Genomic DNA, 72,089 nt, shown 5'->3' on the forward strand with positions numbered 1-72,089 from the left:
AGGGAATGTGAGGCCTTTGTTGACACTCAACATCGTTTTTCAGATGCATGCAGGGCACTTTCTGCCAATTTGATTATAAATAGGCAACAGCCTTGGAACTGTTGCTTTCAAGGGGTTTCTACGAAACCATGAGTAACTGTGTGGGGTTACATGCTGACCACACCGCTCGCGTTACGTGCGCGAGCGTTGCAAAATAAATGTACACATACATGTTATTCAATCATTGCACCCACACTGCTCGCGCGGGTCAACGAGCGTCTGCATAGCCAGGGGCTAAAATAGAACTTGAACATCTCATTCATTTTTAGGAGCATATACCCATGTGGGGGATTGAAAGATGAACTGAGGTCCACATTCCAGTCCAGTTGGTGGTGGTAATGCACCTTAAAGTTGGTTGCCAATCGCCATATAAAGTCCAAAGAAGAAGAAGCAGCCTGAAGGAGGAGAAATAAACTCTGTTTACCCTTTTATCTGTGGATTAATTGTCGGAGTAGACCTTGTGCATTTCAGGTAAAATAACAACCCAATGTTTATATCCCAGGACAAATTAGCTAGCAACAGCAAGCTAACTAACTAAATTGCCATAAATGTTTTATCCTTTTCGATCAGTCCCCAAATTAATATAGTATATACATGCGTGTTCTGATCATGTTTGGTGTGGGTGGACAAAATCAATGTGCGCGCATGTTAGCATAATGTTTTTTTGAGCTCCAACGACACCAATTAACATGTTCAGTTTAGCCTAAATCTAAACCCGGGTGCTATCTTAAAATTGTATCGTTTGTATTGGAGATTGTTTACAAGTTTAGCATTCATCATTAATTACCCTGGTCTCTGTTTATTTCCTAGCAAGTTAAGTTATACTATGTACTGAGAGGTCTTTTTCACAATACTTACTGTATTGATTTACAGTGCCTTCAGGAAGTATTCAGACCCTTTGGCACTTAAATATTTGCAACTTTGTTACACAACACAATGCCACAGATGTCTCAAGTTTTGAGGGAGCGTGCAATTGTCATGCAGATGGCAGGAATGTCCACCAGTGCTGTTGCCAGAGAATTGAATGTTCTTTCTCTACCATAAACCGCCTACAATATTGTTTTAGAGAATTTGTCAATAGGTCCAAACGGCCTCACAATAGCAGACCATGTGGTGGTGATTGGCTGGGCCTGGCTTCACAGCGGGTGTGTCTGGGAGCCACTGACTTCACACACCATTGTTACTTGGATATAGTGTACTTTATTTAATAAATATGTTTGTCATTTCTTTATCTCTGCGTTGTCTCCCTCTTTGTTACGCAATATGAGCTGGTTCGTAACACAAGTCATGTGAAATTCATAGATTAGAGCCTAATGAATTGATTTCAATTGACTGATTCTTATATAAACTGTACTGAGTTACAATCCTTGAAATTGTTTGTTGCATTTATATTTTTGTTCAGTATACATTTTAAATGCAAATGCAAAATGATAGATAGTTAAAGCTGTGTGCAGTAGCTAGATTCAACACAGCTACATGTAGCTACATGGCCGGGGGCCTAAATAAAAATCTGCCTGCCCTGAAAGCCATCACTGCAACATGAGGGATGCTAGCTGCTTTTGGAGGAGCGGAAGTGAAGACTGGAACCCAAAGAACTTCTGGTGCATTTGAAAATGAGTCATTCCGTTGCGGCTGTCAACAGCTACATATCTATGCTAATGTAACCGGTATTGTACCGGTACCTTTCTGTGTTGTGTTCTGGTGAGGTGTAGGTAGAAGACAAGGCTCTGGACACAATTCTGCCAGTTGTCTCTCTTTTAATGACTGCATGAAATGGATACAAATACAAGGTAAAGGTTAATACTGCCTTCTGGACTCCCATCCACAAGTATATTTGCCTCTCCTCATCATGCTCTGAGCAAAAATCCCGTTGATGACATCACAGCATTTACACAATTCTGAAAATAAATACAATAAAACATTGTATTTACTGCATGACAAACACCCTTCTACAATGTGCAAGCATAGAGTGGTTTGTACCGTAACACACCTGCAGTATTTCCTGTAAGAGTAACCTTGGTTAGGTGGGTGCTGCGGTCTTACTGTTGTCTGAGTGTTCTGCGTTAGCACACGATCAAGTAGGCTTATCAAGGTTTGCATGCACTTTCCCTCAGTTTGATTAGCGGGTGTGACAAGTTTTTATTTTTTTATTTCACCTTTATTTATCCAGATAGGCCAGTTGAGAACAAGTTCTCATTTACAACTGCGACCTGGCCAAGATAAATCAAAGCAGTGCGACACAAACAACAACACAGAGCAAACAAACAAGCATACAGTGAATAATTCAATAGAAAAAGTCTATATTAAACAGTGTGTGCAAATTAGGTAGGATAAGGGAGGTAGGTAAGGCAATAAATAGGCCATAGTGGCAAAATAATTACAATATAGAAATAAACACTGGAGTGAGAGATGGCAAGTATCTCACTCTGGCTAGGAGACACTGGACAAGTTGTCACTTCATCTTCAAGTACAGCCATCTGGATATGTGTCTCACAGCAGCATGGCACTTTGGCCTGGTCAACATTCAGGCTTCCATTTCAGACTGATACTCCTCTAGACGTTCTTGTATCTCAGCTGCCGTCCACCTATCAGCTGTTTTGAACTTTTAAAACCTCAGAAAGAGAAGGATCTGGGCAGTATTTAACAAACATCATCGTTACCTCTTGGCTGGAGTCCTCAATGTTCTGACCCCATCTCCTCAAATACTCATCAGCCACATCTACTGCCTTGCTCAGAAGGATCCAGTACTCCATGGCATTTTCTCCTAGTATGGGCAAAGTGTTATAAAAATCATGAAGAGGCATAGATGAATATGTTCCCTCACTGAAATGCTGTCTCATTATATCTATTATCACTTTAGAGTTATCGTGAGGTTTCAGAGATGTTTTGCTGCGGAGTGTTATCTTTACGACATCTCTAGCTCTTCCCATAAGCTTGGACATGACCTCCTGTTTATTTTTTTATTTTTATTTCACCTTTATTTAACCAGGTAGGCTAGTTGAGAACAAGTTCTTATTTGCAACTGCGACCTGGCCAAGATAAAGCATAGCAGTGTGAACAGACAACACAGAGTTACACATGGAGTAAACAATTAACAAGTCAATAACACAGTAGAAAAAAAGGGGGAGTCTATATACAATGTGTGCAAAAGGCATGAGGAGGTAGGCGAATAATACAAATTTTGCAGATTAACACTGGAGTGATAAATTATCAGATGGTCATGTACAGGTAGAGATATTGGTGTGCAAAAGAGCAGAAAAGTAAATAAATAAAAACAGTATGGGGATGAGGTAGGTGAAAATGGGTGGGCAATTTACCAATAGACTATGTACAGCTGCAGCAATCGGTTAGCTGCTCAGATAGCTGATGTTTGAAGTTGGTGAGGGAGATAAAAGTCTCCAACTTCAGCGATTTTTGCAATTCGTTCCAGTAACAGGCAGCAGACTACTGGAACGAAAGGCGGCCAAATGAGGTGTTGGCTTTAGGGATGATCAGTGAGATACACCTGCTGGAGCGCGTGCTACGGATGGGTGTTGCCATCGTGACCAGTGAACTGAGATAAGGCGGAGCTTTACCTAGCATGGACTTGTAGATGACCTGGAGCCAGTGGGCCTGGCGACAAATATGTAGCGAGGGCCACCCGACTAGAGCATACAAGTCGCAGTGGTGGGTGGTATAAGGTGCTTTAGTGACAAAACGGATGGCACTGTGATAGACTGCATCCAGTTTTCTGAGTAGAGTGTTGGAAGCCATTTTGTAGATGACATCGCCGAAGTCGAGGATCGGTAGGATAGTCAGTTTTACTAGGGTAAGCTTGGCGGCGTGAGTGAAGGAGGCTTTGTTGCGGAATAGAAAGCCGACTCTTGATTTGATTTTCGATTGGAGATGTTTGATATGAGTCTGGAAGGAGTTTGCAGTCTAGCCAGACACCTAGGTACTTATAGATGTCCATTGTGACTGTTCTATGACCGGCACGCCCATTTTCCTCAGGTAAGCTTCGATGAGCTCCCCCAATTAATGTACTGAGTACTTGTCAGACCCCTCCCCTCTGAAACATGGAGGTTCTCTCATGTCAGACTGCATGACCAACTTCACACCAGATAAATTAAGGGAAGGTGTGTCAGTTAATGTCTAGCCTGCACTGGAGCTCTGAGCATGTGCTCCTCTATCCTCCTTCCCCTCACCTTCCTTCCTAATTTGAGCTGATATAGACTGTCCTATCTGATGAGCGAGTTGTGTGATAAGATTTCCCAAGTCAGGATTGGCCACCTCTGAACAATCTGAGGGGGTGTCACTAGGCATAATTGCAGGAGCTGAAGGTGTGTTGTTAGGCGCCTGAGTAGAGCAAAAATGTTGTGAATCTACAACATCTATAGTTCTAGCTGGGGTCTGAGGCAACTTCCTGAAAAACATCCCTCTCCCAAGACCCAGTTCAAGCTCATCACTGGAAACACGGTCTCCTTTTCCAACAATATAAGTCATATTCACTATATGATACACAAATAAATGGATGAGTAATTAAATTAAATATACAGTTGAAGTCAGAAGTTTACATACACTTAGGTTGAAGTCATTAAAACTTGTTTTTCAACCACTCCACAAATGTATTGTTAATAAACTATAGTTTTGGCAAGTCGATTAGGACATCTACTTTGTGCATGACACAAGTAATTTTTTCAACAATTGTTTACAGACAGACTATTTCACTTATAGTTCACTGTGTCACAATTCCAGTGGGTCAGAGGTTTAAATACACTAAATTGACTGTGCCTTTAAACAGCTTGGAAAATTCCAGAAAAGTATGTCATGGCTTTAGAAGCTTCTGATAGGCTAATGGACATTATTTGAGTCATTTGGAGGTGTACCTGTGGATGTATTTCAAGGCCGACCCTCAAACTCTGTGTCTCTTTGCTTGACATCATGAGAAAATCAAAAGAAATCAGCCAAGACCTCAGAAAGAAATTCTAGACCTCCACAATTCTAGTTCATCCTTGAGAGCAATTTCCAAATGCCTGAAGGTACCACGTTCATCTGTACAAACAATAGTACGCAAGTATAAACACCATGGGACCAGGCAGCTGTCATACCACTCAGGAAGGAGACGGATTCTGTCTCCTAGAGATGAACGTACTTTGGTGCGAAAAGTGCAAATCAATCCCAGAACAACAGCAAGGGACCTTGTGAAGATGCTGGAGGAAACAGGTACAAAAGTATCTATATCCACAGTAAAACAAGTCCTATATCGACATAACCTGAATGGCTGCTCAGCAAGGAAGAAGCCACTGCTCCAAAACCAAAGCCAGACTATGGTTTGCAACTTGAAATGATGACAAAGATCATACTTTTTGGAGAAATGTCCTCTGGTCTGATGAAACAAAAATAGAACTGTTTGTCCATAATAACCATCGTTATGTTTGGAGGAAAAATGGGGAGGCTTGCAAGCCGAAGAACACCATCCCAACCATGAAGCATGGGGGTGGCAGCATCATGTTGTGGGGGTGCTTTGCTGCAGGAGGAACTGGTGCACTTCACAAAATAGATGGCATCATGAGGAGGACAATTACGTGGATATATTGAAGCAACATTTCAAGACCTCAGTCAGGAAGTTAAAGCTTGGTTGCAAATGGGTCTTCCAAATGGACAATGACCCCAAGCATACTTCCAAAGTTGTGGCAAAATGGCTTAAGGACAACAAAGTCAAGGTACAAAACCCTGACCTCAATCCTATAGAAAATGTGTGGGCAGAACTGAAAATGTGTGTGCGAGCAAGGAGGCCTACACACCTGACTCGGTTATACCAGCTCTGTCAGGAGGAATGGGCCAAAATTCACCCAATTTATTGTGGGAAGCTTGTGGAAGGCTACCTGAAACGTTTGACCCATGTTAAACAAATTAAAGGCAATGCTACCAAATACTAATTAAGTGTATGTAAACTTCTGACCCACTGGGAATGTGATGAAAGAAATAAAAGCTGAAATAAATCCTTCTCACTACTATAATTCTGACATTTCGCATTCTTAAAATGAAGTGGTGATCCTAACTGTCCTAAAACAGGGAATATTTACTAGGATTAAATGTCAGTAATTGTGAAAAAATTTGTTTAAATGTATTTGGCTAAGGTGTATGTAAACTTCCGACTTCAACTGTAGCTAATGAACTGATTTCCAGTCCCAAAGAGAGAACTATGACAATACAAAAACTCAATTACAACGAAATATCAAATGTTATATCACTTGAGAATAATGAAGCAAGTCTTGGTCTAATGTCTATCCTTCTAATCTCAGATACAGAGACCTGAGAAAATTGCTTAACCTTGTGTGGATGAAGGTCCCAAAGAAAGCATCAAGTCCTGGAGAGACTGAAGGGTATATCGCCATGTGTTATATATGCATGGTGAACCTTGCTTCTACAGATCTAGCTAATGGGTGTGCAGGTTTCTCTTCCACCCCTGACATTCTGCTTATTATTTGTATTAAACACTACTCATTTAACTATTCAATTATCTCTCGTTTTTGAGAAAAATTAATGTCTAAACCCACTAACCATTTACATAGGCATTATTTGTATGATATAAAATAAAGTCTTGATTATTTTATGTAAAGTGTATTTTTTGGTCATTGAACATTCCCTGTTTGTCTGTTTTATTTGGTTGTTACTCACTTTCATTCTGTCTGATGAAACTGCACAGCTTTGAGCATGTAATGATCTTCGTCTGTTGTTAGAAGAGAGTCAGACCGAAATGCAGCGTGTAGGTTACTAATGACCTTTAATAAAGATAAACGGTACATGAAATAATTGAAAATACAAAAACAACAAACAAGTGAAACAAATTACAGCCTATCTGGTGACTAACACAAAGACAGGTACAATCATCCATTATCATTCCAAAAACCAGGCTACCTTGGTTCCCAATCCGAGACAACTAGAATCAGCTGACTCCAATTAGGAATCTCAGGCAGCCAAGCCTAACTAGACACACCCCTAATAATACACACTCCCAATTAATACAAACCCAATACGAAATAACAACATATAAACCCATGTCACACCCTGGCCTACCCAAACATATTCAGCAGTTGATGTCCTTGATCATTGGTGCGGGTCTAACAATCCCTGTATGACTGACCTAGGATGCAACCCCTGTCCATAACAGCACTTCATACCCACAAAGTACCATCCATTATCATTCCAAAACCAGGATCTTGGTTGGTCTAGGATAAGAGTACTTTAGGTCTCAGGGTGGGTGACCTCACCACACAATGGCTACTAGGGCATTCTCACTTTGTCTTTCCTTGATTAGCTCCTCACCTGTATTGTATTGGAGGAGAAAATACAAGATCTCTCCCTTCTGACCTTCTTCTCCAATGGGTTTTTAGAAGGATACCAGGAGAGGAATCTAGGAAGGATGAATTGAGAAAGTGACTAGGACTCCCGTCAACTAGTTCACGTGTACTACACACTCACCCCTCTGATACACTCACTGACCTCCTTCTCATTAACCTCAACACACTCACCCCTCTGCTACACTCACTGACCTCCTTCTCATTAACCTCAACACACTCACCCCTCTGATACACTCACTGACCTCCTTCTCATTAACCTCAACACACTCACCCCTCTGCTACACTCACTGACCTCCTTCTCATTAACCTCAACACACTCACCCCTCTGCTACACTCACTGACCTCCTTCTCATTAACCTCAACACACTCACCCCTCTGTTACACTCACTGACCTCCTTCTCATTAACCTCAACACACTCACCCCTCTGCTACACTCACTGACCTCCTTCTCATTAACATCAACACACTCACCCCTCTGATACACTCACTGACCTCCTTCTCATTAACCTCAACACACTCACCCCTCTGTTACACTCACTGACCTCCTTCTCATTAACATCAACACACTCACCCCTCTGATACACTCACTGACCTCCTTCTCATTAACCTCAACACACTCACCCCTCTGCTACACTCACTGACCTCCTTCTCATTAACCTCAACACACTCACCCCTCTGATACACTCACTGACCTCCTTCTCATTAACCTCAACACACTCACCCCTCTGTTACACTCACTGACCTCCTTCTCATTAACCTCAACACACTCACCCCTCTGCTACACTCACTGACCTCCTTCTCATTAACATCAACACACTCACCCCTCTGATACACTCACTGACCTCCTTCTCATTAACCTCAACACACTCACCCCTCTGTTACACTCACTGACCTCCTTCTCATTAACATCAACACACTCACCCCTCTGATACACTCACTGACCTCCTTCTCATTAACATCAACACACTCACCCCTCTGATACACTCACTGACCTCCTTCTCATTAACATCAACACACTCACCCCTCTGTTACACTCACTGACCTCCTTCTCATTAACATCAACACACTCACCCCTCTGATACACTCACTGACCTCCTTCTCATTAACATCAACACACTCACCCCTCTGATACACTCACTGACCTCCTTCTCATTAACCTCAACACACTCACCCCTTTGCTACACTCACTGACCTGCTTCTCATTAACCTCAACACACTCACCCCTTTGCTACACTCACTGACCTCCATCTCATTAACATCAACACACTTACCCCTCTGTTACACTCACTGACCTCCTTCTCATTAACCTCAACACACTCACCCCTTTGCTACACTCACTGACCTCCTTCTCATTAACATCAACACACTCACCCCTCTGTTACACTCACTGACCTCCTTCTCATTAACATCAACACACTCACCCCTCTGTTACACTCACTGACCTCCTTCTCATTAACATCAACACACTCACCCCTCTGCTACACTCACTGACCTCCATCTCATTAACCTCAACACACTCACCCCTCTGTTACACTCACTGACCTCCTTCTCATTAACATCAACACACTTACCCCTCTGCTCTGCTGGCTGCTGAGATTGATGAGGAGAAGAAGGTCAGGACCTTCTTCTCCTCATCAATCTCAGCAGCCAGCAGAGCAGACTTTATGAACTGAGTCAATCTAATTGAATTCTGCTACATTGACTCAGATCAGAGTTGGTGGCATAGGAGGAGGTGAAAGGGGTGTGACTGTAGCAGAGGTGAACTGCAGATAAATTCTGGTAGCCACTGTGATGTAATGTCATCCACCCTGAGACTTGAAGTAGTGTCTCCTCCAGTCTATCATGAACCAATCTATATTTTAATGCTGTAAGCATCTTGGCTGCTGGATGATGTCCTCTAATTTTACACTGATTTGCTTCATTTTGCTACACTTATTGTCCTCCTTCTCTAGTGGTTGGTATGCTGGCTACAAGTGTATCTGATTAGGATTTCTGGCTCAGTCAGCCATACAAGGATGGAATTCATACATTACATAGCTACTTTGCAGCCCATGTAAAAGTTAACCTTCATTGTGGTCACTCCCCAGGGATTTTTTTTCTTGCCTCCACTATTGGTTACAGTGGATGTGAGATTATTTATGGCATGCATGCACAATGCAGACATGATGGGATTATTATTGGCCTTGTGGGCATGTCCAATGTACTTGTACATGTGGCTTGTCATTTCTGTACGGAAACAGGATTTGCAAATCCTCACACATTGTTTACATTTTGCTGATATGTTTTCTCCATTTAAAATGATACTGTAGAAATAGGAAAAGCACTCACACATCTGAGAATGTGTGTGAGTTAATAATTTGCTAATAACTTGAAAGAAAATACAAGTCTGGTTTGATACTGGCAAGATCAGTGTGTGGGTTTTTCTTTTTTTCTTAGACAATTAACAAGGCTAACCATGTTGAAGGACAATTAACAAGGCCAACCATGTTGAAGGACAATTAACAAGGCCAACCATGTTGAAGGATACCAGATTTTACTTCTATAGCTTCTGTGCACTACTCTGATTCAGAGGGGTTGAGTTAAATGCGGAAGACACATTTCAGTTGAATACATTCAGTTAGTTAACCATTTCCCTTTCCCTTTACATGCCGTCAGAAAATGTATTTGTGCAAGCCCAACCCTTGTAATGAAGGTAGGCCTTAAAACCTCTACAGGATCAGTGGGTCCCCCGCGGGACGGTTGACCTAATGTAGGCTGATGTGATTAGCATGAGGTTGTAGGTAACAAGAAGATTTCCCAGGACATAGACATATCTGATATTGTCAGAAAGCTTAAATTATTGTTAATCTAACTGTGCTGTCCAATTTACAGTATTACAGTGAAATAATACCATGCTATTGTTTGAGGAGAGTGTACAGTTATGAACTTGAAAATATAGTAATAAACCAATTAGACACATTTGGGCAGTCTTGATACAAAATGTTGAACAGAAATGCAATGGTTCATTGGATCAATCTAAAACTTTGCACATACATTGCTCCCATCTAGTGGCCAAAATATAAATTGCGCCTGGGCTAGAATATTACATTATGGCCTTTCTCCACCATTTCAAAGATGATGATACAAAGAAAGAAAAAAGAAAAAAACATGTTTTTTTCTTTGAATGATCTTTTATCAGATCTAATGTGTTATATTCTCCTACATTAATTTAACATTTTCACAAACTTCAAAGTGTTTCCTTTCACATGGTATCAAGAATCTGCATATCCTTGCTTCAGGTTCTAAGCTGCAGGTAGTTAGATTTGGGTATGTCATTTTAGGCAAAACATTTTTTTTATATGGGGCGGATCCTTAGGATGACATGCTCAGGAGAGAGACATTATTAGCACATATCACTATCAAGAGGGTGTGCATAAAGGAATATTTTAGGGTTCATTTGATTTAATTTCAAAATACATGTTGCTTGAAATAAAGTTGATATTTGTTTGCTTCACGTAATGTATCATCCTGGTGTAATTAATATACAGTTTCAACATTATCACCACAAGGTGTCAGCGCTAGCATTTGTTTTACTACAAACCGCTAGCTTGGTCTCGTAACGTGAGGTCAATAAGACATGCCTAGCACAAGCTAGCGGTTCATTAAAACAACAGTATATTTCTTAATTGAAACTAGCTAAGTGGGCAATATACCCGCGTTTTGGAGAAAGCAGACGAAGAGCTAAGAGACAGATTAGTGAAGGGGAGAGAGTTCGATAGCGGGGTAATTAGTGCTGCTAGCCAACTTTGATGTAAACAATGCGGCCGTTAAACATTGGACTCGAATGCTAGCTACGTTGGCTGTCGTGTGAGAAATATATCTAACTGGCTATCAATGTAAACTAATATTTCTCTAACTCACATTACGCTAGCTCGAATGTGGTTATTTGATGTGCTAGCCAAATGTAACACCACCAGAGCAAACGGGAAATAAACGTTGTCTGATTATTTTGTTTAGTGGATCTGGTAGCAACAAGTTAATGTGTGTGTATTATTTTGAACCTGGTTGTGTGTGCCTATAGAACGTGTTATTGCTTTAACAGTTGAACAGGTTTATAAACACCAGCTAAGGTTACCTAGCAACAATAAAATGGTGCGATGAACGATATGTAGCTAGCTAGCGCCAAAATGAAATGTAACGTAATGTAGATAGTCAGCCAATTAGCCCAGAAACAATATGGAGGCTTACGTTGTCTTTTTTATCGTCATAATTTGAGCCAATTATCAGTCAGGAAAGGAGCCCGTATTAACTTTGTTATTCTTAGCCTTATATGCCCTGTAGCCTGGCATCGCTTTAAAATTTTTGGTATAGCTCATATGAGTTTATGGCATCTGAACCGCAGTTTATTTTTGTTATTCAATGGATAGTTGGGTGTATGCCAGCAATTGGAGGTTCAGTATTGTTTACTAGATTATTTCCAGTGAATGTTGATTTAAGCCCCTTGGAGTTCCATATATAGAGATACTGATATGGAATCTCTCCCTGCCACCACACCAGTGACTTCATACCACTATATATGTTCATGTCATTCATGACCTAAAAAAAATAATGTTACGTCTCAATACATTTTAGTGGTAGAGATTTCTGCAATGTAAAATATCCTATCATGCAGTCCCAAGGGAAGCATGCTGGGTATAGTTTTACACCAAAAGCGACATTGCTGACATTGGATTGTATTAATAATTCGACAAAAAACTTTAGCAAAGTTGAAGGACATAGGCACTTGTTGGATATTATGTATCAGAACCAATAACTCAAACTTTTATTGACCCTTTATTTATACAGAGAATCCCATTTGAGACCAGGATCTCTTTTTCAATCGTGCTCTGTGTTATAACAAACAACAATCCAAACAGCAAACAGATATTACATAAAAATAACAAAACGTTTAAATTATATAGGCCAACAGAGAAACATGATTCGATTTTCAATCACAAACAAATACTGTCAGCATACAGACTAATACAGGTTTATTATAAAGTTATGACAGAAGTACGCCCATGATATCACTAAATTATCTGAAAATCAAGTAATATGCAGTGGTTTGGTTTTCCCCTAATGTTTTCCACATTAGCTTCACATATCCACTAGGGGGCATACTCTCACTTCTTGAAAATGTACACTGCTCTTGTGTGAACCCAAACTATTTTGTGACCTGACGTGTCAGCGTAGGCTATTATTTGTATAAATTGGATAAATACTACAAAGTTCAATCGCAAACAAAACAAGTTGTGTATTTATCTGTAAAACGTGGCACAAGGCCTCCAGATAGACAGATATAATCATAGTGTGAAATGCGTACTTCTGCAATGATGATCTGCAGTCCCTCCTTCACAAACGTCACAACTACGGTTTACTATAAAGTATCAGTGAAGGGACTGCGCGCACATTGAGTGCGAGACTCTGGTTGTGCAAAACGGGCAGGAGCGCGAGGGAGACCGGTATTGACTTAACACCAGCAACAGTTGATGAAAAATAAAAAGCAATGGGGAAAGTGAATTTTGTCATGATGAACTAATGAAGAGAGAAAACGGAAGACGTCAAGGTTGTGACAGAACATATGAAGAACAGAAAGACAACAGGTTGATTGAAAAGGGGTCTCAGATAAGATACAATTTCAAGAATGATCTGGACTATTCTTGGAATGCACAGCCGGTTAGCACCCAGATGACACTAGCCCTATCTTGACAAGATGGGATTCCTCGGGGGAAAGAACTCGTTGACCACTTGAATGCAAAGAGATAGAGGGAAACATTTCTCCTGGAATCTAGTCCAAATTATTTGGTGTATTTTTCTGTTTCCACTTTACCATACGTTTAAAAACATATTTCATCATATTATTAGCTAAGCAAGGGCAGATAGAAATATGCATTTGGGCAAAGCACTTCTGTTTTTCCTCCTGTTGAACTGTGTGACAATGACTTTGTCACTATCCACTTGCACCACTGTGGACATAGACCACATAAAGAAAAAGAGAGTAGAGGCAATCCGAGGACAGATTCTTAGTAAACTTCGAATGACCAGCCCGCCGCAAACAGTGGGTCCGAATCAGGTACCGTTTCAGGTGCTGGCGCTCTATAACAGTACGAAGGAGCTGATCGAGGAGTTGGGGAGAGACAGACAGCAAAGTTGTGGACAGGATAACACGGAGACTGAATATTACGCCAAAGAGATTTACAAGTTCAATATGATTAATGGACCACCAGAAAACAGTAAGTAATGTTCATGTATCTATTTACGCGTTTTACTCATGAAGGCCGTTTTTCTATCATGATCATACCAAACAGCTGATCGTGTTGCCACCGTGGCTTCTATTATGTTAGGTATCCTACTGATCAAAAGCCTGATTATTAAATGTAAATAGTCCATTGCTCCATGGTGAAAGGCTAAGCAGTCCAGGTCTGAAGATGCGTCATTTCTTAAACCTGAATGCCACAACTGGTGAGCAGCGCATGCATGTAAATATCAATTGATAGTGGTTTGCCATGAAAATGAGTAAAAATAATCGAGGAGCATACCTCTCCAATAAAGACACAAGACAACAACTTTATGATTTCCCGAAGAAGCCAATTTAGGCCATTTTTTTTTTACTCCGCTTTAAAATATAATTCTTCTGACGCCCCTCCAGAGTACAGAGATGTCTGTGCTGTGTGTAATGCAATTTATCTGTGTTTTATTTATATAACTTGTCATTGTCTCCCTTCAACTGGCCATATGTTAATTCCAGCGGAATTAAATTATAAAAGCATCCGTAGACCTCCAGCATATGCGAAATACTGCAAACACGTAGTGGAAATGTTAACAAATTCTACTAAAGAACGCAAGAACACCTTCGCTTGGCGTGCGTTCCATCCGCCTGAAATGAATTGGCGAACACAATTTAAATGCACACTCGCGTCTCTGAGCAGTGGAAAGACCGCGGGCATTGGAGAGGGCAAAGCAAACAGTCTAATTGGCGTAAGCGCCATTCCTCCCTCATACCTCACTCAAAAGCCATGGGAACTCCCAATAGCGCACACGACCGTCTGAGATGCCATTGGAACCATTTTTTTTCTAGGACTCCATCGATTTGAGCATCCCTCCAACCGCTGTTCCAATTACCCTTTCTTTCCCAAGTCCAAATATGCATTTATCCAAAACCTTTTTTATCAATTGTTTGATTATGTATTGTGTACACTACAGCAAAAATAAGATATTGGTTCTATTGAAAAGTTAAAACACAGCTAATTCAGCTGCAAATTGGCTTGTGCACTAGAGCATAATTGCTAATCCTAGTTGGCATTACCTGTATAAACCACCCACAACTGATTTTTCCAGTCTAATCAGAGTGAGACGTTTATTGGAAGCTTGCCTCTCTATTGCAGTGAGTTTTCTCAGGGAGGGAATTGTTTACTAAGTGGAAGACTTGGAAGCAGGCCTATTCACTGTTCAGGGGCTGAATCATTGCATCATGTTACTACTTTAAGATCAACATGGCAGGTGTTTCATGCTATTCAAAGACCGAGCTGTGCTTCCTCTGGCAACAGCTCAGGCCCCGTGTCAAATCTGTTTCCTGGGTCCCATTTGTGCATCTGACTCTCAAAATAATAACTACTACAACCACATTGATTTAGCGGTGTAGGGACAGGCGCTCTTGTCAGTGTTCCAAACAAGACATTTTTTTTTATCTAAACAAGCAAACACCATCAGATCAAATTCATAGCAAGCAATTCACTGTGTTAGTCAGATTTGATTAAATATAACAGAATGGATGACCTGGAATGACATCCACTCTCACGGGATGGGTTGTAAAAAAAAAAACGGACTGCAAGCCACACCTCCAATCAGCCATGAATATGACTGGCGTATGTCACAGTGTTTCTATGTGTTTCTATGTCTATATACACCATACCACTGCCTATTTCATTTGTTCATTTAGCAAGCAAGACAGCTCATAATCCCGTGACTTTATCACAGTCAACACACTTTTATTTAGTCTTTAATTAGCTTTAAAAAGGCAACATTTTTTCTAAGCCTCAGGGCAAAATGTGTAGAATAGCATGGAATGAGCTATACAATGGCACATTGTCCTCTCTGCCCCATAGCAAAATGTGTATAATTGTAGGAAATTTTATTTTTAAAAGCAACATTTTCTCTCGGCCTCATTACAAAATGTGTAGAGAATAGCATGAGATTAGCTATAAAGCTGCACATTTTTCTCTGTGCCCCATGGCAAAATGTGTACAAAGTTGGCTGCTTTTTGGTGCCCACCCAAATTTCTGCAGTCCCACCCACCAACTAATTTATGGCTATGCCACTGCCTTAGTCCGAGTCCGCAAAACAAACAGAGGTCTGATGTGTGAGCTATGGGCTGCACCAGTCATGGTCAGGAGCCCTGGTCACATCACCCTGTCAGTCACGATCAAAGTAAATAAACAGGGCCTATAGGCTACAGTTGTCACTCATTGTCTATGGGACTAGACTAATTCTTTGTCATACACTTACGTAAAAGTACAATGCACTTTCTTTGTCCCTGTTTTTTGTTTGTTTAATTGTTTTACTTGTTAATGTCCAGATACACCCTCCAGAGTAGACTGTAAGGGAGGGAGAGTGTTTATCCTCTCATTAACAAGGCCTGCAGTTTGGACAAATAACCACTTTTCTCTTCCCTCCACTTTCCATTATGTCATTTTCATAAGAAGTATCAGTGAGTGTAATGTCTGTCACCAAAAATCTAATGTTATTGGTCTCGTACACATATTTTTCAGACGCTATCGTGGGGTGTAGCGAAATGCTTATGTTCCTAGCTCCAGCAGTGCAGTTAAGCCTAACAAAACAATACACAAATATATGCAAAGTCACTTCACCCCCACCCACATGTACAAATGACCTCAACTAACCTGTACCCCCGCACACAGACTCTGTACCAGTACCCCCTGTATATAGCCTCGTTATTGTGTTACTTTTTATTATTACTTTTTGTTTTGGTCTTGGTAAATGTTTTCTTAACTCCTTCTTGAACTGCAAAGTTGGTTAAGGGCTTGTAAGTAAGCATTTCATGGTAAAGTCTACACTTGTTGTATTCGGCGCATGTGACAAAAAGTTTGATTTGATTTGAAATCCCCCAAATAAAAAGGATTTAAGAAATATTAGAACGCGCAACCACGGTAATACAGTAAGGCATATTTTAGATCCATTTCCATAATCTAATGGGTTATACATACACTCTCTTTGGAAAGTGGGAATGTCTTGGATTATTGTCAGTGGTGCTTTTTCACTCTTTTTATTATTCAGTTACAGGGCTGTGTAAGATGAAGCAGAGACTTTTCCTCCCAGACTCATATGCTTTAATAGCTAGAATAATTTGCCAAAATACTCATTGTACCACTAGTTAGGTATCTCTGAATATAAACAGTGTTTATAAACAGTAAAGCTGTGGATATGACAAGTGCAGATGGGAGCCATTTGGCAAACACTGGTAGAGGAGCCAAACTAATGACACAAGGGCCAAGCATCTCCATAACCCACAACAGGTTTGGTTTAGGGATTGAATTCCAGTTGTACTCACTCCTCCACATATATTAGTACTCATTCACTGTCTTTATGTTTGCTGTAACATAGTAAGACTGTCCAAAGGCAACCATTGAACCATCTAAGAAAACCACCTGTTGGCTCTCATAGCTGAAAATTAGGCAGAGACAGGTTTCTTTAAAAGAAAAGCTTGTAGTGAGTGGTCAGTCTGGCATATGGCAATCATTGATTCATCATCGGGAGGATAGAATGATGTGGACCGGAGCTGAGGACAGCAGTGCTTCTGATATATGGAATAGTAGAAAAGTGATGTCATCCCAGGCAAACAGACAGAGTTCCCTGGTCCATTCCGAAAGACGCCCCCCCCCCCAGCCATTTTTCCCTCTTCACCCTTGATCAAGTGGAAAAAAGCTGTCTTACTTCAGCAGAGAACTCCATCACATTATCTCATCTAACGCAGTCAGCCACAGGCTCCATGTGTAGTGACTTACTCAGGAGGGCCTGGTCCACACTAAAGCATTGTGTTGAACCCTTGTGTAGTCTTAACATTCTGTATACTCCCCTTGTACTGAGGGTAAAAATGACTCACCTTCACTAAACCCTAAAATAAAGCAGCTTAATTGAATTTTAAACACCAAATCTATTTTTTCATGAAGAAACAACCACACACATCAAAATTTGTTTTCCCTCTTCACAACACAGAAAGATGGGGCGGCAGGTAGCCTAGTGGTTAGAGCATTGGACTAGTAACCGAAAGGTTGCAAGATCAAATCTCTGAGCTGACAAGGTGAAAATCTGTCTTTCTGCCCCTGAACAAGGCACTTAACCCGTCATTGAAAATAAGAATTTGTTCTTAACTGACTTGCCTAGTTAAATAAAGGTTAAAAAAACTTCATTTAATCAGTGGACAACACTCATTTTTATTACATCACACCTGTCATAATTGTTTTCTTTACTAGAGGTTTATTATTATTGCTAAAGGTACTGCAATGGTGTAAAAAAAATAATTAGCAAGAGACAGCACCTGTATAGCCTACGAAAGTAGCAGAAATGTGCATAAAGTAGTTTTGAATGCATTTTATTGAAGGGAAACAATCTTGAACTTTTCTGGCAACATAGTGATATTATTATATACTGTACAATGAGGAATTCAACTACAACATACTAGTCTTCTCCCATTCTTTTTAAACCATTGCCCCACCCACAAGGTGTATAAGCGACAACAATAAGAATAAAATAATAGATACAAAAACGTGAAGAACTTAAATCAGTCAACTCTAATTAAGCACATGTAGGACAGTAATGCAAGTGTGTGTGCATGGATTTTGCAGATTTATTTCTCACATGTGCAGCACAAAGTATTTGTTTTACAGTCCTTCTTTGGGGGGAAGAATTGGCATCTCCTCCTCTTGCCTGCCCCAGCTGCAGCCTCAGGTGGATCAGGACAAGATTCAGCCCCCTGAACAGTTTTCACAAGCGCTGCAGAGGCTCCCTTTGAATGTGTGGGGTTACAAGTGCCTTTCCCAGCTGTTCCAGGAAAAACACCCTCTTGTTCCGCTTATCAGGCATCCAGGTAGGGTCGATCCTGTTCCATATCACGAAGGCATTGTATAAGGACACATCAATGATGTTATGGAACATGACCAGGGACCAGTGGGCAGTCATCCTCCTGCAGCTGTAAGTCCCAATCACCTTATCCAGGTTGTCCACGTCTCCTTTTTTGTGGTTGTAGTCCAGGATGATGGCTGGCTTCCTGTCCTCACGATCGCTGATCTCAGCCGTTTTGTGCAGTGTGCTCAGGAGGACCACATTCTTGTTCCTCTTTGGGAGGTAAGAAACTAGAGTGGTAGTGGGGTGAAGGCAAACGTTTGATGAGAAGGCCTCACTCCCCCTTGTTGCGAGGAGTGCAGGAGGGAGCTCATGCTTGTTCTTTCTAACTATGCCAACCATGGTGATCTTCCTCTTCAGGAGCTGCTGGCTAAGTTCAATCAGTAGCACACAATCTCAATTACTCATATTGTGTGTGTGTTGTGTAAATGATTTTAACTGCCGGGTCACAAATGACCCTAAGAAAATCTTTGTACCCTGGTGGTGTACAGCTTTCAAGGAAATATGAACAAAGGCCATGTTTCACTTTTTCAAATGTTGGGGTCACATCAAATCTTTGACATAACAGTATGTTTCTATGAGCATGATCAGTACTTCAGTTGCAAGAATTTAGAATTTACTGCTCAAGTTATTACATTTAGTCATCTGGAGTTAGCTATATTCTTTTATTGACAGATTAGAAAGCATGATTGGTTACTGATTATTTTAAGATGGAAACGTTAGTTGAAAAACATTAATATTAATGGCCTTCTGGATAAGCCTTAAGATTAGTTTGATAGGTCATTTAAATACATTATAATACCCGTTTTTGCAGCGCCATTGCCATTTTTCACTGGTAAACAAGGTCCAGACTCCTCAGCAGCTGACCAGCACCTGCTTTCTATGCTTCCCATTTCCTTTGTTTACCTTCACATAGCTTTGGAGAGACTGACATCATGGCACTGGGAATAGGCTGATTGCTGGGAGCTTCTATGTCACCTGCCAGGGTAGGGAGGAGCTAGTGTGGTGGGGCATCCCAGACACAGGAAGCAGAGGGTTTGAGGGTGGAGGATGGAGGAGGGCGCAGGGGGAGGAGTGTCTGTCTGGGGTGGAAGCTTTATGAGAAGCTTTAGAGCAGAGATATTTGAAGTCTGTCCCTAGGCCTTCCTATGTGGAGGGTTTCACTACTGTTGCAACCCTTACCTAATACTCTTCTATTGACCATGTTATTGACCTAGAACCCTCAAACTCAACTCTGGACCTCTAAGCCAGTTCCACTGCATTTCTTCATTGTTCCCCCCAATCAGGGACTGATTTAAACCTGGGACACCAGGTGTGTGCAATTCATTATCAGGTAGAACAGAAAACCAGCAGGCTCCGGACTTTGTAGGGTAAGAGTTGAGTACCCCTGACCAAGAACATAAATATATCTGGTCAACTGCTGAACATTTTGACTACATCACACTTCTGTCAAAGTGTTCGTGGATGGTTTCCAACTGGTCCTCAAAAGTCAGCTTTCTCAGCTCCACAGTCCAGACTCTATGAAAGTCATTGACGACATACTGCCAAAGAAAAGAGAGAGGTTACAAAAAGCAGGACCTCAGTTTCAGTCCCCTGGGAAAAGTGGGAGAGGTGTTTGTACCACTTCATGTTAAGTGCCATGAAAACCATGTATTTACATAGTAGTTACATAAGCAGGTGGTTAGTGTAATTACAGTGTAGATGTACAATTCTAAGTAGTACTTTGTGTGTAGTATGTAACTGTGATACCTGTTTGTGGTTTGTCATTACACAACAACAACAAAAAAGTTACTATTTTCACAATGAATCTCAAAAGAACAGTGAACCACCTTGAGAAATGGGGAGGGCTACAATGTAATAAAAGTTTGTCGCATTGACGAATAATCTATTTTGAGGGCCCAGAGAAGCTCTTTGGGACATGTTTTGGTTATTCCAGATAAGGTTCAGGTCCAGATTCCGCTGATATCAGCATCCTCACGCTGCTGGCCTTAGAACCAGATCTGATAATAGAGAGGAGAGAGACTGTCAATGATCCTGCTGTGTATTTCACTCTAATTATACTAGCTATCCCCTGCACTCACAGCCATGGAACAAATTACCTTCAGACCCTTGGCAAAAATAAGCCTTAATGCGAAATCCACCTAAAACCATTGCAATGGGAAAAATGAGGTCATCCAAAAGGAAACTAAAGACTTGATTAGAATTTCAAATCTCCTCTCAAAGTGGGGCTTTCCATCTTCTGTGGGGGAGGCAGAGGGACACAGGAGACGAGAGAGAAAGGGTGTGTGGGACAGGCCAAGGGAGTACGGAGCCCTTATAGATTGTGAGGAAGCACAGGACAGATATTTGGCTAGGGGTGAAGAGTCAAGACTGAAAAGGTCACTTGAAAAAAGTGTGTGTGTGGGGGGGGGGCAGTCAATGGAAATATCGGATAATGGCAAAGCCGCAGTGAAATAGGATTACGGGTCATAGAAAGTTTAGGTAGACGTGTAAGCTCACAATCCATTATACACAAACATCCTTCTCCATTGTTATAAACAGATCTAGATGTCAACCAAAGGTGCAGTGTCCTTGTTAACCACCACAGCGAATCACAGGGTCTCTATTAAAGCTCAGTCTTGGGGTAATAAATTAGCGATGGCTTGGCTGTAAATTAGTGTTTCCACTTAGCTCGTAAAACGCTTGCCGTGTTCTTGTTTTGCCCAACACTGCATGCGCTCGGCCTGTTAAAATAATAAACAATTCAATGGTCTTAGGGTTGGAAAAAAAAGAAACGCTTCCTTGACTGGCAGTGCAACAGGAAGTATTTCAGAAGAGGGCCATCGAGAAGTGTTCTGTGGCTGTTACTGTAACTACTGTACTGTACTACTGAAGCGGAGTTCACTGTCTGCCTTACACAACCACACCACAGGTTGACAGGACTTGTTCCCCTTCCAATTCATTACTCAATTGATGGCTAAGAAAACCTTAAGGCGCTACTCTGTTATACACTCAGCCCCCCTGACAAACAGTCACCGAAGGACTGTCTTTACCCCTTACAAACAACACATTGATTGAACTCGCGTTCTGTATCTACATGCATGTGATTGCACATGTGCGCTGAGCTGGTTGGTTGTTCCAGGGAATGCTTGGCTTCTGTCCTAGCTTTCTGAGCACCTGTTGAGCTCTGGATCGGGAGGGGGGAGGAGCACCCTGCCATCCTAGACCAGCCTATTCAGTTCCACCAACACATGGGACATTTGGTTTTCATTTCATGACTTCAACTTGTTGCTAACTCGCACTGCATGAAGTGTAACCAGATGGCCCAAGGCTTAGTTTTATTCACTGGCAATAGTTAAAGAATGGTTAACTGTATTTTTTCTGTTGTGAACAACATTTGTTTATAGTATCAAACACTACAAAATTCAGACGATAGATAAAAAATTGACAAATCATTTTATTTCAAAACAGATTTTAGGCTGTGTACAGAGTGACGACTTTAGTCACAGTCCTGCTGTGTGTAAGCAGGGAGGATTGCATAATTATAGTGTTTTAAGGTGGCTCACCTTGTCTGTGACTAAAGTGTGTTATGCTCTGCAGATGACCTTCCCTACTGCCCCAAGGGCATCACCTCCAAGGTGTTCCGCTTCAATGTCTCGGCCATGGAGAAGAACTCCACCAACCTCTTCAGAGCCGAGTTCCGAGCCCTTCGTGTCCCCAACTCTAGCGCCAAGAGGAACGAGCAGAGGATTGAGCTCTACCAGGTGTGTGAATGTACTATTTCATTCCCACTGTGCTCAAGCATGCAAGGGGGGTCGTGATCCAATTCTCCCATATGGCTCAATGCACATGGGACAGTGTTGGTCTACATGTAGTGTTGGTCTACATGTAGTGTTGGTCTACACCTATTTATACAGGTCCCCTAATTCCCCTCTCCTCTTTTTAAGTGATGATCATTATTCCATGTGCCTCAAGTCAAATGGATTCTACATAAGTCCATTTGTAAAACTTTAAGAGTGTGCTACAGCAGACTCAGAGAATCTCAAGATTACCGTTTTGATAGCGCTCCTTTCACAGCTGTCAATCTCCAAGCTTTTGCCAGCCACCCTTTCTTCGAGTTCCGTTCGATGTTTTCAACAGGGGATTCTGGGATCAGCAGGGATCTGCACCTGGATTTGTGTGTTTAAATGATGTGTGTTTGTCCAGGGATTGTGGGGTGTATGTGGGGTGGCAGGGATGGGTCTTCGCTCAGTTCTCTCATTAATCTCCAGTGAGAGACTTGGAGCCATGATCAGCTGCCAACATTTCCTGCCAGGGAGACAAGCGTCTCCGGCCCGCATACTGCCTGAGGCGAGCTCTGCTCTAGCCAGGGTCGAGCTCAGCTCAGATTGACTGGGGGAGTAAACGGAGCGGCGCCCCCACACATAGCTGGGAGCTGATTGGCAGAGGCTGGCACTGGCCGCACTCTCTCGCTGGGTCTCCTGTTCCCACAGGAAGCCAGATTAGATGCTGACAATGTTCAGGAACCTGGTTATCCAGCCTGCTGTGGGACTAGGCGCTGAGCCCCCAACTTCACTGGCCTCTCCCTGTTCACAGAAACCTTAGATGCTGTTTAAAGTGTGGCTCTCTACATCCTATGCCTCAGTCCCGCAATTTGAGACGTAGAGTAAAGTACACTTTCATGCTGGTATACAGCACATACTCAGAGACGCTCAGATCTGAATCAATGGCGACTCTAGCACCATATGCAGTGCCTCATCCTGACTAGACCAGTGTAAGGAAACCCAGAATGTTGAGAGCCCAATTGTTTGAAGTACAGATGGGAGGGACAGCCAGGTTCTCATTGGCAGTAGGGCTACACACATGCATTAACTTGCAAAATGGGGATATCAACACAGGGAGTCACTTTTTCCATGAGGAGAAGACGTTTGGCCCAGGGCATCCTGGAGCGTCTGGCTCAGGCAGAGCTGGCTGGGTTGCAGTCTGGTGTGTGTATGTGTGTGGGAGAGAGAGAGAGTGAGCATATGCAGCTGGGTCACTCTCTTACCTCTGGCTGGCAGATCCTGCGGCCAGACGACCACATAGCCAAGCAGCGCTACATCGGGGGCAAGAACGCCCTGACCAAAGGAATGCCAGAGTGGGTCTCCTTCGATGTCACAGACACAGTCAGGGAATGGCTTATGTACCGAGGTGAGTGGACTAAAGCCCCAATGTTCCCTGTCTCATACCGTATGTTGCATATCAAATCATGACCAAAGGGTATTTGGAAACTCAAGTTCATTTGGACAAAGAAAAATGGCCTCAAAGTTAAATACCACTTCCTCTTCTTCCCCTCAGAGACCAACCTGGGCTTGGAGATCAGTGTGCACTGCCCCTGCCACACCTTCAACCCCAATGGTGACATCATCGAAAATGTCAACGAGGTGCTAGATGTGAAGTTCAAAGGTCAGATGACACGAGGTGCCTCATTTTGTATGACAATCGTTTTTGGCTTTTCCACTGCTCTTCACAGCCCCTCTTTCTTTCCGTGCGAGCTCTGATTAAGAAAAAGACCCTCTGAAGTCTTATCCAGTGAACATGGGCCTCAACGGTTGATAGTTATTTGGCATTTTTTTATGAGAGAAAGAGAGAGAGAGAAAATATCATGGGAATACAATTGGTCTGGTATCTCACTTAGAATTGGGGGCCCCTGGTCCTGGGAACACTGCCCTGACTGGCTAGGCCACAAGGAATGTGCTTCCACGGCGCTCAGATGCTTGGCCCCGAATTAAGAAGGGCGTCCGTATCCACCGGCAGCGTCTCTCCTGAGTTCTCTACTGCTTTTGCTATCAGGGGAAGATTGGATGAGCAGACACTAACCCAGGGGGAGGACAGAGGGACCAGCTCTGACTGGTGGAGGAGGAGGAGGAGTGGGGGATGTCTCAAGTCCAGCCTCTCACCAGTGAAGACAATGCTTTTAAAACTTTACAGAAAGTACTACGACTAAAACAGCAGTGATGAATTTAAATTTGGTATAACTTACTCAGACACACTTATGCACAATTTTCTAATGGACTAGGACTGCACTTCAGCTTGAATTAACCAAATTGTCCAATTTTAATATGGAATGGTCTTGGTCTATGTACCATTTCATCCACTGATGACATTTCCCACTGAGACATCTGACATCCCTGGATCATCCTCCTGTAGGTGTGGAGGGTGACTACGATGAGAGTCGCTGGGACCTGAGTAGCAGACTGAAGAAGCAGAAGGAGCAGCTCTTCCCTCACCTCATCCTCATGATGCTGCCCCCTCACAGGCTAGACGCCCAGTCCTCATCCCGCAGACGCAAGAGAGCCCTGGACACCAACTACTGCTTCTCGTAAGTAACCACCTCACTCTAGTAATTCAATCACGATTTTAGAGTGCATGTCATATATTTAGATGAAAACTTGCTGCAGGATGAGTAGACACATTTGTGTCCAAAAGATAAATAGACCCTAATTACTCCTGTAAGCAATATAGTAGGTCAAGGTGGATCTCAAATGGCAATGTGTCTTCTCTCATTTCTAATTTACTTGGCAGAGGAGCATTACGCATATGAATAAGCTGGTTAATTTGCTGTCAGTCTCTGGAAAGGCAGAGGCATTACAAGTTGAGATCTGTCCCTGTGTTAAAGTGTACGACAGTGAAATAAGGACACACCTTCCAGTGGTATTTCTGGGCTTCTCAGACTGCATGCATGTAGTGAAATATACCCAACTTGGAAATAGAGTGTTTCTCCTTCAGGCAATGTGTATAATTTCTTCATAATTATCACTCTCTCTCCCCTGCCTGCTGCAGTAACTATGAAGAGAACTGCTGTGTGCGACCCCTCTACATTGACTTCCGCCAGCATCTGGGCTGGAGGTGGATCCACGAGCCGAAGGGATACTATGCCAACTTCTGCTCCGGGCCCTGCCCTTACCTACGGAGCGCAGACACCACACACAGCTCGGTGAGACACGACACCACTAATGTACACCACTAATGAGACACGACTTGTACACCACTAATGACTCATTACCCTGTGTTACAAATATTATTAATCACACAAACACCTCTATTCCCCTTTAGATGCTGAGTCTGTACAACACCCTGAACCCTGAGGCGTCTGCCTCTCCCTGCTGTGTGCCTCAGGACCTGGAGCCCCTCACCATCCTCTACTACGTGGGCCGCACCCCCAAGGTGGAGCAGCTCTCCAACATGATCGTCAAGTCCTGCAAGTGCAGCTAAGGGCCCCAGCCCAGCACACTGGGATCTGACAGGGCCTGCACGGCACTGAGGGAGTGGAGGGTGGCGTGCCGTCTGTCCCACCACCAAGAGTACCTCTGTCCACCCTCAACACTCTCCACCCTCCTCATTCCTCAGCCGAGCACACGCAGAGGGCCTGCAGAGAGACGCAGTCCACCACTCTACCCACAATCCCCAGGCTGTGTGTCCAAATGACTTTCAAATACCACTCCAGACCCAGCAATCTCAACGTCAACATAACTTTTTATTGGCCTTTTACAATGGCATTTTTCTTTTCAACGTCAAGTGTATTCCTCATTCTTTTGTCAATATTTCAGCCTTCTGAACTGCCCGTACCTTTGTGCCATATGACCACGGGCATTCAAAGCCAACCTCTGAACAGTGGAAAAGAACAGACGAAAGCTGTTCGAGCCTTGACCACTGCCTACTCAAGGACACACCGTAGTTGCAGTCAAAAAGAGAGACCCACTGAGAACCTGGATTTACAGTGCAAATGACTACATCAAAGGGGCTAAAGCAAAAGCTCTGTCAGGCTTTTGAAGCATCCTTTTGATTGGAGACATAACACATGGCCTTGACGCACAGAACAGACTGTCTATGCTGGAAACTAGCGTGGTGCGCACCACAGCTCCCTTACATTGTTCTTCTAGGACAGATGCTGATGGACTCAAGTTACCGGTATCTTAGGAGAAATACAACATGCTGGAAAACAACTTTTATTCAACGACGTATCTTCACGGTTATGTTTACCTCTAATATGCAACAGAATCATGTTTTTAGGGATTTCTTTCCCGCAAATGGAGCAGACTTTTCTGTTGTACAAGACGATAAATGTCACTAAGTGAACGTGTAAATGTTTTTATTGCTATTACTCTTAAACACTTTTTTAAAATAAAAAAATAGTCTTGGAAGAACAGATGTTATTAAATGTTTGTATCTGAAAGTAATCATAATTTGTGGATATCAGTGTATATTCAGCATTTAGGCACAGCTCAACAATACAGATATTCATATTGAGGTCCTAGTCCTGAAGCGTATTGATAAAAAGTGTTCACTTTCATAGGTGCTAGAAACTTTTGTACTTTTTATTTTTTTATTTTTAAAGATACACTGCAACCATTTAGAGTACAAATAGACACTGGCATGAACAACACATTGCTACCCATATTAATGAACCTGCTTTGAAATGGTCACTATTGGTCACCACAATGTTTGGTCCTTACAGTACAACAGTTGGAGAGACACAGGCAAAAGGCTATTAATAAGTATTACCTTGCAATACATGCACAACCCACCGTTTCTACTCTAGATAAGAGCATGCTGTCATAGGTTTCGTACTTGTCAATCAACACCAATCACATTTCTGAATATAAATTAAATATTGAGAACATTCTCCATCTGTGTAATGGACAGTACTTCTGCCAAAAATCAAACCCTGAGTACGTTCACTACAAAAATATGCTCTGAGCATAGGGGCCATGAGACAGACATTCAATAGTTTTTTACCTCTCAGGTTGTAAAGGTGCCAACGCACTTTAAATGTTCAACATCGTCATTGCGTTACAGCAACACACTATAAAGTTAAAGCCAATTACAGTGCAGAGTTCTAACATTATAAACATTATACCTACAGTACCGTTCCAAAAATTTGGGGTCACTTAGAAATGTCCTTATTTTTGTCCATTAAAATAACATAAATTATGTTAACACAGCTGAAAACTGTAGTGCTGATTAAATAAGCAATAAAACTGGCCTTCTTTAGACTAGTTGAATATCTGGTGCATCAGCATTTATGGGTTCGATTACAGGCTCAAAACGGCCAGAAACAAAGAACTTTCTTCTGAAACTCGTCAGTCTATTCTTGTTCTGAGAAATGAAGGCTATACCATGTGAGAAATTGACAAGAAACTGAAGATCTTGTACAACGCTGTGTACTACTCCCTTCACAGATCAGTGCAAACTGGCTCTAACCAGAATAGGACAAGTACATTAGTGTGTCTAGTTACAGAAACAGACGCCTCACAAGTCCTCAACTGGCAGCTTCATTAAATAGTACCTGCAAAACACCAGTCTCAACGTCAACAGTGACGAGGCGACTCCGGGATGCTGGTCTTCGAGGCAGAGTTCCTCTGTCCAGTGTCTGTGTTCTTTTGCCCATCTTAATCTTTTTTTTTTTATTGGCCAGTCTGAGATATGTTTTTTTCTTTGCAACTCTGCCTAGAAAGCCAGCATCCCGGAGTCACCTCTTCATTGTTGACTTTGACTGGTGTTTTGCGGGTACTATTTAATGAAGCTGCCAGTTTACGCCATTGGAACACAGGAGTGATGGATGCTGATAAGGTGCCTCTGTACACCTATGTAGATATTCCATTACAAATCAGCCTATCCAGCTACAATAGTCATTTACAACATTAACAATATCTACACTGTATTTCTGATCAATTTGATGTTATTCTAATGGACAACAAAAAGAGTGCTTTTCTTTCAAAAACAAGGACATTTCTAAGTGACCCCAAACTTTTGAACGGTAGTGTATATCACTACTGTAAGCCCTATCGCACAAAGAATGGCAAAATAGGTGCACATCACTACAGTTCATAGTGGAAAATGCCTTGTATATACTGTTCCTGGAGAGCTACCCTCCTGTCGGTTTTAGATCCAACCCCAGTTGGAACTAACCTGGTACAACTTTTCAACCAGTTAAATATTAGAATCAGGTGTGCCAGGACGGAATCTCTCAATGAACATGGTTGGAGCCATGCTGTAGAGTATAGACAAACCATGGAGTGAAAACGTGAGAACTGTAAAGGCAACAATAAAACTCATTCAAACAAATGTCCTGCTAGCCAATGTAACAAGTCTTCGTGAAAAGAGGAATCCCTTCAGTATACATGATTGGAAACTGTTTGTGATACTCTCAGATAAATTAATTAATGAGTGAATGGGGGGTGGTTGGTTCCCAAACAACTTCAAAACTGCCTTACCTGACAGGAGTTCCTTTCCTTGCTCATTTCTAAATAATACAAGAGATCATTGAGACAATCTCTAAAATACTGATCAATTGCAGACGATATCTATTGCCATCCTAAACTTGCCTACATTGCAAACCTGTTTTTGAGGGGAGTGGTGGAGCACTTCTCCTTGGCTGTACAGTAACTGCTATAAAGTATAAAGAGTATACTCTGAGATCCAGTATTAGTGCCCATGGGGGCTCTGGTGGGAACCAGCTGTTGCTGTGTGTTTGTCTTTCTATAGCATAGACAAAAAGACAGACAGACAGCAGACTGACAGCAAGGGAAGAATGAGGGAGGACAACTGCTGCGATAGGGGTTATGGAGTAGAGGCCGGGTGGTGGGGAGATACAGAAGGGCACTGGAAAGTATTGGGCTGTGCAACGGATCCCGACCTGCGTCAGACAGGGATTCCTGACAGGAGAGGCTATCTTTAATGTTTGCGGCTCCTTCACATAGTGTAGTAACAAGCCCTGATGTGATGTCAGACATACCGTCATGCTGTCACAGTGGTGGTATCGGTCTGTTGTTTCCTACCCAGCATGCACCTGTGGTCATATGCAGATACACCTCTGTCGGCAAAGTGGAGTGGCGTCACTCCCATCCTTTCTCTGTCACCTGAGCTTGGTCCTCTGGCCCTGAAACAGTTGTACACAGAAAGACCTGCAGAGGAAAGAAGATAACTGACATGAACACAATAACTCCATTGGGGTTAACATCTAATGTTGCCATTTAAAGGCCCGCTCTTCATTGTGCAGTAGTTAGAAACTATACTACCGTGGGAGCCGGTCAGGGCAAAAGCTGTGGAAGAATGTACTCCATAGTGATGACTGGTGTATCTTACACTTCAAAAAGGAGCATTTGGAGCCAATTTCAAAGACAAATAGTGTGAGGAGTTGAGCCAAACTTGAAAAGTTCTATATGGGATTTTATGGTTGCAACAGTATGCTAGATGTTTAAATTGTTATAGGGAGAAGAATGAGTCTGAGAACTATTAGAAATATAATAGTCTGAGGTATTGGATATAGAAATATTTGCTAAACATTATAAAGTTTCAAAGGAATGTGCAAAACCAATGGAGAGAGAGGAATCAGCTGGCACACTGTCCTGGTAGGGCTGTGTTACTTTTCATGGCCAACGCAAGTGGACCGGCCCAGGCAGCCACTGAACATCAGCCCCTGTCCTGCTGTCCCATCACCCCTTGCCCTCTTGCATATCACCTGGCCTAGAGCCAGGCATCCAGTATAAAAGGAATTCCAAGTACAGTTGGAGCTGCTATGTTTGTGCTCCCAAACAGTATTCCCTTTCATTCCCTCTCAGCAGACTGTTTATTTTGGTGCTCTTTTACACTGTGGGGCCTGACGGAGCTGGAAAGCGAAAACATCTCCCCAACTTCCAATCCGATGACATGACCGCTGGAAGTGACTTATTCTAGCTCAGCAAAAGAAAGAGAGAAAGGCCAATATTCCCCTTCCATTTCCCCCTGATAGTAGCCTAATGCAGAACAAAACCTAATGAAACACAAAGCCGCAAAACAGATACTAGATTACTGTGAGAAACCAGGACCTGATAATTTTCTGAATTGAACATGACAACTGGGTAAAAAATATGCCAAGTGAGGAAACTAGTTGAAAAACAAGAATTTGAGTGATGTGTCTTTACTTGGTTGCAGGGTTGGGAATTAACACCGCCACACGCCAAATGCGGGTAGATTTTCTCATTGACGAGTAAGAATGTATATTAAAAACAAACAAAAAAAAACATTTGAAATTAGAATAGGCATTGGTCTGAAACTGAAAATGAAATAAAATTCACATGAGTATCACGATGACTATTCCACCTATGCTCTACTAAGATTTTCCAGCATGCAGCTTTGACCTACAGTAGCTGTGTCGGTATTGTACCTCAAACTACACTAATGTTCAAAAGTTTGGGGTCACTTAATGAAATTAGTTGCAAAATGAATAGGAAATATAGTCAAGACAAGGTTATAAAAGCAAATAGGAAACAGCTCACCCAGAGGTGGCGCTCCTAGTGGCCGGAGACTTTAATGCAGGGAAACTTAAATCAGTTCAACCTAATTTCTATGTTAAATGTGCAAAGGAAAAAAATCTAGATCACCTGTACTCCACACACAGAGACACATACAAAGCTCTCCCTCGCCCTCCATTTGGTAAATCTGACCACAATTCTATCCTCCTGATTCCTGCTTACAAGCAAAAATTAAAGCAGGAAGCACCAGTGACCCCCCCCCCCCCCCACCCCCCTTGGGTTGTGCCGTGGCGGAGATCTTTGTGGGCTATACTCAGCCTTGTCTCAGGATGGTAAGTTGGTGGTTGAAGATATCCCTCTAGTGGTGTGGGGGCTGTGCTTTGGCAAAGTGAGTGGGGTTATATCCTTCCTGTCTGGCCCTGTACGGGGGTGTCCTTGGATGGGGCCACAGTGTCTCCTGACCCCTCCTGTCTCAGCCTCCAGTATTTATGCTGCAGTAGTTTATGTGTCGGGGGGCTAGGATCAGTTTGTTATATCTGGAGTACTTCTCCTGTCCTATTCGGTGTCCTGTGTGAATTTAAGTGTGCTCTCTCTAATTCTCTCTTTCTCTCTTTCTTTCTTTCTTTCTTTCTTTCTTTCTTTCTTTCTTTCTTTCTTTCTTTCTTTCTTTCTCTCTCTCGGAGGACCTGAGCCCTAGGACCATGCCTCAGGACTACCTGACATGATGACTCCTTGCTGTCCCCAGTCCACCTGGCCGTGCTGCTGCTCCAGTTTCAACTGTTCTGCCTTATTATTATTGGACCATGCTGGTCATTTATGAACATTTGAACATCTTGGCCATGTTCTGTTATAATCTCCACCCGGCACAGCCAGAAGAGGACTGGCCACCCCACATAGCCTGGTTCCTCTCTAGGTTTCTTCCTAGGTTTTGGCCTTTCTAGGGAGTTTTTCCTAGCCACTGTGCTTCTACACCTGCATTGCTTGCTGTTTGGGGTTTTAGGCTGGGCTTCTGTACAGCACTTTGAGATATCAGCTGATGTACGAAGGGCTATATAAATACATTTGATTTTATTTGATAAAGGGTAGAGCTGCCGCTTTCAAGGTGTGGGACTCTAACCCGGAAGCTTATAAGAAATCCTGCTATGCCCTACGAACCATCAAACAGGCAAAGCTTCAATACAGGGCTATGATTGAATCGTACTACACCGGCTCCGACGCTCGTCTTATGTGAACAGGGCTTTCAAACTATTACAAACTACAAAGGGAAGCACATCCGCGAGCATCCAAGTGACACAAGCGTACCAGATGAGCTAAATCACTTCTATGCTCGCTTCGAGGCAAGCAACACTGAGGCATGCATAAGAGCATCAGCTGTTCCGGACGACTGTGTGATCACGCTCTACGTAGCCGATGTGAGTAAGACCTTTAAACAGGTCAACATTCACAAGACTGCGGTGCCAGACGGATTTCCAGGACGTGTGCTGATCAAATGGCAGGTATCTTCACTGACATTTTCAATGTCCCTGATTGAGTCTGTAATACCAACATGTTTCAAGCAGACCACCATATTCCCTGTACCCAAGAACACTACGGCAACCTGCCTAAATGACCACAGACCCGTAGCACTCACGTCCGTAGCCATGAAGGGCTTTGAAAGGCTGGTAATGGCTCACATCAACACCATTATCGCAGAAACCCATACCACACAAACAGATCGGCAGATGATGCAATCTCTATTGCACTCCACACTACCCTTTCCCACCTGGACAAAAGGAACACCTACGTGAGAATGCTATTCATTGACTACAGCTCAGCGTGCAATACCATAGTACCCTAAAAGCTCATCGCTAAGCTAAGGATCCTGAGACTAAACACCTCCCTCTGCAACTGGATCCTAGACTTCCTGACGGGTCGCACCCAGGTGGTGAGGGTAGGTAGCAACACATCTTCCACGCTGATCCTCAACACTGGAACCCCTCAGGGGTGCATGCTCAGTCCCCTCCTGTACTCCTTGCTCACCCACAACTGCTTGGCCAGGCATGACTCCAACACCATCATTAAGTTTGCAGACTACACAACAGCGGTAGGCCTGATCACCGACAATGATGAGACCGCATATAGGGAGGAGGTCAGAGACCTGGCCGGGTGGTACCAGAATAACAACCTATCTCTCAAAGTAACCAAGACTAAGGAGATGATTGTGGACTACAGGAAAAGGAGGACCGAGGACGCCCCCATTCTCATCGACGGGGCTAGAGTAGAGCAGGTTGAGAGCTTCAAGTTCCTTGGTGTCCACATCACCAACACTTGTTCTCAACTAGCTTACCTGATTAAATAAAGGTGAAAAAACGAAGACAGTTGTGAAGAGGGCACGACAAAGCCTATTCCCCCTCAGGAAACTAAAATGATTTGGCATGAGTCCTCAGATCCTCAAAAGTTTCTACAGCTGCAACATTGAGAGCATCCTGACGGGTTGCATCACTGCATGGTAAGGCAACTGCTCGGCCTCCGACCGCAAGGCACTACAGAGGGAAGTGCGTACGGCCCAGTACATCACTGGGGCTAAGCTTCCTGCCATCCAGGACCTCTACACCAGGCGGGGTCAGAAGGAGGCCCTAAAAATTGTCAAAGACCCCAGACACCCCAGTCATAGACTGTTCTCTTTACTACCGCATGGCAAGCCGTACCAGAGCGCCAAGTCTAGGTCCAAAAGGCTTCTCAACAGTTTTTACCCTCAAGCCATAAGACTCCTGAACAGATAATCAAATGGCTACCTGGACTATTTGCATTGTGTGCCCCCCCCCCAACACCTCTTTTATGCTGCTGCTACTACTCTCTATTTATCATATATGTAAAGTCACTTTACCTATACATTCATGTACAGTGCCTTGCGAAAGTATTCGGCCCCCTTGAACTTTGCGACCTTTTGCCACATTTCAGGCTTCAAACATAAAGATATAAAACTGTATTTTTTGTGAAGAATCAACAACAAGTGGGACACAATCATGAAGTGGAACGACATTTATTGGATATTTCAAACTTTTTTAACAAATCAAAAACTGAATTATTCAGCCCCTTTACTTTCAGTGCAGCAAACTCTCTCCAGAAGTTCAGTGAGGATCTCTGAATGATCCAATGTTGACCTAAATGACTAATGATGATAAATACAATCCACCTGTGTGTAATCAAGTCTCCGTATAAATGCACCTGCACTGTGATAGTCTCAGAGGTTCGTTAAAAGCGCAGAGAGCATCATGAAGAACAAGGAACACACCAGGCAGGTCCCAGATACTGTTGTGAAGAAGTTTAAAGCCGGATTTGGATACAAGAAGATTTCCCAAGCTTTAAACATCCCAAGGAGCACTGTGCAAGCGATAATATTGAAATGGAAGGAGTATCAGGCCACTGCAAATCTACCAAGACTTGGCCGTCCCTCTAAACTTTCAGCTCATACAAGGAGAAGACTGATCAGAGATGCAGCCAAGAGGCCCATGATCACTCTGGATGAACTGCAGAGATCTACAGCTGAGGTGGGAGACTCTGTCCATAGGACAACAATCAGTCGTATATTGCACAAATCTGGCCTTTATGGAAGAGTGGCAAGAAGAAAGCCATTTCTTAAAGATATCCATAAAAAGTGTCGTTTAAAGTTTGCCACAAGCCACCTGGGAGACACACCAAACATGTGGAAGAAGGTGCTCTGGTCAGATGAAACCAAAATTGAACTTTTTGGCAACAATGCAAAACGTTATGTTTGGCGTAAAAGCAACACAGCTCATCACCCTGAACACACCATCCCCACCTGCTTTTCATCAGCTGGGACAGGGAAGATGGTTAAAATTGATGGGAAGATGGATGGAGCCAAATACAGGACCATTCTGGAAGAAAACCTGATGGAGTCTGCAAAAGACCTGAGACTGGGATGGAGATTTGTCTTCCAACAAGACAATGATCCAAAACATAAAGCAAAATCTACAATGGAATGGTTCAAAAATAAACATATCCAGGTGTTAGAATGGCCAAGTCAAAGTCCAGACCAGAATCCAATCGAGAATCTGTGGAAAGAACTGAAAACTGCTGTTCACAAATGCTCTCCATCCAACCTCACTGAGCTCGAGCTGTTTTGCAAGGACGAATGGGAAAAAAATTCAGTCTCTCGATGTGCAAAACTGAGACATACCCCAAGCGACTTACAGCTGTAATCGCAGCAAAAGGTGGCGCTACAAAGTATTAACTTAAAGGGGCTGAATAATTTTGCATGCCCAATTTTTCAGTTTTTGATTTGTTAAAAAAGTTTGAAATATCCAATAAATGTTGTTCCACTTCATGATTGTGTCCCACTTGTTGTTGATTCTTCACAAACAAATACAGTTTTATATCTTTATGTTTGAAGCCTGAAATGTGGCAAAAGGTCGCAAAGTTCAAGGGGGCCGAATACTTTCGCAAGGCACTGTACCTACTACCTCAATCAGCCCGACTAAGTAGTGCCTGTATATAGCCTCGCTGTCACGTCTAATCAAGGTGGGTGCAATCAGGCGCAGAGAGCAAATAGCGATAATAAGTTTATTCTCCGGTGAACAAAATAAACACGGTCAACCCAAATACAAACAGGGTGAAATTATCCAAAACAGGATAACAGACTAACCGGAGAATAAATCCGCACAAAACAAGGGTGGGACAACCTACATTATATACAGACACTAATTAACTAAACAACACACAGGTGAAAACAATCAGACAAAACCAACAGATATACGAAAAGGGATCGGTAGTGGCTAGTAGGACGGTGACGACGACCGCCGAGCACCGCCTGAACGGGCAGGAGAGCCAACCTCGGCGGAAGTCGTGACACTCGCTAATGATATTTTTCACTGTATTTTTTACTGTTTTTATTTCTTCACTTATCTATTGTTCACCTAATACCTTTTTTAACTTAAAAATGTAACTGTTGGCTAGAGCCTGTAAGTAAGCATTTCACTGTAAAGTGTTGTATTCGGCGCATGTGACAAATACATTTGATTTGAAATAATGATTTTTAATTGAAATAATAATTGTGTCCTTCAAACTTTGCTTTCATCAAAGAATCCTCAATTTGCAGCAATTACAGCCTTGCAGACATTTAGCATTCTCGTTATCAATTTGTTGAGGTAATCTGAAGAGATTTGACCCCATGCTTCCTGAAGCAACTCCCACAAATTGTATTGGCTTGATGGGCACTTCTTACGGTCAAGCTACTCCCACAACAGCTCAATAGGGTTAAGATCCGGTGACTGTGCTGGCCACTCCTTTTTAGACAGAATACCAGCTGACTGATTCTTCCCTAAATAGTTATTGCATAGTTTGGAGCTGTGCTTTGGGTCATTGTCCTGTTGTAGGAGGAAATTGGCTTCAACTAAGCGCCGTCCACAGGGTATGGCATGGCGTTGCCAAATGGAGTGATAGCCTTCCTTCTTCAAGATTCTTTTAACCCTGTACAAATATCCAACTTTATCATCTCCAAAGCACCCCCAGACCATCACATTGCCTCCACCATGCTTGACAGATGGCGTCAAGCACTCCTCCAGCATCTTTTAATTTTTCTGCATCTCACAAATGTTCTTCTTGTGATCCGAACACATCAAGAGATTAGATTTGTCTGTTCGTAACACTTTTTTCCAATCTTCCTTTGTCCAGTGTCTGTGTTCTTTTGCCCATCTTAATCTTTTATTTTTATTGGCCAGTCTGAGATGTGGCTTTTTCTTTGCAACTCTGCCTAGAAAGCCAGCATCTCAGAGTCGCCTCGTCACTGTTGACGTTGAGACTGGTGTTTTGCGGGTATTATTTAATGAAGCTGCCAGTTGAGGACATGTGAGGCGGCTGTTTCTCAAACTAGACACTCATTGTTATGCAGGTGAATGAGGACCCAAAAGCGACTTGGCGAAAACAGAGTCTTAAATCCAGTTTAAGGAAATAGCAATACTCCTAGACAAATCGGAGCGGTAAATAAAGCATAAGAAACAATTTCACTCGTAATCACGAGAACTGACTGGAGACTCGATAATGAACTGCAGGTTGCCCCGGGAAGGCACTTGACCGTAGCAGACTCAGACACCTGCTCACCACGCAGCATCTGAGGGAAACACGACACGACAGGGCGATACAAAGACACAGCACGGTGAACAGTATACAAGGATCCGACAGGACAGAAACGGAAAACAAGGGGAGAAATAGGGACTCTAATCAGGGGAAAAGATAGGGAACAGGTGTGGGAAGACTAAATGATTGATTAGGGGAATAGGAACAGCTGGGAGCAGGAACGGAACGATAGAGAGAAGAGAGAGAGAGAGGGAGAGAGAAAAAGGGGAACGAACCTAAAAAGACCAGCAGGGGGGAAAACGAACAGAAGAAAAAACAAAATGACAAGACAATATAAGACAAAACATGACACTCATGTACTTGTCCTCTTGCTCAGTTGTGCACTGGGGCCTCCCACTTCTCTTTCTATTCTGGTTAGAGCCAGTTTGCACTGTTCTGTGAAGGGAGTAGTACACAGAGTTGTACGAGATCTTCCGTTTCTTGGCAATTTATTTCATGGAATAGCCTTAATTTCTCAGAACAAGAATAGACTGACGAGTTTCAGAAGAAAGTTGTTTGTTTCTGGCCATTTTGAGCCTGTAATCAAACCCACAAATGCTGATGCTCCAGATACTCAACTAGTTTAAAGAAGGCCAGTTGTATTGCTTTTTTAATCAGGAAAACAGTTTTCAGCTGTGCTAACAATTGTAAAAGGGTTTTCTAATGATCAATTAGCCTTTTAAATGATAAACTTGGATTAGCGAACACAACGTGCAATTGGAACACAGGATTGATGGTTGCTGATAATGGGCCTCTGTATGCCTATGTAGATATTCCATAAAAAATCTGCCGTTTCCAGCTACAATAGTCATTTACAACTTTAACAATGTCTACACTGTATTTCTGATCAATTTGATGTTATTTTAATGGACAAAAAAAATAATCTTTCAAAAACAAGGACATTTCTAAGTGACCGCAAATGGTAGTGGGTTTAGGCAGGTTGCTAAGATTCAAACCTTCTCAAACAGCTTGATTCAAACTCTTAGAGGAGGTGCTTCCACAATAATGTGATTTGTAACGTATACAAGTATTGGATTCTTCACACACCACAGTAAGACATTTTCCCATTACACTGCCTTTTCATGCATTCTTTTATTTAATGAAAGCAAGCGTTGCTTTTATACTTACAAGACCATCAGGCTTGATTGAGCTGTTGTGTGTTGTAGTAATGTGGTGCATGCCTGTATTTCCTTAAACCTACGTGTCATTGAATACGTGTCATTGAAAACAAGTAATCATAACATCCTTTTCTGGTCAGTAGGTGACCAACATAACAACAGGGGTTGGTGTGTTGGACACAGTAGCTCAGATAGACAGAACCTGTCTGAATTCCTATTTTCTGTGACTGTTAGCTTACCTGTGCAATACTGACATAAGCTCAAAGCCACTTGTGTTTCAATCATGGTCCCTGTTTTATCAATTGCTGTGCTGAACAATGGACAGTTCATTACCACTGTCAAAATAATGTGTAGCTTTAAGTTATGTTTGCAATACAGATGGTGACAAAACAATAATACACATTTACATAGGCATGTATCTAAAAATACATAAAGCCAAGTAATATATGTATATATGCTGAACAAAAATATAAACACAACATGTAATGTGTTGGTCCCTTGTTTCATGAGCTGAAAATAAAATCCCATACATTTTCCATATGCACAACAAACTTATTTCTCTCAAATTTGGTGTACATATTTGTTTACTTCCCTGTTAGTGAGCCTTTCTCCTTTCCCAAAATAATCCATCCACCTGACATGTGTGGCATATCAACAAGCTGATTAAACAGCATGATCATTACCCAGGTGCATCTTGTGCTGGGGACAATAAAAGGCCACTCTAAAATGTGCAGTTTTGTCACACAACAAAACACCACAGATGTCTCAAGTTTTGAGGGAGTGTGCAATTGGCATGCTTACTGCAGGAATGTTCACCAGAGCTGTTGCCATGGAATTGAATGTTAATTTCTCCACCATAAACTGCGTCCAACATAATTTTGCAGTACGTCCAACCAGCCTAACAATCGCAGACCACATGTAACCACCCCAGCCCAGGACCTCCACTTCCGGCTTCTCCACCTGCGGGAATGCCTGAGACCAGCCACCCAGACAGCTGATAAAACTGAGGAGTACTTTGGTTTGTAATAAAGCCCTTTTGTGGGGAAAAAACTCAGTATGATTGGCTGGGCCAGGCTCCCCAGTGGGTGGGCCTGGCTACAAATGTGGGTGGGACTATGCCCTTCCAGGCTGAACCCCTTCCCAGTCATATGAAATCCATAGATTAGGGCCTAATACATTTATTTCAATTGACTGGTTCCCTTATATTAACTGTAACTCAGTAAAATCATTAAAATGGATGCCTTTTGGGTTTAGATTTTTGTTCAGATAGATACGGTATATATACAGTGCCAGTCAAAAGTTTGGACACACCTACTCATTCAAGGGTTTTTCTTTACTTTTTACTATTTTCTACATTGTAGAATAATAGTGAAGACATCAAAATAAGAAATAACACACATGGAATCAGGTAGTAACCAAAAATGTGTTAAATAAATCCAAACGACTGTGCCTTCGTGAGACGCAGAGATGGTGAACGGATGATCTCCGTATGTGTGGTTCCCACCGTGAAGCATGGAGAAGGAGGTGTGATGGTGCTTTGCTGGTGACACTGTCTGTGATGTATTTAGAATTCAAGGCACACTTAACCAGCATGGCTACCACAACATTCTGCAGCGATACTCCATCCCATCTGGTTTGTGCTTTGTGGGACTATAATTTGTTTTTCAACAGGACAATGACCCAACACACCTCCAGGCTGTGTAAGGGCTATTTGACCAAGAAGAAGAGTGATGGAGTGCTGCATCAGATGACCTGGCCTCCACAATCACCCAACCTCAACCCAATTGAGATAGTTTGGGATGAGTTGAACCACAGAGTGAAAGAAAAGCAGCAAACAAGTGCTCAGCATATGTGGGAACTCCTTCAAGACTGTTGGAAAAGCATTCTAGGTGAAGCTGGTTGAGAGAATGCCAAGAGTCTGTAAAGCTGTCATCAAGGCAGAGGGTGGCAACTTTGAAGAATCTCAAATATAAAATACATTTTGATTTGTTTAACACCTTTTTGGTTACTACATGATTCCATATGTGTTATTTTATAGTTTTGATGTCTTCACTATTATTCTATAATGTAGATAATAGTAAAAATAAATAAAAACCCTGGAATGAGTAGGCGTGTCCAAACTTTTGACTGGTACTGTACCTGCCATGGTGTCTGGTGGACCAACAAGTAAATGACCGACCCTGCTTGGTTCACTTAGAATTGTCTTTAAGTGCAAAGTGCCAGCAAAGCAAAACTAACAAAAAAACCTGGCTAGCTAAGCAAAAAAAGAAGAAGCTATTGCTCTTGACATGATCGGTTTCTCAGTAAAATGACAAGTGCAGCATTCATTTCCTTCTCAAACAGAATGCAATAAATCTCCCTTCAGCTGCCTTCTGTGGTGCACCACCCACTTCAGGAGAGATAGATCTTACACATTTGGGGCCAATTAGTATAAATAATTTCATAAGCTTTGATAGGTCCTCATTTGTGGAGGATGCACAAGAGAGCGGTGGTTGAGAGAGAGAGAAGAGAAAGTGAGGAAGAGAGAGAAAGAGAGTGAGTGTGCGATTAATATTGGCTGACAGCTGACCAGAGAGAATGCTGTCTGTTTGGACCCAGTCTAACTCCCTGTCAGAGTGGATCAGAGGAGGCCAGTCATCTCACTACAAACGGACACTGGGCAGGCAGTGTTCCTAAGCTCCACTAAAGCTATGTCCACTCGAAAAAACAAAGGGCTGAAATCCAGCAATACCTCGGGACTGCTCCATTCTCAGTGCATGGCTAAACCTGGTCCAGGGCTGGCTTGTTAAGCGGTTTGGTACTGACGTTTTTTTGTCCTTTCTCTCCCTAGCTAACTGCTTTCACGTTGTACGTGAGGAGCCAAGCTTCTCCCCCACCCCGGTGCCGTAAATGAGGAAAAAAGGCATTCAAGAAATTCAGGAGCTGCTCCCAACGGATCCAGTTATCGATGAGTTTCTAAGATGTTTGTTAACCTACGCCAACCTTCATACTGTGGAGAAAAAGAGAGAAAGAAATGTTCTGGTTTACAGAGGCACACATTTTTGGGTTGGTGCATAGATGCTGTCTTTTTCCAGCTCCGTTTGGACAGATGCAGGCTGATCTGGGTTTCTCTGGGTCGGCTCAAGTGTGACGCTCACATGATGAATGGTGTGATACGCTAATGCTAACGTATAGAAGGACTATGGAAAAAGGCCCTGATCATACAAACAGATGTGCATCCGGAAAAACTGTTTAATATCACCATTACTGCAATAAAGTCAGAGTTCCACCAGCCCCTTTCTCAGGGTCCAGGATGGAAAGAGTTGAGCAACTGCAGGATGAGAAGGCGGTACACACACACAACTTACTGGAATTATGGCAATCAAATGCAAGGTCTGTTGACTGCAATTGAAAATGAATAATGTTTTCAAAAGAATAATATGCCATTTAGCAGACGGTTTATCCAAAGCGACTTAGTCATGTGTGCATACATTTTACGTATCTAAGCAATAAGGCCCGAGGAGGTGTGGTATACGGCCAATATACCACGGGTAAGGACTGTTCTTAGGCACGCTGCTAAATGGAGTGCCTGGATACAGGCCTTAGCCTTGGTATATTGGCCATGTAACACAAACCTTTGAGGTTCCTTATTGCTATATAAATTGGCTACCAATTTAATTAGACCAGTAAATAGTAATTTCTTGTCATACCCGTGATATACAGTCTGATATGGCTGTCAGCCAAATCAGCATTCAGGGCTCGAACCATCTGGTTTAGAATATGAATATATAGCAGCAATAAAATAACAGGAGAGAATGTTGAGCAACGAATACCACAATGAATACCGCAATGAGCCCACAATGAGACCACAATGAATACCGCAATGAGACCACAATGAGTACAACAATGAATACCACAATGCACCTACCGTAACTAAGGTGTTTTCCTATGGAAGGCATGCTCAGTCTTGTGTGTGATTTCTGGGGCACAACTGGCCAAGGATTTAGGTGGCTGGGCAGCGATTAGGATGGGAAGCATGGCCAACAGCTGGGAATGCCCAAACGATGTCTATTTCCCACCATTACAAAAGAAAGATGGCCATCACACTAAAGCTCCTTTCTACGCCAGCAGTCATGTGACCTCTACAGTTAGCGATACATGGAGCCTATCTGATCAAACAGCAGATTATCAGACTAGTAGAAACCTAATTCAATATTTACAGATGGTCAGAGACGCCGCCGGTAAATCTTTTGAAACAGACCCGTCAGGCCTGGAATTGTGTACACTGGGAAGAGCCTTGCAATAGCTATAATCTAGTGTGAAGCAGTCAGGCCAAACAGGATAAAAACATCCCAATTGTGTTTCTCAGTCCTCGATGAAGGAAGTTTCCAACAGAAACATAGTTTAACTAGTAGAACGAAGAGGAAGGGAAACGCTACCAATGTACACAATAGTACATTTTGGTAGACAGAAGGTGCTCTTTGGTAAAAGGGGTGAATTGGTCATCAAAAAGAAAGGAGTACCAAGGATTTGTAAAACTTTGTTTCTTTTGAACATGCCATACAAATAAAGGCATTTTAATGAATTACATGAAGAGTGCCTTGGTCCTCCTTTCTTTTTGAAAACACATAGCTTGTAGGGTTAGCCAATACAGTTGTGGTGTCAGCTGTGCCATTTGTGTAATTACCTGTGTTTTTAAAAATAGAACAGTTATGAAGACAGGAGATGATTGTGGACTACATGAAAAAGAGGACCAAGCACCACCCCATTCTCATCAATGGGGCTGTGGTGGGAGTAGGTTGAGAGCTTCAACTTCCTTGGTGTCACCAACAAACTAACATGGTCCAAGTACACCAAGACAGTTGTGAAGAGGGCACAACAAAACCTATTCCCCCTCAGGAGACTGAAAAGATTTGGCATGGGTCCTCAGATCTTCAAAAGGTTCTACTGCTGCACCATCAAGAGCATCCAAACGGGTTGTATCATTGCCTGGTAAGGCAACTGCTCGGCCTCCGACCGCTAAGGCACTACAGAGGGTAATGCGTATGGCCCAGTACATCACTGGGGCCAAGCTTCCTGCCATCCATGACCTCTATACCAGGTGGTGTCAGAGGAAGGCCCTAAAAATGGTCAAAGACCCCAGCCACCCTAATCATAGACTGTTCTCTCTGCTACCACACGGCAAGCAGTACCGGAGCGCTAAGTCTAGTTCCAAAAGGCTTCTAAACAGCTTCTACCCCCAAGTCATATGACTTCTGAACATCTAATGAAATGGCTACCCAGACTATTTGCTCTGCTCCCCCTTTCTTTTACGTTGCTGCTACTCTCTGTTATTATCTATGCATAGTCAATTTAATAACTTTACCAAATGTACATATTACCTCGACTAACCGGTGCCCTCGCACATTGACTATGTACATTTACTTATTTTTTTTATTTTTTTACTGTTAAGTATTTTTCTTGAAACTGAATTGTTGGTTAAGGGCTTGTAAAAACAAATTTCACTAAGGTGAAACCTGTTGTATTTGGCGCATGTGACAATTACATTTGATTTGATTTGAGGTCCCATTGTGGCTGATACTGTATGTTTCATGAAACCAGGGACCAATGGAACTTCTATCCAGCAAGTACTACTAATCTGTACATGGCACTGCATCTCACAACACTGGCTCTCACAGAAGCAGACTACACAGGGAGAATGTGTGTACAGCTTCTCAGACTAAATCAATATGGGTGGAAGAATGGTGTAAAGCAGGGACTAACAAGCCTGTAACTCTATACATTAAATCTGTTAAGCATTTTTGGGGGAACAATAAATAACCTTAGCTGGTATTAACCTCTCACCCCATAACATTGGCTTGCCAAAGCAGCATTAACAAGGTAATGAGGGCACACACTGCTTCCTTGTAGGGGCTGCACAGTTGTTCCTTCATACCATTACGCAACCACAAATAAGACTGGCCCATTTAAAGTGTGGCATAACTATACAGGAAGAAACCCTTTAATATTTGGAGAAAGCTTGACCTTCTTCACATATATTTTCTTTGTCAACAGTCTCACTTCGCCGTCATAAAGTGTACATCGGCCAGCGCCACAGTGCGGAAGGGCTCAAATGCTGAACATGTATCTCATCATGGAGTATGCACCCACAGTTGGAAGTCCAGTAAATAACTGTAATGCCTTGTAAGATGCTTGTTCCTTGAGAGTGGCTTGAGAGGATTTCTCCAGATAGACATTGAATTACAGGAACATGGTTGCCTGTGGTTGTGTTTCTTTGTATATGGAGAAAGTGAGTGTTTCTTTTTGTTATCTGGACGTTTTACTGGGGGGGGGGGGATTAGTGTTCATTTACAAACAGAGTTTTGGCAGCATGATGTGTTTATAGTGTCAAGTCTTTCCTACAGCTGACTCTAATAGGCAGTGAAAGAGCAACCAGTCCGACATTAATGGTGCTGCTGTGATTGGCACCTATTAAGAATGCCATACGACAGCCTGGGCTTCCGTAGCTACAGCGGCAAAACTCGCCAACCCTTAAACAAAATAACAAACACACATTTATTTGTGTCACAAATCGTGCCTTTCAAATTTGGAACTGAAGTCTTACCCAGTCTGAGACCATACTGTACAGTCTAAGTTGGTTAACCATGACAAGCCAATAGACACTTGAAGGTCCTCCCCTACTATATGTCACAGCTAGAAATTTGGTTAGTATATGGGTGAAGTTTGGAATTTGATTGACATTGTCCAAAGCCATAGAGACAAGCGTTGATGCTTTGGTGTCCTCTTAGGACATCTCACAGAGGCAGTCATTGTTGCGAAACTAGTGTGTGGTCCCATTAGCGTTCTTTTGGTCTTCTCTCTCTCATCAGTTAACATTTAATGAGACAGAAACAAGTGCTGACAAGTCTGTCCAATCAGTGGCTGAACTGAGTTGGCATTTCCTCATGATGTTCTGCTCTGACTGGCTGGCAGCTTGGTGGTGGGTCCAGTGAATGGGCTGTTCTCTTCTCACATCTCAGCCCTCGGACAGAGAGAGAAGACGGTTTGGCTGCTCCAACATATAAATCCCCTCCCCTCTTTATTTGACTCCCAAACACAACTGCTAATCTTTATCCTTGTTAGTCACCATTGTCAAACAAATCTAAAACTGCATGAAATTCAGATCCTAGATTCAATAACAAAGACTAACTCTGAGTTCATCAATTGATGTATCGTCTTGGGGGAAAGCAGGCAGGGGCAACGTTTTGAGATAAGTATCTTAATGTAATGTGTTTAATGTAGTTGGCTTTTGGAAGGGTGTTTTGAAGATGAAATAACCTTGAACATTTCTAATACTTACAGTATTACAGAGATTCATTATGAGTTGGACAAGCTAAGGCTAAAGTGGAACAGGTTTCAGATGATTTTCAACCAAGGTATTGAGTTGCCCCTGAAATGAGTTTAAAATGAAAGGAAACAAATTATTATACATTGTCTGCGAACAATCATCTCATCTCTTTCAGACAGAGGTTAGCTTTCTATCTGTCATTTTTTCTTCCCAATCTTCTTTCTTTCGTTGTTTCCACCAGTGCATTTTTGGTCTTGAAGCATTCGTTTTTCCCACACTCTCCCCTGTCACACAGGCCGACCACAAAAATGCAGGACAGTGGAGAGTGTGAGGGGGCTCTGGAATTCTGCATGCAGAGGGTAAACACAGAAACTTCCAGGAAAATACACACAGAGGAGCAAACAGTGCACCTAACCTGCCCTAACCTATCAGCCCTTTGCCCTTAACTCTTCACTGCCCTCCCTCCCCTCTGACCGTGCCGTTTGTCCAGGAGAGCTCTCCTCACACATCAGCAGCATAACAAAGCCACATCCCCCTGGCCTCAGCCACCACATCCCTCTGGCCTCTCCTGCTCCCTGGCTGGCCTCAGCCGCCACATCTCTCTGGCCTCTCCTGCTCCCTGGCTGGCCTCAGCCGCCACATCCCTCTGGCCTCTCCTGCTCCCTGGCTGGCCTCAGCCGCCACATCCTCTGGCCTCTCCTGCTCCCTGGCTGGCCTCAGCCGCCACATCCCTCTGGCCTCTCCTGCTCCCTGGCTGGCCTCAGCCGCCACATCCCTCTGGCCTCTCCTGCTCCCTGGCTGGCCTCAGCCGCCACATCTCTCTGGCCTCTCCTGCTCCCTGGCTGGCCTCAGCCGCCACATCCCTCTGGCCTCTCCTGCTCCCTGGCTGGCCTCAGCCGCCACATCCCTCTGGCCTCTCCTGCTCCCTGGCTGGCCTCAGCCGCCACATCAAAGCTGCCTCTGAGATGGCCACTCAGGCTTTGTGTCATTACCTAAATCCTTGTAACCATGATAAAAAGAAATGAACACAGAACCTCTGATACAGACAGAAAGACAAGTGGCATGCACACGTGCCAGGCTCACACAGTAGGAGCAGACACATAGAGCAATAGCTTTACCATACAATTCTATAAATATGCATACTTAGCAAAAAAAGACAACAACATCTAATGTCCAGGTCCTTATAAATCTCACTGATGCTAATACCAGAGTAGCACACAGCAGGACCGAGGGAGAGGGGGGGGCTCTGCAGAGTGACAGAGTTAGGACCACTGCGCCTCACAGGGGCTGGAGCCCTGTCCTCACACTGGGAGAGAGGAGCCCTCCACCAAGGCCATGTGCTTTAAACAAGCAGCCCTATCGCCGAGGTCTGCCATCGTTGTGTAATTTGGCCAGATGTTGGGTAATAAAGTCATACTGCAGCGTGGGAAACAGATGGCAGTTTCAGGCTCCGCTCCGTTTTCCCGATCCCTAACTTTTCTTTCTTTCTCTATTTTTCCTCCTCTCTTCTTCTGTTAATCTCCAAACAAAACAGGGTTTAAATGGCGCTCATAAATAGGGCCCTGCAGTTGAACCGCAATGTGTTTACTGAGCAGGCACAAATCAGGCCTGTGATGAGGTTGTTTACTGAACGGGCAGATACAGCCTGAAGCCAAGGGACTGGGACCGTACGCTTCACGCTTCAAGTAGTCTAACTCTCATTACCCTCACCACCACCTCCTCTTAAACTCTCTACTGCTGCTGGACCCTGGTTCACCCCTCCAGCACAGCGATAGTCCTCTAGACCCACTAGCCATCACACATACTGCATATTCATGGTCCAGTCAATGTGGTAATAATGAACTCTTTAGTGATAGAGTATTGAACAGCAGCATCCCAGTGCTGTGCTGTTGTGTGGTGTAGCGTTGTGTGAAGGCAGTTCTAGCTCCAGGTCTTACTTGTTGAGGCTCTGGTTGGCTGGGATCGAGGGGCCGTCACATGATAGGGTGGCATCATGGCCTGAGCAGCCAACATGGTCTAGGGAGCAAAAAATAAATACATTTTAGCTTCAGATTCAGTGTCCAGTAAGTTATAAGGACATGACAGTTGTGAGGATTTATAGAATAGGGCATATTATGTACACTATATCTACAAAAGTTGCTGACAGGTGTATAAACTCAAGCACACAGCCATGCAGGTGTATAAACTCAAGCACACAGCCATGCAATCTCAACAGATAAACATTGAAGTAGAATGGCCCATACTAAAGAGCTCAGTGACATTCAACATGGCACCGTCATAGGATGCCACCTTCTCAACAAGTCAGTTTGTCACATTTCTGCCCTGCTAGAACTACCCCAGTCAACTGTAAGTGCTGTTATTGTGAAGTGGAAACATCTAGAAACAACAACGACTCAGCCGTGAAGTGGTATGCCACACATGCTCACAGAATGGGATCGCCGACTTCTGAAGCCCGTAGAACGTAAAAATCATCTGTCCTCGGTTACAACCCTCACTACCGAGTTCCAAACTGCCTCTGGAAGCAACGTCAGCAGATAGAACTGTTCGTCAGGAGCTTCATGAAATGGGTTTCCATTGGCCAAGTAGCCGCACACAAGCCTAAGATTACCATGCACAATGCCAAGCGTCGGCTGGAGTGGTGTAAAGCTTGTCGCCTTTGGACTCTGGAGCAGTGGAAACGCGTTCTTTGGAGTGATGAATCACTTCAGGGCTGTTGCAGTAACCATATTACTGCCACACCGGCGGTCACGAGTCATGAAGGCAGTCAAATTCCACGTGATAGTTAGGTGTCATGACTCTCCTGTGAGGATCCAAAGATCAGGTTTACAATGGATCTGACTTCCACCAGACCCCTCTCACCTGCAGAGGGGAGGAGGGATTGATGTGGGGGTTTTATGACACCTCACGCCCGGTCGTAAAATGTTTGCAGCAGAGGACTCTTTTTTGGTCTTCAGTAGGGGTGATGGGAATCTCTTTGTTACAGAGACGTTTTGCCGCCCAAAAACTCTAACGTCCAAAAGTGAACACCGGGACAATATGTTTAACATCCAAATGTGGGGAATGATGAGAGATGGAATATGGGAAATTAATGTCTATTTTTTGATGTCATTAAAAATGGTATAAAAATTACATTACAAAATATTGTAACTTGAAGAGTTCACACTGCATGTTAGGTTTTCATCCTTTACGTTGTGTAGGAAATACCAGGGATGAAGAAAATATTTTTGTTAAGACAGGAATGTGATTTTAGTTTTCTAATGACATCATAGTTTTGATGATACTTTGCACAGTAAGTAGCCATGCCCGAGGGAGCTCAGAGAGCGTGTCAGCATGACGGAAACGCCCCCTTTTTACAAGATTTTATAAAGGATGAGTTGAGAATTAACATATCAGACCAGAAGGACTCAAGCTGCAGCTTAGGTCTCCATTGGTTACAACCCTGAAAATCAACACGAGGTGAAGATGAAAAAGTAGCCTCTCTAACAAACAAGCTGTTCTAAGAACTGTATCTAAGAAAGTCAATTTAGGTAAGACCATCCTGTTACTCTCTTCAAAACATTGTTGACGACACTGCTCTCATCACCCCATTGGGGATCATCGATCTGGCTGATTAGCTGTCTTCAGAGGACCATTCTTTCCTAACGGGTGAAAGTAAACACCATCCTGTTATTCTGCTAAAGACTACACGACAAGGCATTAAAGCCACGGACAACTAAGAAGAAGGACATTGTGCCTCTTGTGGACAATCAGAGCCTTACACTTAGAGTTTGGGAGAAGGCCCAATGGTAACCTTTTCACGAAGGCCTGAGTCCAACAGAGATACACGACAAAGGAAGACATTCAAACACGTAAATACATTCATTAGTTCTTTAGCCCAAACAGGCGGCGGTTCGGGGCAAAGTATTATGATTACTGTGAGCATAGTCCAAGTGTATAAGTTTGTATCTCTTTCTTTCTCCCTTTGTTCCTCTCTACTCCTCCCTCTTTTGATAAACAAGCAGTCATGTAGTTGTTAGTCTGCTAGGGAACGGTTTCCATCGTATTAAGTTTCTAATCAATAACCTATACCGTGTGTGTATCCTGTGTTATCCTTTAGTTAGTTAGTAAATAAACAACTAAATCAATGTGTGTGGTTCGGAATGATCAGTAAAGCTGGGGTTTGAGAAAATGCAAGGAGTATGCGAAGTTCAGAATTATGAGACTGATATGAGGTAATGATTAATAAATTACTTATTGATATTTGTCTTCTATATCATCTAGAGTTTAATTTGGGAGATGGTAACTCGTTAAACAACTTCTTCCGTGGTGCCCCAAATCCAAATGTGTTGATTGTTACATGATTAATTGAATCGAGTAACAACTAAACAGAGTTAGTTGATTCGATACTTAACAGTCATCAGATTAATGAAAGTCAAGTCACAGGCTCTGTGCTGCTGCTGGTCATTAGTAGCCTACCAAACTTGCTAACTGCCTGGTACTCAGCACTCTATTGTCCCTCTAATCACTCTGATATCACCGCAAATGTGTTCAAAAATCTAATTAAAACACTTCATGACAGACTGAGTTCATGTTGAGCAACATTTCTATAGGCTATGCAATTGCGCGAGAAAATGACCTTACTACAAAGAGGATCCCATCAGCTTTCTATAGGCTAGACCTACTATATTTATTTCTCAACTTTCCTAATATTAAGCCCATTGTTTATCTTTACAGGTGTATGGCCTACCTGGCTGGCATGAAAATGAACCACGGGAAAAGCGTCCTCCATTCACTATTTAAGTGCATAGATGACATATATTTTTTCTTGCTGTTCCTGTTTCGAGATTGGACCATTATCATGCACCTTTCTAAATCAAAACAAATTTCACACATATATGATTTAGTATTGTCACAAGTGTAGAGAGGAGTAGGCAGGAGGCTGTCGCAGGTTTAGAACTACTGAATTTATTAAAGCACTATATACACTGTATATATAAAAGTGGGACGAAACCCAAAGTGCAAAATAATAAAGTACTCAGGAAATAGTAGGAGAGATTCTTCTCAGGAAAACAAGCAACATTTACAATGACCGACAAAGTCAAATGACAGAGGGAGTATATATACAGTAATAGAGTGGGGATTGGAACCAGGTGTGTAATTATGACAAGACAAGTCCGGGGTTGATGAGTGTAGGGCGTTTGCCAGCAGCAGCTAGAATACCAGCGACACCGAACGCGTGAGCTGGACAGGAGGGAGAGCCAAAGTGAAGTCTGGTGTGACAAGTATATGTAAAGACAAAATTAAATCAAGAATAGTCTGATTGGTGATAATATTAGCCTATCACCTGTGAATTATATATCACTTGTGAATGATGCCCAGCATAAGAATCTGCCTTTTATTTTGTGCTGCTTTTTTGAATCATAGTAGCACACCTCATGTAGCCTAGCCCTATATGTTTTGATAGGGTTTGTATCACAACTAAGCACATTAATCCGCTTTACAAGGGGTTGAGAGCCTAACTGGCATACATAAGCAGCGTGTGAGTTTGAAGTTTGGGGAAGATGATTTTCACCATAAAAATGCACCTGTTTTCCTGCTAATGGAGCATTTGTGCTTATAGCCTACTACCATGTGTGCATTGCTGCGCTTATAATGTGAAGAAATAGTCTAATAGTTTTGCAACATTTTAAGCAAAATGTTCTGATCTGTTGCATCAGCCACATTGCGTCAGACAGAAAAAAAATGGGGATGCTAGTGGTTGTATTCATTTGGGATTTATTGCATCCCACAACTGTCCCAGACTATGTTTGGAATATTTATTTCTCGCAAAGAATAGGTTGACTTTTGTACTATGGGGGATAGTAGATTGACATAGGCTAGTGCTTTTGCTGTTAGTTATGCTTACTCATCTTGTTGGCTGATGAAAAGTGAATGTGGACAGTTCTTCCAATATCTTCAATATGCACCTCGGAATTGGATAAGGACACACACAGACGGGTCCCCGATGTGTCTGTCTTCACTTGTAGCCTGTGAGAAAGACCCGATCATGTGATGGACAGCCATGTGAGTGAGAGTTACTTTGGAGCGTGCAGCACTCAGGCATAAGGGCACACCACAGCACTCAGGCATAAGGGCACACCGCAGCACTCAGGCATAAGAGCACACCGCAGCACTCAGGCATAAGGGCACACCGCAGCACTCAGGCATAAGGGCACACCGCAGCACTCAGGCATAAGGGCACACTGCAGCACTCAGGCATAAGAGCACACCGCAGCACTCAGGCATAAGGGCACACCGCAGCACTCAGGCATAAGGGCACACCGCAGCACTCGGGCCACTGACTGCAAAAGGCATGGATTACAGCCACTAAGGGGATGCCGCATTGGAATTCGAGGCATTATCAAGTGCTTGTCAAATTGTGAATGAGGGACTGATGTATAGTGTGTACAGCCTGCACAAAAAACAAAGCAGAACTCATGCCTTTCAAGCAACCTTTTTCAAATCATCATTAGAGTCGCATCATGCAGCCTTACAATGTGTTAAAAATCTAAACATATAGCCTAACGCTTGTATAAAAAATAAAGTTACATTACCAACTCTAAATTAAGCATATAGGAATACCTAAACACAGAATAGCCGCATGTGCGCTTAATAAAATATTTATATATTTTTTGTTCAATTGTATTCTTCATACCATAAAATAATGCCATGGAATTCTAAGCAAATCCTGTCTGCTAAAATTAACTAGTGTAGCCTCAGAGTATGCTCAGCTGTTCTTCTGAAATATACTACATTTTCTTCATGTTATGCTTCTTTAGACCTGTCTAAAATAAATAATGGATTTATTGTGAAGGTGTGGACTATAATACATGGATTTATTAGACTTTTTAACAGTCAATTACCATGAGAATGACAGTTATTTGCTTGACAATCCCCGGCTGACAAAATTTTACGACCGCCACAGCCCTAATCACGCTTCACCATCTGCCAGTCTGACGGATGAATCTGGGTTTGGCGGATGCCAGGAGAATGCTACCTGCCCGAATGCATTGTGCCAACTGTAAAACTTTGGTGGAGGAGGAATAATGGTCTGGGGCTGTTTTTCATGATTTGGGCTAGGCCCCTTAGTTCCCGTGAAGGTCAATATTAATGCTACAGCATACATTGACATTCTAGACAATTCTGTGCTCCCAACTTTGTGGCAACAGTTTGGAGTAGGCCCTTTCCTGTTTCCGCATGACAATGCCCATGTGCACAAAGCGAGGTCCATACAGAAGTGGTTTGTCAAGATCGGTGTGGAAGAACTTGACTGGCCTGCACAGAGCCCTGACCTCAACCTCACCGACCACTTTTGGGATGAATTGGAACGCCGACTGAGAGCTAAGCCTAATCGCCCATGATCAGTGCCTGACCTCATTAATGCTCCTGTGGCTGAATGGAAGCAAGTCCCCGCAGCAATTTTTCACCTTCTAGTGGAAAGCCTTCCCAGAAGAGTGGAGGCTGTTATAGCAGTAAAGGGGGACCAACTCTATGTTAATGCCCATGATTTTGAAATAAGACGTTCGACAAGCAGGTGTCAACATACTTTAGGTGGTTAGGTACACTACATGACCTATCAGGGATGGGAAAACCTATCAAAATTGGAAATGTTCTCAGTACAACAATAAAATGATCCGACTTTGATTTAAGTACAAAAAAGTGATTCCTTCCAGGTCACATAAGGTAAATTATCTCAGATCTAAATGACCACTACATCAATTAGCTGTGAAAAAAGTGACATCCTTTATCAAAACACGGTCTACATATTTTGAAGTTGGACGCAGTGCAACACATAGTTGTTTAGACAAGACTTCTCTTTAATGACTTCTAGAGACCAGGTAAACAACATGTTCCTCCTGACAATATTTAAGAGGTATCTTTGCTTGTGTTGCTGGGGAATGCTTCATGGACATTCCTTCCACATCTCATGTCTATGCTATTTCCTCTGCCACTTTATATATCTATCTAACAACCTAATGGTTTTCCAGCTTCCCAGCATAGGATTTCAAAGGGCCGGCAGCTTGACAGGGAATATTTTGATGTAATTTCTGTGTTGATAAATGAGAAGCTGAATTTCCAGGTTGGAGGGTGTGCGGCTGTGCAGCAGTTGAGCAGGGCCAGGGAGGGCACCTTTCTTTGGCTGCCAGGTGGCCCCAGGCCAAGCCTGTGGAGGAGCCGCGCAGTCTGCACCCAGTAACTGGAACACGGAGTAGATCACCGGAACAGCACATGCGCACACGCACACGCACACGCACACACACAGCTCCCCTGGACACACACACGTTTTTGTGTTCAGTTAAGCCGAATACTTAAATCAATTCTCCCGTAAGGCCACAAGGCAGCGGAGGTGAGTGCATGGATGTAGAGAGTATTTGTTTCAATAAGACCAAAACCCTTGATGCTTTTTCACATCATTACAGAGCAGGGTCAAGGCATTGACTTATTTTCTGACCAATTGAGGGACACAGGAGGGTTTACTGGGCAATTCAACTCTGAGTCCAAGACATGCATGAGCTTTAAGGCCATGGAACACATGGAAAAGCTACAGGATTGCAGGGCATCATTTAGTATAGACTCCTATTCAGGCCAAGCTGGCAAGAGTGACTGAGGATCAGAGCGGGTGAATCAGGGAGAGGAGATTAAAAGGAGGGTTCCCTGATTGGGTAGTGACTCATGGTGCACAGTAACCCCTCCCATGAGCTCAGTAAAGGGCTCATGGGAGAGGTTACTCGAGGTCAGAACAACCGATTGGGTCTCTCTATCTCTCAATGCTGCGCCCTTCATGGCATATGATCACACACAGCAATTAATGCTGCAAACCATTTCCTGCAATTTAGCATCACAATCAGGGTTAGAGGTGGGCCATGCTCTTCCCCAGTCCCTACCTGGTAATGGTGGATGGATGGATGCTGTGTGGCTGGCTGTGGGTTGGTCTGACTTGGTGAATTGGTAAACTGTGCTCAATCAGAGAGCTGGTAATTGGAGTGGATGGAAGGGGAATGGACAAGGGCTGGGGGGGATCACTTTCACAGAGAGCCTTGTGTAACACAGACAATCTGGGCCAAGAGAAATATCACCTCAATTGCATTAATTAGACCCAACCTGGACCCCAAAATGATTTGAGAGCAACTGCATTAAAACATTTTTTAAATGATGCGCGCATCCAATCATCCCACCCCGAAAGCCGACGTCTTTCCCCAGCCTCCACGCCGCCTTGTCCACAGAACGACTACAACAAATGCTGCAAGAAGAATAAACACACATTTCCTGTTTGCTTTGACAGGGTCCACTTTCAAAGCAAACATACAGAAAAACCAAGAACCTATCTGTTTTCTCAGTGTCAAAATAACTGTCAAGTAACCCAAAGCTCTCAGTTTAATCTCCCTCAGCAAATGGCAGAAATCACATCTGTCATGACGACTAGTCAAGCATGACTAATAGGTTTTGTAACTATGAAGGTTTCGAAATAGTTAAATGTCAGGGTTGAAATGCAAACCAAAATGAATGTAGAATCTGATATGAACTGTGAATGATGGTATTAGACTTCTTATTCGCTGTCGAATCAGTGGCGGGGCCTCACCAGAGCCCTTATGGACAGCCAGCCTTGATTACTCACCTTCCAATATAAGCACAGCCAGCAGTAGACTCAGCAGAACAAATAGTTCTCTTGGTGTGAAAATTCATGTTTGCTTTCAAGGAACGAGCTCCCTGTGAGGATGTTCCCACTGGACACCATTTTGTTCGGCATTTGGAGGAGAAATTCCCAGAATAGCTTTGCAAACGCTAACTTCAAGGCTTTTTTCCACGAGTGATGGGGGACCTTTTTACAGAACTTTTGGACAGTATCCTCATTGCTTAACAAAAACAAGCAGTTGATATTACCTAGACAAAAAGAGATGAGGGTTTTCCTGATTTATAATCCAATAGTAATCAAATGCCCAGCTAAGTGTTTACATCTATGCTTTATTTGAGTAAGAGTAAAACATCAAGGGAGGAAAAGGGATAAATTGCAACTTCTAATGTTTCTCTGAACCCCAATCAGGGAAAATCACAAAAAGTCTCAAATGGTTTTGGCACAAAGCTGAATACAGGTTCCAATTGTGTGCAGCTTTCAGCCCAGTCAGAGAAGGAGAGTTTCTAATGCATGCTCACCACACTGTATATAGTCTAGCAGCGTTTATAATCGGGGTCTACCTGAACATGAGGTTTTCCATGCTCAGCCTGTGGTTAACAGAAGGACAAGGTCTCATTTTATTGGGCTGAATAGTCCCAAGGCAACCAGAACTACACTGTTGTCTCTCATAGCTTAAGCCACGAATAGCAGTAATCTTTCTCTCTAAACTCCACAACCTGAGTTACCCTATCATCCAGTCCGTGATTTTGTGGTCTGCAGCTCACTGACCTGGTGGAGGGTGTGGCTCTGGCCCAACAGTTGGAGGGACTGGAACTTCTGCTGCTGCAGGATGGCAAACTGGAGCTGGTATCTGCCTGGAGTGGGATGCTGCTGGGGGCTGACACCTCTCAACCAGGTTGTAGGGTCTCTTGGTTTCCCCATCCCAAAGACCCCCCTCATCTCGCAACTGCCTGAGGCTATGGGAGCAGAGGAAATTAGATCAAAGATAGTTCCAAAGTTTATGTGTACTGTATGCTTGACAAATTAAGAGTATTTTGTCTGATGAAAAAAGTCAGGCTCAGACAGCAGCGGAACAGAAAGACCACTGCTGTGGGTTAGTCAAGTGAGTACTTAGGCCTTCTACCATCTTCTCATTGTCAGTCACTTGACCATGCAACCAAGACTGAAATGTGGTATTAGCTCATTAACTGGCCTATTTCTCTCCACATATTGAGTAGTAAGATGGCAAACGAGAGGTAAAGGGGACAGGACAGCGTGCGGCACCCCAGCCACTGCATCCAGATGTCTTCCTGTCAAAAATGACCAATCACAGAAGCAAAGCAGAGAGTAGACCCGTGGCCAACATGGTGCTCATTGAAAACATTGAATCCTCTCCCGCCTCAGGACTCTCAACGCATCACGTTCCATCCGCATCACAAAGCCACAACCAGGAAAGCCAACCTTTGAACGGCTCCACGCGTTTCTAACTGGATTACCGCTCATTAGTACTAAGCCTTTTTGGCAATGGGGGAGTCAGGGCTCGCCTCCCAAGTTCACGGCAGAGTCTGTGACAATGAAAAGCACCCCTTCAGCCAAAAAAATGATGCCCTAAAGAACAAGGAGCGAAGAGAAAAACATGCAAAGGAAGAAAGAGAGAGATTGAGGAAGAGAAAGAAATAGAAGCCCCAGGGTCTCATTTCACACAAAAAAAGTGAAGAGTTCCTGGAAATTACTCCCATTAGATGCAATAACATTTGAATACAGTAAGAGTTAAAGAAAATATTATCAGACTTGAAATATCACAATTCGACAAGACATTTTTAGAACAGAACTGAGATAATAATCTAAAATTAGAATTAAATTAATCTTGAATAACAACATGCACTGCAGGAAAATAATCCAGTGTCGCTCACAAAGGCTACATGAAGAATATTCCTTTCGGGCGTAACCAAACAAAGACACAAGGGATCTGAAAGCCATGTGAACGAGCTATCCACCCATGCATTTCTCATTTCACATAATGACATGTATATTGCAAAGCAAACTGGTGCAATCCAGAGCCATTCAAACTTGTTTCCCCCTCTGCTGCTATCAGAGGTCTGTCTGTGAACCCTTTAAGACCACATATTGTAGATGACCACAAGACAAAAACAAAATGCTGAAGGATAGTTTTATCTCCATTCATTATTATTTAAGTATTTTTCCCCAAAACTATTCCAAGTACTGTATGCTTCCGTTAGTCTTTATCAGTATCGCTCCACTTGAGCTACATGGGAGGCCAAATCACACATCCCCAGAGTCCCACATCAGGAACCTCAGTTCCTGGCTATTCAATTCCAGCACAATAAATAACAAATAGGGAAGGGAAAAAACAGCCACATCTGAGTTTCCCATCACTGGTACAGTACAGTACAGTACAGTACAGTACAGTACAGTACAGTACAGTACAGTACAGTACAGTACAGTACAGTACAGTACAGTACAGTACATGTGTGAGGCTTTAGCAGCCTGGGGCCTTCCCTGCCTGTAACATGTGGGTGTCAGTAAGATCCCTGCTGCGCTCACCGTACTGTAATTTGCTGATATGACTTACAATAACACAGCAGCGCGAGCTGAGCACATGTGCTGCATCAATCTAACTCAGCACTGAATGTGGGAAAAAGGCCGTTCTGAAATGACATCATGCTGCTGCAGCCCACCATACCTCTAAGACCTGGTCTGGTCTAGCTGGCCAACATGGACATCATCAGGCTCAGTGGTATTTCCAGAACTTATTTATTTTCTCTTCTCTGTCCTTCCCCTAGTGGAGTATGATAGCTATGAAACACAGAGTACTAGAGCCTATAGTGTTGAGAAGCACAGAGCTTGTGGATGGGTTCAGAGTGGTAGTGTGCATCAGCCCATCTCTGATGTGTGTGACTGACATTGAGGTTTAGATGGAGGGAGAGAGGGGTTTAGTCCATGCTGCCTGCTGAGAGGGGCAGGGCTATTACCAGGGTGTCTATGTCGACTCATTAACATGGCTGCCTTATCCCAGGGTGGATTTTCACTCTCCCCTACTTCATGGGATGCCTCACTCCCAGCACTACATCTGGGTCCAATTGAGGTTTTTATTAAAATGAGGAAGACATCAAACCATTTTTTGCGTTGCATTTGTTATACCCAGTTCATTTTTAAGTTTCTCTTGAGTTTTCTGGTAAGCCGAATTGGCTCTGCAAATGGACAGTCACACAATGTACTGGAATGAAATTCCCCTACACCGTTCGACCAAGTAAAACAACAATCTGACAAAATATTGAGCAAAACCAAAAATACCAGTATGTGTGTTGCGGTGACCAGGGTCTGACATGTCCTTGAGTACTGCAGAACCAGAGATGGTGGCCCTGTGGATATCAAGGAGATGGAGTTAAAGAGTGTACACTCCTTGAAAAAAAAGATGCTATCTAGAACCTAAAATGTGTCTTTGGCTGTCCCCATAGAAGAACCCGTTTTGGTTCTAGGTAGAACCCTTTCTGGTTTAAAGTAGAACCCTTTTGGGTTCCATGTAGAACCCTCTGTGGAAACAGTTCTTCATGGAACCCAAAAGGTTCTGCCTGGAACCAAAAATGGTTATTCTATGGGGACAGCCAAAGAACCCTTTTGGAACCCTTTTTTTCTAAGAGTGTAGAGGTTGGGTGCCAAGGGAGAGAGAGACACACATTAGTGTTCTCCTCACTGAGCGGAGTAGAATGCACCAACCATGACGTATTCCAAACCAAAATACACAATAATCATGGTGCTCCATCACAATTTTAAACCACAACTATTACCAATCCAGAGAAGTACCCAATAACTTACTGGAAATGAATTCTTACCTGAGCCAAGAGTCTGATCCAGGATCGGGTAAAATGACCAGAACACATCAGAGGCTGTAGACAATCTGTCCGTCTTTCCTGCATATGCTGGTCGTAAACGAGGAAAAGAGCGCTAACAAGACACCATGCACCTATTGGTCATTCAACCTGATGTTGGAGATTTTCAGGTCAATATAATGCCTGGGAGAAATCAAACATCATTTTACATCAACTATGTGGTCGGAAATATTCAAACACCGGGAAGTCAAGCGTTTCTCCTGACAGCAGAGTTGTGAGTGGTGCGGTGGGTAATACATAGTAGAGGGATAATGGTGTTTATTAATGTGAGTGTACCCAGCAGCCCCCTGCCCCAGGCTGTCAGCAGACTGGAGAAGAGTGGAGAAGCAGCGTCTCTCTCTCTCTGTTTCTCAGAGTGCTGAGGCAGCATACCTGGCAGATCCTGGCAACGTGTCGGCACAACAAAGGCCCCAGCTACTCTTTGAAACCCATCATGCTTCACCCCTGTGGTTGCTGCTTAAAGAGCCAGTGTGCTTAACGGCTTCAGTATGTTTGGCATAGACCAGGGCTCAGGAAATCCTATGTTAAAGAAACAGCACTCAGTCAAAATCAAGGTAATTTATCCTAATATCTCATCAACAATGTTATACTGCAGTCTAAGATCCCTGCACCAAATTTACTGTTGCGGGTAAAGGAGTTAAAAGAGGGTTTGTGTTGGTGCTCAGTGGGTACCAAATGGAAAGTTACAGAGAGAAAGTGATGGCATGTTCTTATCAGAGAACGTTTTTACTCGAGCTGTCCAGTGACGAGGTGAAGAATCTCATCAAAATCTCGTATGAAATATTGACCGCAGAGCTCATAAATGGCAACTTACTGTAGTGCACTCAAGAACAGTCTTTTATATGTTTTTTTATGAGAGGATTTCCAGTTAAAAAGTAGAATAGTCCTCACATGAACTGGGACGAAAATAGAGTCAAAATGTGTAAAAGGTAGACAAAATGAGAAAGTAGATCAGAAAAAAAGGACTGACAACAGAAAGAAGGATAATCCATGAAGGTCAATTGACAATTAGGCAACATTTAAAATGTGAAATGTGTTGTGTCTTTGGCTATGCCGGATTAAGTGATATGACATGCTATTCTATAAAATGATTTCTCCGTAATTAATATTACCTGATTGAGCTAATCATGTAAATGTAATTAACTAGAGAGTCGGGCACCACAAAATAATATTTACATAGCTGTTATCTTCCGAATAAACTCTTAAAGACCTAGTAATATTTTACATCAATAACAGTCAATATGAATCATTATCTTAATTCAGTCTCATCTGAAAGTTGTAAATTATTGGTTATCTGCACGAACCCTGGCTAACAAGTTGAATCAGCAATACAAAATTGGGTTTAATTATTAATTTACTAACGAATCACACAGAATTATTTTTTTACCCCTTTTTGTAGTAGCTACTATCTTGTCTCATCGCTACAACTCCCGTACGGGCTCGGGAGAGACGAAGGTTGAAAGTCATGCGTCCTCCGATACACAACCCAGACAGCCATACTGCTTCTTAACACAGTGCGCATCCAACCCGGAAGCCAGCCGCACCAATGTGTCGGAGGCTACACCGTGCACCCTTGGTTAGCGCGCACTGCGCCCGGCCCGCCACAGGGGTCGCTGGTGCGTGACGGGACAAGAACATCCCTACCGACCAGCCCTCCCTAACCCTGACGACGCTAGGCCAATTGTGCGTCGCCCCATGGACCTCCCGGTCGCGGCCGGTTACGACAGAGCCTGGGAGCGAACCCAGGGACTCTGATGGCACAGCGGGCGCTGCAGTACAGCGCCCTTAACCACTGCGCCACCCGGGAGGCCCCACATACACATATTTAAATCATAACTTGATTACAAATTACGTCATAAAGGAAAATGTCCCTAGCGGGCGGAACAGATATGACAGCTGGTTACACCAAAGAAAAGGGGCTGGGGTTGAGTGAAAGTGCGGGAAGACTGAGGGACAAAGGAAGAAGCTGTGCTATCGTAAATACAGTATCTTATGCATTCTATATGACCGCCCCTTTTGGAAAAGGAAAATGCAATAAATATTTACTCTGAGCTGCACTTCAGTAGGTTGGTGGTAGATGGAAGGCTGTGTTGTCCAACCAAGTTTTTTGTCCTTTGAAGAATGTCTGCTGGTAAATTGAATACGTTGTAGTAACGTCGTTGTGTGGTAGACGGGATACTTTGTCTGTTCCTTCCTAACCCTCGTTTGCAGCGGCTGTTGCTAACTCAATGGCTAGGAGGTATCACTTCTGTAGTGAATAAGAGTTCAAAGTTCATACCATTCGCAACCAAAGCTCACGCTGATGTTGGCTTCATTCTGTAGTTATTATCTGAACCATTCTGACATCGGACCGTCGTCCTCACGTCCTCGGAACAGGAGGTTACGTTGTCGTCAAGGGCTTATATAGGAAGGGAGAGGAGGGCGTGTTTGAAAAGTTTTATAGCCCATGTCTCTTCACAGGGGCGGGCCACTGATTGAGCAGAGCCCTATCTTATGAAAACCCAAATCTCACATTTTAGAAGCTAAAATCACATTTCATCCCATCACAAATAATTTCATATTCAAACATTTAAAATGAACAATAATTCCATGTGACTCCGATAACTCTGATGTGTAGACTTTCCACTGTAGAGTTTATGTCATCTTATCATTGATGAGAATGTCTCAGATGACAACCGAACTGACATCATATTCATTAAGTACCACCGCATATGTTCAATTGGTCGGGTTACCAGATTATAGTTCATTTCCCCCCACCTTCTGATGTTCCCAGAATCTCTATGTTAACCAAGGGTTTTGCAAATGTAACATCAGTAGGGTAGAGAGAGGAAAAAGGGGGAAAGAGGTATTTATGACTTTCATAAACCTACCCCCAGGCCAACGTCATGACAAATGTAAAAGTGAACTTCTCTCTCTCTCTACGATAAATTCTAGTAAACCCATCTTCCTTCGTTTGTGGAAATAAAAACATTTTAAAAAGGGTAAGGGCCAGACATTCCAGGAATTCCCTGACAGTTCCATACATAAGGAAGGGCTGGACTGGAAAAACAGAAATCAGGGCCAAACTGTCTGAGACATTGTCACTCACATATCACTGTAAAAATAGAGAGCAACCATGTATGCTTAACCCTTGCTCAGCCTCCTTTTCCAGAAGCAGCATCCAGCAGGTAGAACTGCCCCGGATCTCACGTGACAGAGACTGGCACACATATTCACGAGTCCATGTGCTCACTTTTCTTCTCTCCATCTCCCTCCTTTTCTTCTCAGTCTCCCTCTCTGCAGTCTGCACTCCCCCAATGTGAGGGGAGAGCATGGTTACGGAGGAGGGCTGGAGCAGACGGGCTCTGTGGCTGACTTATTGTTGACTCTGACCCCCTCTTATTCAATGCAATGTAGTAGGCTGCCAGGATGCTTCACACACACCAGGCAGCTAGCTATCTGTCAACTCCTCTGCTAGCCCCTTAAAAGCTAAATTAAAACTGCTAACTAAATGTTTATTTTCATGCACAGGCCTAATTAAAATACCCCACTAAGCCCAGTAGTGTTGGAAGTTGAAAATACTTTCCCAAAGACTATCAGTCTTCAATATAAAAGGTTCTTCAGAGACCATTAAACCTGCCTTAAGGTTTTATTGACTGTGACCAAATAGTCTGCCACAAACTAAAACACCTATAAAATTGTCCAAAGTCGATTATACAGAAAATCCTCAAAATGTTAATTTTCACCTACATGAATGAGGCTCTCAGAATAGTCACACTAAAAACCTCTCAAGGGGTTGAGCACAGCTCTTGTGAACCTCTCACTGGCAAGCACTATCAGGGAGACCAAGAGAAAGGCACTCGCATTAGGAATAGCCTAGAACTTTGAAAAGCACACCCAAGACACACACTTGGAGAGCCCTCTCCAAAATGACTGATGTGATCCAAGATGCTTCTGTAAAAACAGATGGCACATGGGGGTAAAAAAGACCAATACAGTGCATTCTATTGATGGCAGTGATGCATTAAATCAAAATTAGTGTTCAAGTCACTGATCAGAGATGTTCCAAAAAATGGAGGGGTTGCAACCATCCATCACAATAAAGGCTTAAGCCTGTCGAGAGAAAGGGAGCACAATGTCCCAGCAGTTTGGAATATACAGTGCCTTGCGAAAGTATTCGGCCCCCTTGAACTTTGCGACCTTTTGCCACATTTCAGGCTTCAAACATAAAGATATAAAACTGTATTTTTGTGTGAAGAATCAACAACAAGTGGGACACAATCATGAAGTGGAACGACATTTATTGGATATTTCAAACTTTTTAACAAATCAAAAACTGAAAAATTGGGCGTGCAAAATTATTCAGCCCCTTTAAGTTAATACTTTGTAGCGCCACCTTTTGCTGCGATTACAGCTGTAAGTCGCTTGGGGTATGTCTCTATCAGTTTTGCACATCGAGAGACTGAATTTTTTCCCCATTCCTCCTTGCAAAACAGCTCAAGCTCAGTGAGGTTGGATGGAGAGCATTTGTGAACAGCAGTTTTCAGTTCTTTCCACAGATTCTCGATTGGATTCAGGTCTGGACTTTGACTTGGCCATTCTAACACCTGGATATGTTTATATTATTAGATTTAGTATTAGATTTAAAACGAATCATCCAGCGATCCACTGATACACTGTTTACCAGGGGGCAGGGCTACCAACGTTAAGGCTAATCTGAAGATGGTGCTGGCTAAAGCTCAAGTTGGCGAGTGTAGAGAGTATAGGGATATTGTTATCCACGTCGGCACCAACGATGTTAGGAGGAAACAGTCAGAAGTCACAGAGTGTAAAATAGCTTCAGCGTGTAAATCAGCTAGAAAGATGTGTTTGCATCGAGTAATTGTCTCTGGCCCCCTCCCAGTTAGGGGGAGTGATGGGCTCTACAGCAGAGTCTCACAACTCAGTCGCTGGTTTAAAACAATTTTCTGCCCCTCCCAAAAGATAGGATTTGTAGATAATTGGCCCTCTTTCTGGGACTCACACACAAACAGGACCAAGCCTGGCCTGTTGAGGGGTGACAGACTCCATCCTAGCTGGAGGGGTGTTCTCATCTTATCTACGAACATACACAGGGCTCTAAGCCCCCTAGCTCCACAATGAGATAGGGTGCAGGTCAGCCTGCCAGCTTAGTGGAGTCCGCCACTAGCACAGTCAGTGTAGTCAGCTCAGCTATCCCCATTGAGACCGTGTCTGTACCTCGATCTAGATTGGGCAAAACTAAACATGGAGGTGTTCGCCTTAGCAATCTCACTAGGATAAAGACCTCCTCCATTCCTGTCATTATTGAAAGAGATTGTGTTATTTCACATCTCAAAATAGGGCTACTTAATGTTAGATCCCTCACTTCCAAGGCAGTTATAGTCAATGAACTAATCACGGATCATAATCTTGATGTGATTGACCTGACTGAAACATGGCTTAAGCCTGATGAATTTACTGTGTTAAATGAGGCCTCTCCTCCTGGTTACACTAGTTACCATACCCCCTGCCATCCCGCAAAGGCGGAGGTGTTGCTAACATTTACGATAGCAAATTTAAATTTACCAACAACAAAAAAACGACGTTTTGTCTTTTGAGCTTCTAGTCATGAAATCTATGCAGCCTACTCAATCACTTTTTAAAGCTACTGTTTACAGGCTTCATGGGTCATATACAGCATTCCTCACGGAGTTCCCTGAATTCCTATCAGACTTTGTAGTCATGGCAGATAATATTCACATTTTTGGTGACTTGAATATTCACATGGAAAAGTCCACAGACCCACTCCAAAAGGCTTTTGGAGCCATCATCGGTTTTGTCCAACATGTCTCCGGACCTACTCACTGCCACAGTCATACTCTGGAACTAGTTTTGTCCCGTGGAATAAATGTTGTGGATCTTAATGTTTTTCCTCATAATCCTGGACTATCGGACCACCATTTTATTACGTTTGCAATTGCAACAAATAATCTGTTCAGACCCCAACCAAGGATCATCAAAATCCGTGCTATAAATTCTCAGACAACCCAAAGATTCCTAGTTGGCCTTCCAGACTCCCTCCACTTACCCAAGGATGTCAGAGTACAAAAATCAGTTAACCATCTAACTGAGGAACGCATGTTAACCTGGCATAAATCCCTAGATGCAGTCGCACCCCTAAAAACAAAAAAACATTTGTCATAAGAAACTAGCTCCCTTGTATACAGAAAATACCCAAGCTCTGAAGCAAGCTTCCAGAAATTTGGAATGGAAATGGCACCACACCAAACAGGAAGTCTTCCAACTAGCTTGGAAGACTTCCCGTGCAGTATTGAAGAGCCCTTACTGCTGCTCGATCATATTTTTCCAACTTAATTGAAGAAAAACAGAACAATGCAAAATATTTTATATTTTATATTGTCGCAAAGCTAACTAAAAAGCAGCATTCCCCAAGAGAGGATGGCTTTCATTTCAGCAGTGAAAAATTCATTAACTTCTTTGAGGAAAACATCATGATCATGAGAAAGCAAATTAAGGACTCCTCTTTAAATCTGCGTATTCCTCCAAAGCTCAGTTGTCTTGAGTCTGCACAACTCTGCCAGGACTTAGGATCAAGGGAGACACTCAAGTTTTTTAATGCTATATCTCTTGACACATTGATGAAAATAATCATGGCCTCTAAACCGTTAAGCTGCATACTGGACCCTATTCCAACTAAACTACTGAAAGTGCGGATTCCTATGCTTGGCCCTCCTATGTTGAACATAATAAACGGCTCTCTATGCAGCGGATGTGTACCAAACTCACTAAAAGTGGCAGTAATAAAGTCTCTCTTGAAAAAGCCAAACCTTGACCCAGAAAATATTAAAACTAATCGTCTATATCAAATCTCCCATTCCTCTCAACTTTTTGAAAAAGCTGTTGCGCAGCAACTCACTGCCTTCCTGAAGACAAACAACGTATACGAAACACTTCAGTCTGGTTTTAGACCCCATCGTAGCACTGAGACTGAAGGTGGTGAAGGTGGTAAATGACCTTTTAAAGGCGTCAGACATGCTCCTAGACCTTAGTGCTGCTTTTGATACCATCAAACACCATATTCTTTTGGAGAGATTGGTAATCCAAATTGGTCTACACGGACAAGTTCTGGCCTGGTTTAGATCTTATCTGTCGGAAAGATATCAGTTTGTCTCTGTGGATAGTTTGTCCTCTGACAAATCAACTGTACATGTTGGTGTTCCTCAAGGCTCTGTTTTAGGACCACTATTGTTTTCACTATGTATTTTACCTCTTGGTGATGTCATTCGGAAACATAATGTTAACTTTCACTGCTATGTGAACGACACACAGCTAGCTGTACATTGATGGTGAAGCCCCAAAATTGCCCTCCCTGGAAGCCTGTGTTTCAGACATAAGGAAGTGGATGGAGGAAAATGTTCTACTTTTAAAATCGGACAAAACAGAGATGCTTGTTCTAGGTCCCAAAACACAATGATCTTCTGTTGAATCTGACAATTAATCTTGATGGTCGTACAGTCGTCTCAAATAAAACTGTGAAGGACCTCGGCGTTACTCTGGACCCTGATCTCTCTTTTGACAAACATATCAAGACTTTTAAGGACAGCTTTTTCCCCGTCTACGTAACATACCAAAAATCTGAAACTGTCCAAATATTATGCAGAAAAATGAATCCATGCTTTTGTCACTTCTAGGTTAGACTACTGCAATGCTCTACTTTCCAGCTACCTGGAAAATAAACTAAATAAACTTCAGTTAGTGCTAAACACGGCTGCTAGAATCTTGACTAGCACCAACATTTTTTATCATATTACTCTAGTGCTAGCCTCTAGATTTCAAGGTTTTACTGCTAACCTACAAAGCATTAGATGGGCTTGCTCCTACCTATCTTTCCGATTTGGTCCTGCCGTACATACCTACATGTATGCTACGGTCACAAGACACATGCCTCCTTGCTGTCCCTAGAATTTCTAAGCAAACAGCTGGAGGTAGGGCTTTCTCCTATAGAGCTCCATTTTTATGGAATGGTCTGCCTACCCATGTGAGAGACGCAGACTCGGTCTCAACTTTTAAGTCTTTACTGAAGACTCATCTATTCAGTGGGTCATATGATTGAGTGTAGTCTGGCCCAGGAGTGTGAACGTGAACGGAAAGGCACTGGAGAAACGAACCGCCCTTGCTGTCTCTGCCTGGCCGGTTCCCCTCTCTCCACTGGGATTCTCTGCCTCAAACCCTATTACAGGGGCTGAGTCACTGGCTTACTGGTGCTCTTCCATTCCATCCCTAGGAGGGGTGCGTCACTTGAGTGGGTTGACTCACTGACGTGATCTTCCTGTCCGGGTTGCCCCCCCCCCCTTTGTATTGTGCCGTGGGGGAGATCTTCGTGGCCTATACTCAGCCTTGTCTCAGGATGGTAAGTTGATGGTTGATGATATCCCTCTAGTGGTGTGGGGGCTGTGCTTTGGCAAAGTGGGTGGGGTTATATCCTGCCTGTTTGGCCCTGTCCGGTGGTATCGTCGGTGTCTCCCGACTCCTCCTGTCTCAGCCTCCAGTATTTATGCTGCAGTAGTTTATGTGTCGGGAGGCTATGGTCAGTCTGTTATATCTGGAGTATTTCTCTTGTCTTATCCAATGTCCTGTGTGAATTTAAGTATACTCTCTCTAATTCTCGCTCTTTTTTTCTCTCTCTCGGAGGATCCTTGCCCTAGGACCATGCCTCAGGACTACCTGGCCCGATGACTCCTTGCTGTCCCCAGTCCACCTAGTTGTGCTGCTGATCCAGTTTCAACTGTTCTGCCTGCGGCTATGGAACCCTGACCTGTTCACCGGACGTGCTACCTGTCCCTGACCTGCTGTTTTCAACTCTCTAGCTACATCAGGAGCGGTAGAGATACTCTGAATGATCGGCTATGAAAAGCCAACTGACATTTACTCCTGAGGTGCTGACCTGTTGCACTCTCTACAACCACTGTGATTATTATTATTTCACCCTGCTGGTCATCTATGAACATTTGAACATCTTGGCCATGTTCCATTATAATCTCCACTTGGCACAGCCAGAAGAGGACTAGCCACCCCTCATAGCCTGATTCCCCTCTAGGTTTCTTCTTAGGTTCTGGCCTTTCTGAGGGGGGGTTTCCTAGCCACCATGCTTATACACCTGCATTGCTTGCTGTTTGGGGTTTTAGGCTGGGTGTGGCTGAAATAGCAGAATCCACTAATTTGAAGGAATGTCCACATATTTTTGTATATGCAGTGCATTCGGAAAGTATTCAGACCGCTTGACTTTTTCCACTTTCGCTTTACTGCCATATTCTAACATTTATTTATTTATTTTCCTCACAAATCAAGTGCTTGCCTATATTTAGCTCCATTCATTGTTCCCTCTATCTTTCCAAGTCTCCCACTCCCTGCCGCTGAAAAGCATCCCCATTGTATGATGATGCCATCACGCTTCACGGTAGGGATGTTGTTAGATGGGTACTGAGCTGTGCCTGGTTTTCTCCATACATTCAGCCCATAGTTACATTTTTGTCTCATCAGACCACAGAATAGATTGTCTTATGCTCTCAGTCATTCACATGCCTTTTTGCAAACTCCAGATGTGCTGCCATGTGCCTTTTTCACAGGAGTGGCTTACGTCTGGCCCCTCTGCCATAAAGCCCAGTTTGGCTATTTTTTAAATTATTGTCTACATTGTAGAACAATAGTGAAGACATCAAAACTATGACTTGAACACGATCAAACATCTCTGCAGAGACCTAAAAATAGATGTGCTGCAACGCTCCCCATCCAACCTGACAGAGCTTGAGAGGATCTGCAGAGAAAATGTCTAAAAACCTGTTTTTGCTTTGTCATTGAGGTATTGTGTGCAGATTGTTTTTCCCCTCATCAATTTAATCAATTTAGGAATAAGGCTGTAAATCCTAACAAAATGTGAAAAAAGTCAAGGGGTCTGAATACTTTCCGAAGGGACTGTATATAGTGTAGGCTACAAAATAAACTTTCCAGTGACACTGACTCACCCAATGATGAAGATGAAGCATAGGCTAGTCACCAGTGGTGGCCGATGCGCTCGTGCCAATATCTCAAGATAAGCTACTTTGAAAAACAGTGATGTTTGTTCATGATCGCTCAAAAGCTTCTACAGACAGATTAGTCTTCTATTTTCAGCAGTAGGCATTTGCTTTCCAAACAGAAGGCCTGTGTTTTTTCTCGTGATTGTATTTTGAAATTTGTGAAAGGCAAACTGAGAGCTGCAACAAACCATAGAAATATAATACATAGGTGGCAGTCCCCATTCAAGTCAGGACTGGCAGTCATTGCTAGTGTACCACTTGAGTTTAACAGTCAAATTGCCAGGGTTAGAGGTTCCAAAATCCTTGTATGGATTATATCTATGGCCACAATACAACAAGCTGTTCTATATTTGGCACGTGTGCTGCCCAAATTGTGGCCTTCCCGACTGTAAGTGTAGTAAAAATGTATCCACAGATATTTTTTAGAAGCTTTATTGATACATGTAAATTATGGTCTTGGTGTAGTATTTTGAATTATTTTATTTGTCTATTCAGTCAGGAGTAAAGTATTTTTTTTATAACCTAATTTTGGCAAAATTATTTACATTTATCAGGGGGTGCTGCAGCACCAGCACTCCTACTTCCCGTGGCTATGCAGCACAGAGTAAACTACAGGAGCAGGTCTGTAAAAACAGAGCTGACTATTCTTTGAGGCCTCCACTGCCTCAGCACCACTCTAAACCTGCTGCTCTGTGTGACTGTATACAACTGCCCAGCATCTCAGACTCCAGTCTCTCTGAGGAGAGGAATGGCTGTTTACCTTGGCAGTGAAGCTCGTTGAGATTGCGAAGAACCATTCCATCTCCACAGCCTTTGGGGGGTCAAATACCACTGGTGAAGCACAATGGTAATGCTGCCCAAAGCAACAAAAAAGGTCTCAGGAACAGAGGTGAAGTGAATGACAAATGGACAAGTGGCTGAATATGAGTTTTATTTATTTTTTATTGAACCTTTATTTAACTAGGCAAGTTAGTTAAGAACAAATTATTATTTACAATGACGGCCTACCTCGGACAAATCCTAACCCGGACAAAGTATGGCCAATTGTGTGCCGCCCTATGGGACTCCCAAACGAGGCCGGGTGTGATACAGCCTGGAATCAAACCAGGGTCTGTAGTGACACCTCGATCACTGAGATGCAGTGCCTTTGACCGTTGTGGTGCCACTCGGGAGGTTGGTGGCACCTTAATTGGGGAGTATGGGCTTGTGGTAATGGCTGGTGCGGAGTAGAATGGTATCCAATACATGGTTTCCATGTGTTTGATGCAATTCCATTTGTTCCTTTCCAGACATTTTTACGAGCCGTCCTCTGGTATGCTGGTGACGGGTGGAGAAATTATTTTACTATTCAAATAGTATCATGAATTTTTGTCGGATTTCCAAAAGACGTTTTTAACCTGAGCATTGCTGTGTGAGGGAGAGGCTGGCGCTCTATTGCTGCAGCTGCAGAGTGGGAGGGAGCAGATGGCGGCAGAGAGCGAGACGCTACTCGGCTACAACCAAGACTAGCTAACTTGTAGCAGCCACAATGTTATTTATCATTCCACATAACAGTACATGTCTTGACTGGAGTAGCCTAGATAAACTAGCTAGGCTAACCAGCTATATCTAACTAGACTAATTGAGGCCACACTGTGCTTTCTCCCTAACCCATTCGGATAAAACAGCCTACCTGTTGGTTGCCCGTTCTAGCCTTCTCCTCATTTCGCAAACTTTTAATTCCGTAATTTTATTCCATCTAGCATTGCATTGCATTCGTGAACTCTCCCTCCACTTGCTATACGTTGAGTCGCTTTGATTGATTGGCCAACATAAACAACAAGCTACACATGTGAAGGCTATGGTGCGCACGTCATAAAAACTACATTGAAAAGCTTGTTGTTTTTATTGAATTAATAATTTGAAACGTCATGGTATATCCTTGTATGTAACAACGTCACATGGATATTTTTTGGGGAAAATGCATTTTCGGTGTTAAAGTAGGCCTATGATTTTTTGGGGGGCACAAAACATTATGAATACTCACATAAGTATTTGAATACTAACATCTGTTCGGATATTCCAATAACCGTGCACACGGGAGATGCAGTATCAAGGGGTGTTGCAAACAGGCACTCCGCCTTTCTTTATTAAATCCTGGATAATTTCTCACTGTACAAGCAACCAGTGGCCTAAACAGTCGTTATCAATATATTGTAATGACCCGACTAGATCATAAAGGAACAATTGTCCAGACAGAGGCTTGAGTTTACGAATTGACGGTTTATTACACCAACTTTACACAGGCTACTGTTTGGGCCGTAGCACACGCCAAATAGATGACACAAGCCAATCGTGACCTTCTCTTGTGAAGCCCAGACGTAAGAGAGAGAGAACAAAAGCTGAACCTGGTCTTAACTTCCAATGCTCCACCCCCCTGCCCAACCCCCCTCCACGCCACTCCACCAACCACCAGGATGCCCGGCATCAGAACATTCCAGGCATTCCCGTGATTGGCAGATAGCAGGTTGATTGACAGGTTGGACCCCGCGAACACCGGGTACTGGTCAGTACAACACAACCACCTCCTAGCCTAACACATAACACACAGCTGTCTGTGCGGGTCGCTACACAGCCCCCCACCACAAAGTCCCTCGTCCCCGAGGGAACAAACAAAGTCTCTGAAGCGACCCGGAGGTCTCCTTTGCCTGCGTGGTCGTGATGGTCGCAGAGTGCCCCTCTGGGACCCAGGGGATGAAGGCAGGGATATGGGTGACAAGGAAGCGGGAACGGGTAATACAGTCCGTGGCTCTGGGGAACCACGCGGTGACACAGGGGGGGAGACAGGGGGAGTGGGCTGTCTGGAGCCTTGTCTGCGGCACCTGAGGGTGGGTGCCTGGAGAATGTCATTGCCAGAGAGGGGAATTGTGGGGGTTCCTGGGGTTTGGGGAGAAGAGGCCCCTCTGTATGGGGCTAACCTGTCCCGGTGCAGTGCCACCTTTCTCCCCCTGGGAGGAAGCTGCACCCGGTACACAACCTCCCCTACCCTCTCCAGGACACTGCAGGGTCCCACCCAGTGACTGTCCAACTTGGGGCATCTGCCTTTTTTCCTTAGGGGGCTGTAGACCCAGACCAGCTCCCCAGCCACAAAGTGCCTTCCC

At 43.2% G+C, this 72,089-nt stretch overlaps 1 protein-coding gene and 2 long non-coding RNA genes across 4 annotated transcripts; 1 reads left to right on the plus strand and 2 right to left on the minus strand.

Annotated features, from left to right (window-relative positions):
* The first annotated feature begins 12,822 nt into the window (after positions 1 to 12,822).
* On the plus strand, positions 12,823 to 26,943 carry LOC124046457 (transforming growth factor beta-3 proprotein-like). The gene is made up of 7 exons (XM_046366845.1): positions 12,823 to 13,633; positions 22,119 to 22,282; positions 23,579 to 23,708; positions 23,856 to 23,963; positions 24,708 to 24,879; positions 25,341 to 25,494; positions 25,614 to 26,943. Exons 1-7 carry the CDS (start codon positions 13,288 to 13,290, stop codon positions 25,770 to 25,772), a joined length of 1,233 nt encoding a protein of 410 aa, XP_046222801.1. The 5' UTR covers positions 12,823 to 13,287; the 3' UTR covers positions 25,773 to 26,943.
* On the minus strand, positions 18,386 to 47,905 carry LOC124046458. 2 transcript variants are annotated; one of them, XR_006841017.1, is made up of 4 exons: positions 47,758 to 47,905; positions 47,269 to 47,347; positions 29,296 to 29,464; positions 18,386 to 20,080 (listed from the first exon to the last, which is right to left on the minus strand). It is a non-coding gene; the product is annotated as an uncharacterized LOC124046458 (long non-coding RNA). The 2 variants fall into 2 exon arrangements; XR_006841018.1 differs by having other exon boundaries at positions 18,386 to 20,539.
* Positions 47,906 to 55,757: 7,852 nt separating this feature from the next.
* On the minus strand, positions 55,758 to 58,915 carry LOC124046461. Its single transcript, XR_006841019.1, has 3 exons — positions 58,817 to 58,915; positions 58,278 to 58,345; positions 55,758 to 55,939 (listed from the first exon to the last, which is right to left on the minus strand). It is a non-coding gene; the product is annotated as an uncharacterized LOC124046461 (long non-coding RNA).
* Positions 58,916 to 72,089: the final 13,174 nt, after the last annotated feature.

This window comes from Oncorhynchus gorbuscha, linkage group LG10 (assembly GCF_021184085.1).
Source record: "Oncorhynchus gorbuscha isolate QuinsamMale2020 ecotype Even-year linkage group LG10, OgorEven_v1.0, whole genome shotgun sequence".
Taxonomy (NCBI): Eukaryota; Metazoa; Chordata; class Actinopteri; order Salmoniformes; family Salmonidae; genus Oncorhynchus; species Oncorhynchus gorbuscha.

Bases quoted from the DNA above. Each gene is read 5' to 3' on its own strand.
- LOC124046457 (XM_046366845.1), top strand. From the start codon at position 13,288: ATGCATTTGGGCAAAGCACTTCTGTTTTTCCTCCTGTTGAACTGTGTG. The intron at 23,709-23,855 runs GTGAGTGGACTA...TCTTCCCCTCAG, and splicing joins GGAATGGCTTATGTACCGAG to AGACCAACCTGGGCTTGGAG. The intron at 23,964-24,707 runs GTCAGATGACAC...ATCCTCCTGTAG, and splicing joins GCTAGATGTGAAGTTCAAAG to GTGTGGAGGGTGACTACGAT.